Consider the following 60418-nt stretch of genomic DNA (forward strand, 5'->3'; position numbering starts at 1 on the left):
TTAAAACACTAAAAATTTTGAGTAAAAATTTTTACTTATATTTAAGTAATCAAGTATTGTTCGTCGTAAATTATGTAAAAAATTACCATTATCCAAAAAATAATAATATAATTATTATGCAGAGGTTGATGAAATTGTAAGGAAAGTGTAGGGGTGAGTGTTGCTCCCTATGCTGATATCATTTTTTGTTCAGACTTCAATGGCTGACATATCAAATACTATTCTGGTGGGAAGAACCGAGGAAGGAGTGCATTTTTCAAGACACCTCAAGGAAAAGGACCCCTTGGCCGTATGTACATCAGTCATTGACTTGTGGCTGCTGAACTGAAATCTAGTTCAGATCATGCCCAAACTTCATTTACACCTTCAAGCAAAAATATTAGTGACTAATGATATCAACTAATTACAGCTTTTGATTGCAATTGTGCATCAATTACTCACTTCTAAACGGATCGGGGGGGAGCTTCCTAACCCTCACAACTTCATAACTAGTCAAAGTCAAGATAACAACTGTCATGCAACGGCAATAGCACTGTGATAGTATTTAAAGTCGATTGCTTAAAATTGTGGGAAAAATTAACGTACATAACAATGCGTGATTGACAGAAAATACTATCACATCAAATTGTATAGTAAGTTATGGTAAAACCTTGACATGGTTGACAACTAGTCAAAGAAACCATCTTTTAAGATGTAGGAACAAATAATATTTTTAACAATACAGCTATCTAGACACATAAAACTAATAAAGTTGTCGACACATTGTTGGATGTTGGACTCTAATCCAACGGCTAATAGGTCAATATAGTTAATAAGGATTGATGTGGAATGTAAGTGTGATTAGGGTTTAGTTATAAGCTATAACTTGGACTCCAAGTAAGGTATATATAACCCGGTTATAATTGGAGAATAAGTGTGACATCTCACATCGCCCAGGGAAGTGATCCTTATATGTATATTCTCATCCCTACCTAGCGCGAGACCTTTTGGGAGCTCACTAGCTTCGGGTTCCGTAGGAACTCCGAAGTCAAGCGAGAACAGGGCTAGAGCAATCCCATGATGGGTGACCCACTGGGAAGTTGCTCGTGAGTTCCCAAAAACAAAACCGTGAGAGAATGGTAAGCCCAAAGCGGATAATATCGTACTATGGTGGTGAAACGGGCCGGGGAAGTGATCCGCCCCGAGCCGAGATGTGACAATAAGGGCTCTTGATATTATCCTATTTGGATTGAGATTTGGTAGATTATATCCTTGTACAATAAGGGATCCTAGTGTATGATTATGGGAAGGTCCCTGCATACACGTACTTAGATTGAGATTTGGTAGTATTTATACCAAGGGAAGGTCCCTGCATACACCATCAATACACGTACTTAGAGAACTCCCCATAAGTTCGAGTAATCTAGTGGTGGTGAGTGTGCAGAAGACCAACCTTCGAAGTTCAAAGTGTTCGAGGAAAGCTTGCTGCAACTGCAGTCCTTGCTGTGCTAGGAAGATGTCTTCGCAAGGTTAGTTCATTGGTGTTTTACTTGCATGAACGTTTAAAACACACATTTTCTATACACGTGAATTGCACTACAATATATTTAGAGTGTATCAACAATTGTGTCTATTTTTGTTCGTCTAAATATGTAATTATCATCTTTTAATTGTGTAAGAAGCCAATTAATGTGAGGTAAAAATTAAAATATGTTTGAGAGTTTTTCTTCTGAAATGAGTATAACATGTTTAGAGCTACTTGTATACGTAGTACTACTTTTTACGACAATTTAAAGGAAAATGAGTCTTTCTTAACAATAAAAAAATAGAATCGAACCTGAAATCTCTTGAAAGAAAATTACCAATCAATACAGTCCGAGGTAAGATACAAAATAGTTGGTAAGGAAAGCTCATTTGAGTTTAGTAAAGAGTGAACCTACATCAAGAGTGTTACTTGCCGTAGGAAGAACAAGAAATAAAACAAAGCAATTAGGCAAAAACTCAATTGAAAAACATTACGTAATGTATAGTATAATATAATTAGGGACCCATTACTGCTACTCAATTTACCCTGACGTTAAACTAATAGTTAAGCAGTTTAGTTTGGCAATTTTTGGCAAAACTTAACAATCATATAATTTAAGAAGTGAGTGTAACAGTGTAGCTTAAGATGTACTCTCCACTATATATTCAAAGTTCGAATCTCACACCCGGTAATTTAGATTTAAGTTTCTTGATTAAAGTGTTATTGACACTCCAAAAATCTCATTCTACACTCCTTACAAGTGTATTTTTCTTTCTAAATATAGAAAGTTTGGAGTGCCAATAACAATTCCCTTATCTTACAGTTTTTGTTAGAAAAATAAATATATTGCTCCCTTACGATTAACTGAGTAGCAGGAGCAACATAGGCAATCTTAATCTGAGGGGAGTAAAGAAATTTTTTAGAATTAAGATAGAATTTGAGTTTGGTCCTCATTCATTTGTTCGTCTTTTATTTAATCGACGGGGGAGTGATTCGATTCTGAGATTTTTTTCAATCACATGGATACAAAATTCAAAGTCCTTTTCTAATCGAATCATATCACCTATGTAAAAATATATTTGTGTTAGCATCTGTTGGACAATAGAATGCTGCATCGATCATATAATAAAATATTATACAATTAATATATGAGAGCTTCCATTCTTAATATTATCAAAGCATTTATTAATTTACACGAAGTTTATTAAAGCATCATATAATGTGTCGGTCACCAAATTAAAGATAAAATTGATTCATAATTGTGAATGACATAAGCTTTAATCAAGACATTGGGTGTATTCGTGCTTATCACAACAAAAAGAAAAAGAAAAGGAAAACCCAAAAGAAAATAAAAGAAGTGAGAGATTTTGATTGGCCATTTGTATATACGGGGCATGATATGATTTGGTGAGGACTCAATTTTCATTCTCCAAAACATTAAACTTTGTTGTGCCTCGGATGCTCACCGACGACTATGTGCTTGAGACATCCAGCCATGGTAAAAGTCAAATAAGCCACCGACACCAAACGAATTGTGCCAAATGTGTCTTCATCATCCGTCACATAATATGTGTAAACACAATTACCAGCCTTTTCTAATTCTTGTGGTGGAGAGATATTGTCCTTAGATGCTGCTGGTGAGTTGATGGACCCTGCTACCCAGAGGAAAATATATGCTTAATTTGATTCCACATATGATAAGGGCATAATTCCATTTGAGCCAAACTTTGTTTGGTTTTGGAATGCAACTAGACCGGAGATGGTTTAATTCGGTTTTGGAATGGTAATATTTTATAATATAGTAGTATTTTTTTGTTCACTTGTAAATAATAGGAGAAAGCACAGTTAGGGGAAGGGGAGCCGGCACCACCGAGGGTGAAAAGGCCACCACTGAGGGGGAAGAAGGCGCCACAAGGAACGGGAGAAGGACCGCCTTGAAGGACGGCTAGAAAGACTACTGTTGGAGCAAAATCAAGTGATGCATACGAGAGAGTCTAGAGAGAAGGTGGAGTATCTCTCTGAGAAAGATTGATTTCATGAATGTGTATAAAGTTAAAAAAAAAAGTGTATTTTTCAAATTTTTTTACGAAAATTAATTTTGAAATATAATAGGGCCCACTTTTGAAAAAAAAAATATATATATGTGAGAGAGGGTCGGGATGGAAAATTGCCTTATTGAAGAAGACAGGGATCTCACCCATATCGAGTGGACAGTGTAGAACCCTATTTGGGAAAAAGGAATTGAGGAATCTTTCGAACCTTTTGTGGTAACACTAGCAAAAGGCTCCACTGCCATTTTTTGACATTGACTTGGAACACTGACAAGCTTCTATTGTTTTTGTTTTTTCAATACTCCCATGTAACACATTTTCCTTCATACAGAATGTTGTAACCACATTCTTCTTCTTCAATGCCATTGAGATATAGAAGAAGAGGTTTACGTTGTTCATGTGAAGATATAATTGTTCTCTATTTATCTATTATGTGATGAGGTGACTGTGATGCCATTGAGATATAGAAGAAGAGGTTTACATTGTTCACGTGAAGATATAATTGTTCTCTATTTATCTATTATGTGATGAGGCGACTGTGATGATATAGTACTTACTCCACTAAAGACTTTCTCTTTATACATAAATCGTTGTGAAACAATAGCAAAAAACCAAATTAAAAAAAAAAAAAAAAAAAAGAAGAATGAATTTGATATGACATTAGTAAGAATTAGCTATGATACACGCGTGTATCTATAAGTTCATAAGTAGGGTCTATGGTTGTTTTAATACAAGCGATATTTCATACTCTTTATTTTTTAAATATATATTATTTGGGTTAAGTTACGAAATAAAGTCATAATATATTATATCGAACTTATCATTTATGAAATTTGAATTTAAATGATCATCAATACTTTTCGCTAAACTCAAAAGTATGAAAAATGGAATCAGAATTTAGCCGACTGGCGCACAAATACATGATGTGTGCTTGTGTGAGAGAGAGAAGGAGAAGGAATGAAAGATAGCGACACTCGCATGGACCAAAAAAAGGAGAAGGACCGGCATTAGAGTACGCCGAAAGCTTTAAAGCCGCCTCTGTTCAGTATTCCCTGCCGTCTGCATTAACCATTTTTTTTTTATCTTATGACTTTGGCTTACGGTGACGTCTATCAGTGCCATTTTTAGTGACTAAAATAATCTCAAATTAGCTTTTTACTCAATCTACCAAGCCACGCCATTGAATTCAATGATGCAAATTGTTATTGCAATTCTTTCCAAAATCCCAAATGAAATCTGGGTTTGAATTTTTTTGAATTTTGAGAGCGCGCATATCTCATCGTTGAGTCGTAAGAAATTTTGAATAATGACACAATCAATTGTAGCAATAGTTGCTAAATTAATATGCAAACTACATTTTAATCACTCAAATCCGTTTTTAGATTATACAGTCCTCAAACTGTCCAACACTTGCAACTAAATCCCATGCCACCACACTGCCAAACTATGAACGCACCCCAAGCTCACCATTAACCATACCGATCTCCGCGAACATTTCTTCTCGGCGCAAGTCGTCGTCCCTACTTCTCGACACATCATCCCCACCCCTCTCGTCGGCGACGGCCACGCTATTTCGATTGCCCTTTCTTCAATGGGGGAGTAAAAATGACATAGAGTCAGAATCATGTGTTATGGTGATTGTGGATAGAATTGAAGATTGTTGTGGACAAGTTTGACATTCAATTGAAATATTGTAATATCCATTTGATTGTATAGTTTTTAATTCAAGTGATTGGTTTTGTCATTTGTTGCACGTATGGCTAGTGAGTTGGTGCGGAGAAGTTCCAACTTCAAATCAAACCATCACATTTTGGATATTTTTGCTACGCATGCTGTTTGAATGACTTTTAATTAATTATAACGCCCTACGAATCAATGGTTGTTCTTAGTAGTTACACTTCTTAGTTTTAAATAAATTGATCCTCAATGCAAAACAAATATTTATATATAACTACTTGACAACAAGTTTTATGAAAATGGCATATTTCAAACTAAAGCATTATTTTGTTTTTATCATTATCACATTTTCATTTTCAATGTGTTGATCCTAAATACTATCAAGTCTACATGGCGCGTATGTTGAGTAATTAATAAGCTGAATACGTCCTCCTGGTGAATGCAGGCATAGCAACTCGAGACCGAGCTCGATCGGCAAGTAGAATAGATGTGGTGTTGTCAAACGCCTCGCTAACTTCTATACTCGAGCGATTACAACCGAAGAAGGAACACGTCTTGGCCTTGGGTTTTAGAACCTCAAACAAGGTTACTAGATCACTACGAAGTTCAATAACTAATTCGACTTTCACTGTGACAAACATAGGGTAATCTAGTAACACCTCACCTTGCCGAGAAGCTAATGAAATGACCTATTTAGGTGAAAGAGCTAGGAACTATTTGCCAGCCAGAAGCAGTGATGTTACTTCAAACTGAAGATGCTTCTAAATCACTTGATTCTTCGGCTCCAGTACTGTCAATCCAAACTGAAGATGTTACAACTGTTAATCCAAACTGAAGATGTGCTGCTGGAAGGGTTATGGTAATTAGTAATTCGCAAAGTATGAGAAACATTGGTGTAGAGCGAGGTTTTGCAGAGCGTTTGTTTGTTGAGCTGAGTTGAAGGTCATTCTCACGTTGCAAAATTACTTATAGGGAGGAATTCTGTGATGACCAAGTCTACTGAATAGTATAATTTTGATATATTCCAATTCTTCGGCATATTCTCTGAATAGACTCAGAATTATTCTCGGTCCAAACTTTATTGCTACCAAGTCTCGCTGTCTTCGACTAAGACTTTGAACCTAGATTGGTTCAACCTTTTTCTGGAAAACAATCTTAACCCTTAATTTTCTCTCATCCAACAGCTTAGAGCATATAGGCTTAGTGCGTGCAAAAACAGGTCCAAACTCAATGATAGAAACTAAAAAAAAACAAAAAAAAAAACAATCTTCAATATTGTGCCCTAAATAGATAAGAGTAACTTGCATAAAAATAGTTTATACTGTTGTAAACTAAACCAAAAACCAATCAAGCAATAAACAAAACACAATGATTTCAAAGTTCCTCTAATATAGGAATACCTCTCTAATAACGGAAGCTTTATTGATTACCAACAAATACAAGAAAACTCACAAACACAAAGCATTCTCAAGTATACAAACTTATGCCTCTAAAAACTCTCACACACAAAACTCTATTCCACATCCATCTATTTATACTAATAGATGTTCTAGGTTTACACAAAGTCCCTAGAATATAGGAAACCAAATCCTATACTAAAACCAAATCCCAAACCAACTAGGAAACACAAATCCAAATATCTTGCGTCCAAGATATCCTAATCCTTTTTAGTTTAGGCATGTTGATTTAATGCCAAATCTAACAATCTCCACCTTGGCATGAAATCCATAATGAGGCATCAAACAACTTTCGTTGCTCTACCATATCGCAAGATCAAACTTGCTTCAACTGCACCAAATGCAAGCAGTGCTTGAACTTAGTTGTATTAACCACCTTTGTCAATATATCAGCTGGATTATCTTCTGTAGCAACCTTTTTAGATGAATCTCACCTTTAGCTACCACTTCTCTCACAAAATGATATCGTACATCAATGTGCTTAGTCCTAGCATGATGCACCTGATATCTGGCCAAATAAACAGTACTTTGGCTATCATAATATACATCCAACTTGTGTTGTTCTACACCTAAATCTCCTAACAACCCCAAAGTCCACATTACTTCTTTGATGTTTCAGTGATCACCATGTATTCTGCTTTTATGGTTAATAGTGCCACAATTGGTTGTAATATTGATCTCCAGCATATATGACCTTGTGTCATAGTAAACACATACCTAGTCATCGATCTTCTCTTGTCTAAGTCTCCAGCAAAGTCTAAGTCCACATAACCAACTGAGAACTTATCAATTCCTTCATCACACCTGTCAAAACAAATACCTTTGTCCCTCGTTCCATGTAAATACCTTACTACCCATTTAGCAGCACCCAATGCTCTCTTCTAGGATTATGCATGAATCTACTAACAATTCCAGCTGCATGTGCCATATTAGGACGAGTACACACCATAGCATACATTAATCCTCCAACCAAATTAGCATGTGGAATACCATCCATCTTCATCTTTTCTTCATTAGTTTTGGGACATTTTTGACTGCTCAACTTGAAGTGAGCACCTAATGGAGTTCCTACAAACTTAGTGTCTTTTGTTACTCCAAACTTTTGTAACAACTTCTCAAGATATTGGTTCTGAGACAAACACACCAAACTTTTTTTGTCTATCATTTGTGATCTCCATTCTCAATATTGAGATCCTTCATTTCAAACTCCCTTCTCATTTGTTCCCTTCAACTTTTCTATCTCTGAAATATTACTTGAGGCTATGAGCATGTCATCCATATAGATTAACAAATACACGAAGGAACCATCTTCCAACTTCTTGTGATAAACATAGTAACTTTTTGTGTAGTCTTGACCCTTCATAAACTTGTCAGATCTTAAATACCACTGCCTTGGCGATTGCTTCAAACCATAAAGAGATTTTCTGAGCTTACAAACCAATCTTTCTTTGCTCTTCACTTGATACCCCTCGGGTTGTCTCATATAAATCTTTTCATCCAAATTACCATGAAGGAATGTAATCTTCACGTCTAGTTGTACCAATTCAAGGTTGAATTGTGCAACTAGGGCAAGCAATATTTGAATGGAAGAGTGCTTAACCACATGAGAAAAAAATCTCATTGTAATCTATTCCCTCATTCTAAGCATATCCTTTAGCCAGTAGCCTAGCTTTAAATCTTACCAAGCTCTTGTCATCCCTTTCATCATTCTTTGCATAAACCCATTTGCAGCCAATTGCTTTCCTTCCTCTAGGCAGCTCCACCAATTCTCAAGTCTTATTCTTATGAAGGGAGAGCATCTCATTGTCCATTGCATCATTCCATTTACCCTCTTCTTCACTATTTACAGCTTTTTCAAAATTAGTGGGAATTTCAGCCTCAATTACTGGTAATGCATATACTATGCAGGCCATGCAATCTTTATATCTCGCAGGTAAGGATATGTCTCTTTTTCCCTTCCTTTTGGCTATGCAATCATCTTGTATCTTTAATTCTTCTGATGATGTTTCTTCTTCATGCTAACTCTTTTCATGTTCAAGTTGATCACCTTGTCTTTCTTTTTCCACAACTTCCTTACTTGGCTGTGAATTCACAACTACTTGTTCCCCAAGCTTCACCATCTGAACATCTTCCTTTAATTTCATGTGACTTTCATCGAATGTCACATCTTTACTTACTATAATCTTGTTCAACTCGGGACACCAAAGTCTGAAGCCTTTCACACCACAATGGAATCCCATAAAGACAACTTTCTTAGCTCGTGGGTCCAGTTTGTTTTCCTTCACATGAAAGTAAGCATTGCATCCAAACACTCGTAGCTTATCGTAATCTTGAGCTGGTTCTCCAAACCACACTTCAATTGGTGTTCTACCCTTCAATATTGTTGATGGTAGTTGATTAAGCAAATGACATGCATAGCTCAAAGCTTCTGTCCAAAATCTCTTTGGCAGCTTAGCTTGAGATAGCATGCAACAAACTTTCTCGAGCAAGGTCCTATTTAGTCTTTCTGCTGTGGACTGAATTGCCGAGTAATCCCTTCCTTTTTACACACTTTGAAGAAATGATCAGAGGTATATTCCCCTTAATTGTCACTTATCAGTATCTTAATCTTCTTTCCAGTCTTGTTCTCCACCATGTTCTTCTATTCTAGGAAGATGTCAAGAACCTCGTCCTTTCGTTATATCATATATATCCATGATCTGCGAGAGTAATCATCAATAAAAGATACAAACCATCTTTTTCCATTTAAAGAAGCATTATTTATAGGCCCTCATTTACAGGCCCTCAAGCATCAGAGTGAACATAGTCCAAAATCCCTTTTGTTTGATTAATAGTTGAGCTAAATTTCACCTTTGTTTGTTTGCCAAGAACGTAGTGCTCATGAAACTCTATCTTTCCAGACTTTGCTCCTTTAAACACCCTTGCTTGATCAATCCTTGCAATGCTTTTTCTCCTACATGTCCCAACCTCATGTGTCATAATGCAGACAGGTCACTTTTATCACTTTGCACTTCATCAGCTATCATAGCCACTCCATTTTCCAAAGTCTTTCCTTGTAGCATATAGAGTAAGCCATTCTGAGGCCCCTTCATTATGACAAGTGCTCCTTTAGAAACTTTGAGCACATTGTTATTAGAGTAAAACTTGTAGCCTTGTGACTTGCGAGTGCATAGTGAGATCGAATTTTTCTTCAGATTTGGGACGTACCTTACACCATGCAATTCTCGAATCACACCATCATAATGCTTGATCCTAATGCTTCCAATTCCTTGAGTTGTACATATGTTATCATCTCCCATATACGTAATTCAAATCATAACTTTGAAGCTTGAAAACCAATGCCTTTGAAAAGTCATGTGATGGGTACAACCTGTGTCGATCGCCCACTTTTTCATATAATCCACAGTGCTCGATGCTGTTAGGGTATAAACAAATTCCTCATCCTCGACTTCAATCATATTTTGTTCTGAGTCATCCTTCTTCTTTCATGTGATGGGTATAGTCTTTTATTTGATTTTAAGGCAGTCCTTCTTCCAATGTCTTTTTTCATGACAAAAAGTACACTCTTCTTTGTCAAAGAACTTCCTATTCTTTGAGACTCCTATAGTATGAAACCTACTATTTTTCATGTACGAACCTTTCTTTTCTTTCGATCTCCCTTTTACCATCAAAGCTTTAGAGTTATTCATTTCTTGCCTATTAAGGCGTCTCACATCATGATTCATAAGAGCACTTGAGATTTCATCATACTTGATTGTCTCCCTGCCATAAATCCAAGTAGTCATGAAAGGCTCATAGGTTTCAGGCAATAAGTTTGTCAGGATCAATGCCTTGTCTTCATCTTTGATTATCTCTTCAAGATTTTCCAGTTCAGCTAGAAGCTTGTTAAACTCTTCTAGATGGCCAATCATCTTCGTGCCCTCTTTGTACTAGAACCTGTAAAACTTGCTCTTGAGATGCAATCAATTCTTTGCACTTTTCTTCATATATTTTGTCTCTAATGCATTCCACAATTCTTTCGTATAAGTGATGTTCATCACACCATACTTCTATTGCTTTCCCAAGCATAGCTAAATTGTAGAACATGCATGAGCATTCAATCTTTCCCATTTCTTTTTTCATCGAAAACGGCATGTCTCCTAACACAACAACCAAACCTTGTTGTTTCAGGACATCTCGAACCTCACATTGCCATATAGCAAAGTTGTTCGTTCCATCAAATTTCTCAATTTCAAACCTAGCACTCTGAACCGTCATCTTGGTTCCACTAGTGCTAGACTTTTCTTCAACATCATCACCACTAGTAGAATCACTAGTCTTTGTCATTGCTTGATATTATTGTGATTGACAATAATTTTATATTAATTTTATCATTCATGAGAGTCGAACTTAATATCTCTTAAATAAAAATAAAAAATAATACCATTGAAGTTAATTGACAACATGAAATAATTGGTCTGAGTGAATAAGTTTATTTATATTTTTTTAAGTTAATGAAGTATCTCTGATAGAAGCTTAATACAATACGGAAGAAGTACAAAGGAAAATCCACAAGACAATTCGTTAGGATATAATTTCATTTATTTTCTCCTAATAAGGAAAATAATAAGTGGACAAAGAAGACCCAACGAACCAAACAACAACACAAATAAAGGCCTTTGTCTTCCATAAAATGCATGCCTTTTTTTCTGGTGCAAAACAGTCTCTTGTGACTTTAGCTCACATCACAAAAGAATAAAAAACAGAAGAAAGAGAAATAATTAAATAAATAAAAGATTCTTTGTGTGAATTATATATACGTAGCACTATCAAGTTAATGGAGATTTGACGTACGTGGCAGGTAGCGCATGAATGTGGCGTCATACGAGAGAGAGAGAGAGAGAGCAAAGTGTTCAAGCCTACGTCTACGGATCATTTTCTTCTAATCCATTAAGTTCATGATTCGAATCATTGAAATTTAATTCAACAGTTAAAATTATTATAACTTTTAAAATTAACTCCTGTTTGTAGTCGATAGATCAAATTTTAATGGCTTGAATTCTCAAACTTGATGGAGTAGAAGAAAGGATCAGAAGATGATCCCTTTCCGTAGAAGAAGAAGCAGAGGTGGCCACGAATTTGGGGTATATATATTCCCACGGGTGACTTGTGACTGAGCCAAATTGGGTGAATTTTTCCCCCACTCTTGCATGTGAAGTTGCAATGTAGTTCTTGTGAAACTTGTCACTATAATCCACCTACCACTACAAGAAAAGTTTGTATATCTGAATCAGGTCAATTCATCAAAAATAGTTTGATTGTTAATTTCATCTAAGTTCGAATTTGAAGAAGTTAAAGTTTCGTCATAAAATTAATGATTGAAGTTTCGCCATAAAATTAACTAACGATATGAAGAGTAACTTAATTACTTATAAGTATACTTAAGGTCGTTTCTTTCTCCGATATGAGATTAATACTCTCAACACACATTCTCACGTGTGATGAATTTAAGCTTAATACTTGAAGAAAACAAATTGGGTGATGTAGAGCACGTGTGGGTCGTTGAGTTTCACATGCAATTCTTTCTATAATGCAAGGCTAATCCTCGCAACAAAATTTATTTTTAAAAATTAAAGTAGTTTAAATGATCACTTGTATAAAGAAAATAAAATATTAAAAAACTTGTAATTTGTTTTAGTATGATGGTACAACTTTTTTTTTTTAAATAAATGATGAAATAATTTATGCTAAATTCATCAAAACTACGTGAAAAATGATTTAAACTTTGGCACATATTAAAAAGCATAATGAGTTTAATCAACTTGATTAAATTCATACATGTGTACAGTGACACAACTTATAACTTATTCATTTTAACGATTTTTTTATGACGTCATGCATGGGGCAAACTTTTGTTCATGTAAAACGTGGGTCTCCATGCATCACAAAGTTAAAAAACATAAAGCTTAGCAGACTAACTAAGAGTTGAGTTACATCGAAAAAATATTACAAATTTTGAGATTGAAATTGCAATATTTTGTACTATACGATGCAATGCGAAATTTGGTGCATATCTTTTATCAGATACTTAGCATGTTGTGTAGTTAATCCATAATTAATTACATATGTAGATATACTTAAATATAATCAATCAATAATTTTGATTGACAAAATCCAGACGTACCACATGTTGGATTTCGATGTGGTAGTGTGATGGCAGAACATTTCCTTGTCTTGTTGAAGAATGATTGCACGGAATTAATGACATGAATTAGACACGTTGATGTGATTAAAGGATTTTTAAACTGCAAATAATGCAAATTATGTTGAACGAAAACAAGAGAGAAGGGAGATTAGTAGATTAGTATTAGCAAATAGCAAATCAAATGGACAACCAAACAATCAACCACAAAACTCCAAAAATGTTGCCATCATGCTACAGTATAAATTATGATGACTCAAACAGCTAATAATAATTATGTTAAAAGTTAAATATTATGGGTGCTTTTGGATAAGTGTTTGTTAATTTTGTGATTTTAGATGTGGGTTCCTGGATGCTGGGGTAGACAATTATGGATGGCCCAAATTAAAGCTCAATTTTTAAGCCTAGTGATGATGGTGTTGTCTCAACGAAAAAATAAAATTATTCAGTACTACAGTCTCATAGTATTTTGTATTATTTGTATATAAAAGATGTTAAGTTCGAAGTTCTGAAATGACGAGTTTCTAAAGCTCTTAGGCACGTAATAATTACAGATTAGATATGTGCCTCTACAAAAGTGTATTCAATCGAAGTTAGTTATATTAAGATATTGTGAATCAGTTTTGAGGTCAACATGTGATCAATAATTTATGAGCCTTTCTTATGAAATTCTCAAAACTTAGCCACGTTTTTTTTCTTGTAAAATCATAATAGTTGAATTTGTAAATGAAATATTTTTTTTTAGTATATCGATATTTTTACATTAGGGAAGGGGGAGTTCAGCTAAACTACATAATTGGCAGCCTAATTTGGTATCGAATTCGCCATCCATGAAATTTGAACATAAGACCTCTCACTTCTAAGTGAAGAGGAATACTACCAGACCGTAATATTGAGTGACTTTCGTAAATGAAATTAGATCTAGTAAAAATGCTCTATGTGCAAGAAATAGACAACGTGGCAATTTTTTTGATTTTTTTTTTGAACAAAAAATATAATCTACATTAAGGAGGAGGAGGATGCAGATGGGGTTAGCCTCACAATAGGCTAGCAATAAGGTGGTTCAAATTCATCTTTGGTGAGAATCGAGCCTAAAATAGTAAAGAAAAAAATACTAATAGACCGTAATACTAAATGATGATAACATATTGGAAACGTAACGAATATAGCTCGCTCAAGGCTTTTCAGGTCCGATTTTTCTGTAGCAAGTAATAATGAAAAAGGGCAGACCTTAGCCCTCTTCGGCTCTAATGTTCGTACTATTAAGCTTTTCCTCTTAGGATTGGTTTTTTTTTTTTTTTTTTTGAACAAACGATATTATTTATATTAAAGGGAGGGGTAGGCTTAGCCTTATAGTGTGCTAGTAATAATTTAGTTCAAATTCTCATTTGGCGAGAATCGAATCTATGACCTCTCACTTACAAGTAAAAAGAAATATCATTAGACTGTAGAATTAAGTGACATGTTTCTCGTTGAAATTGATGTATCAACTTTTACTACCAAGTAAAAGTAAGCAAACGTGTGTGGTGTACGTTTTAATCTTTCCGTTAGTGTGCGAATACTTTGGCTTCATCAGTCCTTCCATTGAACAAACTCACCCTCCCAAAAAATAATAAAACTAAGTGGCCTACAACTTCAACACAATGATATTGGGCTTACTCGAAAGCCCAATTGCCCACCAAAAAGGCCGAAGAGCCCCTCAAATAAATCCGGGCTTTTGTTTGCCCAACCTTCCCGATAGGGCCCACTAAAAGAATTGCTCAGAATCATCAGCAGCCCATTAGCAGAAGAATAGCCCACCCGCGTACTTATTTTGTTGGGTTCTTCTGTGGCCTTGGTCGGTTGATTTTTCTCACAGTCGCAGTGGCAGTCTCTCTCACCTTCCAAAGTTCGGCAGTTTTTTCTTTCAGCTTTGTTTTTCTTCCAGAGAGGGCCAAAGGTAATCATTCTTTAGAATCTCAGTTTCCAATTTTATTTTTCTTTAAACTAATTTCCAATTTCTTGTTTATAATCGCGGCACTGTGGCAATATTTCACATTTGGTTTATTTATTTATTTTTGGGTCTGTCATATAATATGTGTGTATATATAAGAGATTAGGTTGATATTAAATTTTAATTCAAGTTTCAAACTTTGACCAAGCAAAAGTAAGTGAAATTTAATCCTAGTTTTTTTGTTTTCGAAATTAATAATTTATAGAGAGGATGGTAATCAAATTAGGAATTCAGCAGTTTCAGCTGAAATTTAAATTTAAGAGGAAGCATATAGAATTATTACTAAAAATGTGGAGTCGATGCCTCTCAGTTCTCATGGATGATAAAGCTGTAATATTATATGGTTTACAATGGATAGTGTTATTCACACACCTATTTTTACCGCCCACACAGCCTTGTTAATTTTTAGGCCATTGATTCGATAGTTGGAAATTGAGAGGGGTGTGTGACAAGTAAACATGAGTGGGTGGATAGCACCACCTTTTTACAATCTTGGAGTTGGAGCCCAGGTTTGAATTCAAGAAATTGAGAAACTAAGGCCTGTTTGTAACTATTTCGTTTTTAGTTTTTATTTTTTTGTGCTAGAGATAGAAGGAAAGTTTGTGAGAAAAATGAGGAATGGAGAAGGATGACGGGAAGTGGTGAGAGGGAAGAGAGAGATTATACAAAAACAAAAACTTGAAAGTGAAACAACCTAAACTTATTTGTTTTCAATTTTCGGTTTTTAGTTTTCGTTTTGCTTGTCATTGCGTATACATTCCTTTCACATTTCTTCCGCCATTATTCTTTCACCTTTCTTCATTTCTCCTTTCTTCCACATATTTTTCCTCTATCTCTAAAAGCAAAATTGTTATCAAACGGGCCCTAATTCTTCGTCAAGGGGGTAGCTTGCATGCAGTTCTTAGCATGTAATGTAGTTTGAGAAGTGAGGTGGTTTTTGATGCATTAGGAAAGAATTTGGGAAGACTATTTGCAGTCGATAGGAATAGGATCGTCTTCTTGTTCAACAAAGTTATAGAATTACACTGGACAATGTGAGTGCAATGGTTTTCGTTTATATACTTTACGTTTCCATCTAATAAGCCTGTAATGCTTTTCTATGCACTTGAGATTTTCTTCCTTCTGTCAGACCTCTTCAGTGGAAGCCCGAGTCCAAGGTAGGGAGAGAGTCCAGCATCAATGAAGGCTATAGTGGTGAGCGCTCCAGGTGGACCGGAGGTCCTCCAACTACAAGAAGTTGAAGACCCAGAGTTCAAAGACGATGAGGTCCTAATAAAAGTTGAGGCCACAGCGCTGAACCGAGCTGATATCCTTCAGAGGAAGGGCCTGTACCCACCACCCCCGGGTTCCAGCCCTTACCTGGGTCTTGAATGTTCTGGAACCGTAGTGGCTGTTGGGAAACACGTCTCACGCTGGCAGGTCGGTGATAAAGTGTGTGCTCTTCTTACTGGAGGAGGGTATGCTGAGAAGGTGGCTGTTCCAGCTGGACAAGTACTTCCTGCCCCACCCGGTGTTTCTTTGAAGGATGCTGCTAGTTTTCCTGAAGTTTCGTGCACTGTTTGGTCAACTGTTTTTATGATGAGCCGGCTATCTGCTGGTGAAACATTTTTGGTTCATGGCGGATCAAGTGGAATTGGTACGTTTGCAATTCAGATAGCTAAATACCTGGGAGCAAAGGTGTTTATCACAGCTGGAAGTGAAGAAAAGTTAGTTTTTTGCAAGGATCTTGGAGCTGATGTGTGTATCAATTACAAGACAGAGGACTTTGTTGCGCGGGTGAAGGAAGAAACAGGTGGCCAAGGCGTGGATGTCATCCTGGATATCATTGGGGCAAACTATTTCCGTCGAAACCTTGACAGTTTAAGCTTTGATGGGAGACTTTTTGTGATCGCGACCATGGGTGGTGCTGTAACAGAGCTAGATCTTCGTGTTGTACTTTCAAAGCGCCTGACCATCCAAGCAGCAGGTTTGAGATACAGAAGTCCGGAAAACAAAGCAGCGATTGTTAGGGAGGTGGAGAGCAATGTGTGGCCTGCAATCGCGTCTGGCAAGGTGAAACCGGTGGTTTACAAGTATTTTCCGTTATATGAAGCGGCAGAGGCTCACCGGCTGATGGAAAGTAGCAAGCATATCGGAAAGATACTGCTTGTTCCGTGATGATATGAATGTTAGTCGCTTTAACGGAATGGTTCGGAGTGTTCGGAGCTTGTGAGCAGCCCGGGTCCAGTATAATGCTTGGATATGCATGTTCTGTGTGGCAAATGTTTAAGTTGTAGTACTTTCGTAAATACGATAAATAAATCTGAGGTTAACGGATTATTCGGTTTGTACAATCTGATGCATTAGAGATGAACCAAAAATTGCAAACCACAAACAATTTCCCATTCCTTTTATATAGGTCACAATTACAAAATACAAATGTGTTACATATTACAAACCGAAAATTGAACCGAAAAAATCCAAAAATTGAACCAAAAATTGCAAACCACAAACAATTTCCCATTCCTTTTATATAGGTCACAATTACAAAATACAAATGTATTACATATTACAAACCGAAAATTGAACCGAAAAAATCCAAAAATTGAAATACATGTGGAAGCAAATAAAAGAATTTGACCTGCGTGCTGAGCTTTAACACTACTATCCGTGATAACTACAAGAGCCGGAGCCGCCGGCAATTCAGAAAAAGAGAAAAGGAGAGAAGAAAATCACTCTTCAGGCAGTATCTCAATCAATACCGATACTAACCACGGAGCTATGTTCATCGAGAGCAAAATGCTCGACAGAAAACAAGGCACCACAGAAAAAACACAGATCAAAATGAATGAATTGCAAGTCAGGATGCAAATAAACACAGTAAAAGCACTCGTTCTATTGACTTCGGCCTCTAGAATAAATCAGCTTTCCTCTTCTGCATGTCTTGCTTCCACTTTGGCAGTTGATAGAAAGCATCTTTCGGCATCCCAAATATAGTCTGAAACTCCTCGTCAGAGAGATAGGTCTGAAAAACCAAGCCGACGATATGTCACTATGATTTCAAAGCAGATATTGATGAAAATGACAACATTCACACAAGACCAACCTCTCTTCTCTTAAAATCAATGCCGGTTACAGGATTGTCAGATTTAGCCCTCAGTTGGTCATAACTGAATGTACTGCGACTACTTTCACTCTCACTCTTGTCCTGCAGTGTCTTTTGTTTTGAATCATCCTCACTGCTTTCGGAAGCAGCTGCAGCTTCACCTGTTTCCTTGACTTCAGGAAGTTCCTGAGGACCCTCTGTTTCAAAAAAAATAAAATAAATAAACAGTTTCATTTTTTGCATCAAATCCTGAGGACCCAAATACATCAAATCCGTTCGCTAAACATGCATATAATGCATAATCATAAGTATTTCTACTTTCTTACCAGAAGCACTAGTTTCTGAGGGAGGGCTTTGCACAGGAGAAGCATCTGGTGTTAACTTACTCTTTTCAGCTGTAAGAACATTTGAAAGTGCAGCAACTGCTGCAGCTCTTTGTGTTCCTTGACCTGATGTGGACGGCTTGGGAAGAGAAGGTTTGTTTCCAGGGGATGAATTAAATGCAGAAGATAAAGCAGCTAAAGCTTCTGCTCTTTGCCTTGGTCCTCCTTCACTCGATCCATCAGACTTATCCTGGCCCTGTGATTTTGTGGCAGTTGAATTATTGAATATAATGCCTCAGAAATATTGATCATGGATCATTAAAAAAAGGAGAAGTGAAAGGTTAAAAAGTGCTAAGAAACAACACTAAGTCAAAGATGGATAAAGATCGAATAAAAAAGCTCCATGTTACAGATTAATCTTAGATCTAGCATATCCTAAAGCAAAGAGGGATAAAGGTCGAATAAAAAAGCTCCATGTAACAGCTTAATATCAGGTTCAACTTGTCATAATGCAACATTCGAAAAACCTAAGGGATGTTTGTATGCACACCCACTTCCTTAGTTGATTATTCCACAAAAGAATGATAACATGAAAAGAGCATAGAGAGTGAAGGGAGGATGAGATGGGAAATGTACACTTTCTAATGCAACTTTCTGTAAGTACTTAACTAGGATGAAGGTTCCTACTATTCATTCATGGAATGAATTAAAAGTTCTGCTTGTCTGCACACCGCATGTGAAGACATGACAACACGGCAATAGCATCTACTACAAACACAAGATGCTGGTACAACAAATTTTATTTACCGCTTGGGATGACTTTCCGGAGGATGGATTGAATGCAGATGATAAAGCAGCTAAGGCTTCAGCTCTTTGCCTTGGTCCTCCTTGGTTCCCAGTGGACTTATCCTGATCCAGCAACAGATATCCGTTCTCCGTGAATTACAGAAGGATAATAAATGATAACGCTAAATTTTTTTACAAAATTTGATAGATTTCAACCCTTAACGTTGTTCAATCATTTCGAACTGTTATAAGAAGAACATTATTCCGGTAACTAACTTATAATGAGAATCTTAAGACATGATATGATCATGGTTCCCTCGTATATACTAGACAGAATGTATCATATAGCATTTCGCACACATGTATAAGAGGAGATTACGATGCAACGTGTTTGATAATATACATTGCTTACCTCCACAGCATGGCCAATTCCAAAGAGTATTGACACCTTCTTGAGGAATGAGTTTCCTTGAACCTACATTGAGTGTAGATATACTGTAAGAAAATTATATATTAAACCGAATATTGTAATGCATCCGTATAAAGTCCTTTCAATTAAAACAGTTGATATCTACAAAGTTTTTTGACACTGTCATGCCACTTTGCTTCACACTTTACCTATCAAAATAATGTTTTCATCACAAAAGTTTTGGTCCGCCTCTAAAATTATTTAATGAAATGTCTGGAATCTCAAATGCACTAGCAAGTGTAGCAGAAACAAAGTCATATTTTAGATGATTATCTCTGACATGGTTATTACACTGAAGAGGGAGAGAATGTAAGCACATCATCAATCAGTAATAATTTACCCAGAAAAATATTGTTGATCGACTCGTATGTTATTACCAAATTAGACTTCTAGGCTTTTGTTTTATTTGAGAAGATAGACCTCTATGCATATTTAATCCCTACTGCTATATGATATTCTATACGTAATGATCCCTAAACCAATTCTCTTCCCACCTAGGCAGTTTATCACTTACCTATTTGTTATGCCACTTCCCTATTTGTTATGCCATTTGCACAGCATTATCATTTACAGTATTCTGCACATATATTTATCGTCGCTTAATTTCATTCTAGTTCAAAAGACTAGTTATTTCAATTAATGGGTTAAAGATGAAATGGAAAAGTAAAAACCCCTCCAAAAATTCCAAATTACAGAAACTTGTTGCATTCAACTTAAATGTGTTTTGATTATTCCTTGCTTGACTAGGAATTCCTTAAAATTTATCTAAATAAGAGAGAGAGAGAGAGAGAGAGAGAGAGAAAGAGTCTGTTGTTTTAGAACATACAGTGGCTTTTGAAAGATCCCATGAAAAGTATGTTGTAAAGAAGCGAGGTTCATTTCCTTCAGTAACTTTGTATAATGGTACATTAGGAGCCAACCCCTCCAGAGATGCCGCCAGCACTATGTATTTCTGCACAAATATGAATGGAAAATGTAACAAATGAAACATATGACAAAAATGCAAATATTTTAAGGTATACCTTGCCAATTTCAAAAGCATTTTGCTTTTCTTTTGAGTCTACACATTGACCAACCCAAACAAACACTTCGGCATGTGTGTCAAGTATAAGGATATCCTCTGTCAACAGATCATCCTGAGTGAAGTTGTAAATTTCCTCCACCTGCAGAATTAAAAATGAAGACAGGGATTAGAAGCACTAGCGCCCACATAAAAATGGAAGCAAATACCGATTACACTCAAAAGGCCAGATAACTCACCTGAAACTTTCCTGGGGAATAAATGAACAATAAAAAAGACACAGTTAGAATGGAACTAGCTTTACAAATAAAATTTCCAACTTAGACATCATTTCATGTCATAAAATTCTACCTCTGTTGAACGAGAATGAGAACAGGTGGGGATCTCTGACAATCTCCTGAGAAACTTTATTGCTGGTGTAACTTTGTTTCCCTCCTAGAGCAAACCAGAAGGATGAGCTCTCAGTTCCCTCTTTAGCATGTTTTAGGGTAACTCCTGGCTGTATTAGCAAGGCATATAAGGCTCAAATAGATGAACATTATATCGGTGGCAATACTGAAAATCAAAAGCCTAAGATATAATAAATACTATTAAATTACATTAAGCATGAATACTGAACACTGTCCATCGATTGTACATGCCCAATCAAGTTAACGTGTACAATCATCTTATTCTTTTATCATCAAGTCGAAACAATGCCAGAGCCCAGTATACCATTGTTACTTGAAGCCTGACTGAAATACATTTACTAAGCATACTTGGTTTTATTGACTCTTCTGGATGGTGCATCTATGATAAGTTTGAAGGCAAATAAGTTACGTAAGAGGGCAGAGAGAATAGAAATCTTCAATACGAGTATACCTTCAAAAATTCTGCAAGTTTTGCTGCTAACTGTTGCTGCTCAACGGTGCATTGATTTCCATTCCAGGCAAACATTGAGGACCCAGATTGCAGAATGAAACACTCGGTAGAGTTCAATGATGTTGCCACCTAAACAAAGAAATCTGTTTTAATATAAAAGAAAAGACTATTTAAAAAGCCCAAAGAGTACAAAGATTATGTCCAGCAGTGAACAAGTTGTCTAACATCTAAACATAGCATAGAAAACATTCTCTCGAAAGTATGCAATTCTATTTGAATCTTCCTACTACATATATGAAGAAAACACAGATAACTCTATTTCATCTTCCCCTCAATAAATCGCATCCTACATTTCATATACCAAATTATTCTCTATACCGGCCAACTACAGCATGCTAAAAAATCCGGTGTGAAAAGCATTCAGTGGTAATCTTAAAGATGCATACTACTAGGGAACAGATAAGTCTCCAATACGAGGAATTCAGGGGTAATCTTTGATTCCTTTTCTGTTTTTCCGGCTTTTAAAGTTTTACTATGTACGACGTCTGGGATTCACTACATTTTTTGGCATTGGGTCCTCCATGGTCATCGTACCCATCCAGCAAGGAAATTAGCTATAAGTAATATCAGAGACGGAGTGCTTATCGCTTTCTAAGGTCAGTCTCCCAAAATACGTGAGCATATATTGTCATGTAGGATACGTGATTACAACATATGAATTGGCTCCTACCGCATCAACTTGCACTGCTTTACTGTTATGAACATAAGTTCCAGATAACCGAAAGAGTGCCACACAATCTGTGGTATAAGTTTCATCCGTCAGACCTTTCTCCTCAACCGATTTCTTATAACCAGAGCTCAAGCCACCCTGAAGAGGAAATCAATCAAATTAAAATGATAACAATAAACCTTCAAATGAAACTAATATGGAGAGGTCTTTGCACCAGACTAAAGTCACCAAACTGAACAATACCTTCAGGACCACCATAGGCTGAAAAAGTGCTACTAACTGTGGTGGCTCTTTACCTTGAAATATGTGACCCTGCAAAAGGCCCCTATTATATATAGGTCCGTAAGACACATTCTCCAACATTGACTAAAGACAATATGATACCTGCACTGGTCTTCCCTTCAGCGAGTTGGACATTGTGCTGGCCAAATGAGAAGCAGTTTTCTGGTCCTCCTAAAATGGGTTATATAATGGAAATTCTTTAGCAGTCCTCTTACAAGGTTTTCTAATATGGTGCAGAAACAAAATGCAGAAGGATGGTTTCACGAAATATTAGACAAGCTATTACCAAAAAGGTAAAAAAATAAATGGAAAATCATTAGAATGAAGATAAGAACATGACTCTTTCTTCTGATATCCTATGTTAGTCAATCACTAGGTTTAATAATAGCTTGAACAAAGAGGAGAACAAACAAAGACCCAGACCAAACAACATGTTTAGTGCACCGAAAACCCTTCCAGATAATGCAAACCACGCTTAGACAATAAGCTGTCTCTTTCCTATGTGAATGAAACTTCGTTTTTTTATTTATTTACTCAAAAAATCAAGAAGTGGACATGAAGTACACTGAAACAAGAAGACCAGGAATAACCACCGAAAATGTCCGATACTACCAACCTATTGTTCCTACTTCAGGTCAAAGCAAACTTAACCAGTACAATAATCATCCAAGTATCCAACTATAGCTCAAAGAAAGGAATATCTCCAGATTCTGCAGCTACTGGAGCCCACAAAGAAGCCAAAAACCGCACCCTCTCCACAACAAAATCAAGCGTTCCTCCTATCTTCAAGAAATGACATTCAACTCTAACCAAAACACCGAAAGACATCAAAGACACAACATTTTTTTCCGCAACCCTCACCCACCCCCAACCCCAATTGAAAGCACAATGCATGTAAGTAAGAGGTTGAAGTGCAGGTCCCTTTCTTTATAGTTTATATACAAGAATTCTGACAGAAAGTAAAGTGATTCTTTCAATTATTTGAATCCTAACCCGGAACAAAGTGAATTACCTCAATACTATCCTTTCCAAACCAACAGCACAAAAAGTAATCTTCTTTTCTATCACCAGAGTGGTAAGTATAGAGAATGATATAGCAATCTCCACTGTAAAATTTACCAATATCCTCCTTAGGTAAAGGAGTCTTGGCACCACCATTGATACACCATACCTGAAAAAAAGAAAACAGAATACCCAATATTCCAAAAGATATCAACAAGGAAGCCTAATTAATTAAGTCATTACTAGAAGCATGATTAACATATATCATTATCAACTAGACCTCCATCTTTCCACCTCCTTCTAGCAAAGGTGGGACCTCCTCATTTACGGGAGCACCTTTTGCAACACCCTTTAAACCAACACCTTGTTGCTTCAGCAAAGCTAGCAGACCGTGAAGATACAATATTAGATAAAGCCAATCAGAAAGTATTACAGTACACTTTACAACTCAGGAGTTGATAATTACCTGCTACTTTTCCTCTTCCCTCCTCAGTTCCAGAAGTTGCTGATCCTGAAGGCCAAGAATCGAAGTTGGACTTGAATGAATGTGTTTCATAACCTTGAATAACCCGGGTTATTCGTGTTGACTTTGGTCTATTCTGAGTAGCAAGAAACTCCTGGTGACAAAATTCAGAGTTACATTTATGTAAGTCACTCATAAATCTATCTGCTTGCCAGCATGGATAAAAAAGTGCAGGTCACTACCTCAGCTGCTTGGCTAGCAGATTTTCTGTCCTCCACTTGTGTCACCCGGCCAACCCAAACAAACACCTCTGAACCGCAGTCCAGTAAGTAGCATTTGTTGTTTTCAAGCAAGGATTTGGCTAGTTCACCTTCTACAGTCTTCACTTCACCCTCGGTTATGCTTCAAAAACCAGTAAGTTTAAGTTAGAACCTTATGAGGATTATACCAGAGATTAACAATAAGTAGATATTTTGTTTCCGGCACACAGACAGACACTGACACAGAAACAAGTGTCTGGAGCATGTGCTTACTAGGCCACCTAATACATGCAGATGCACACACATGAAAAGCATATGACCATACGTGTGTGTGTGTGGAGGGAGGGAGCAAGAGAGAGAGAGAGAGAGAGAGAGAGAGAGAGAGAGAGAGAGTTCACTATTTACTAAAAATCAAGAGTTTTAGACAGACAATAGCAGAATATGAGAATACCTGTACAGTATAGCAGGAGTAGCTTCTGGAACCACATCATCTTCAGTGATTACCTTCTTTCCAATTGGAGCAAATCCACCCATTAGGACCCAAAACTCACCAGAATCGGACTCTGTATCTAGCTTCCCATCATCTGCCATAATGCACACCATTTTTGACAAATGAAATAAGTAATGAGCGAGAATGGGCAACACAGATAGCAAACATGTAAGGTAACAATTCTGGTTGGATAATGCGGGTATTTTGAGTACCAGAGAAAATGGAAACATGATAAAAGTTCTGTGGGCTTGTATATAATATACATTGTCACACCGTATATGCACTTACCAACTATTGCAACATCACAGGTTCCATGATGATACTTTTCCTTCAAAAACTGGATTACTTCCAAAGCCTTCGCCCTCTCCTGGATATTAGAATTTGCTCCGTTGAACTGAAAGATCTTGTTTTCAGTGTCCAGGATGAACACATCATCGTGATTCAGAGAGGAACGCGCAAAAGGAACCTACAAAATCAGAATACAGGGTGCAATTCCCTTTAAACTCTATCAGAATCACATTAAGGAAACTTAATTGAACTCTAACTCTCCAGACCAAAAGAAAAAGAAAAACTCTAAACCCTCGTGTCAGAAGAACAGGATACCTGCTTCATTCTGACAACTCGTTTTCCTTTGCAGATATACAACCGAGTTTCAAATTCATCTTCCTCAACCTTTTTAAATCCAGAAGCAACACCCCCCTCCAATGGTATAATACAAGGTTTGAAGTATGACAAAAATTTGTCAGATTCATGGCCTTGAATTTCACGATGTTGCACTGCACGTCCTCCAAGAACTGCATCTAGCTCAACAGTCTTAATAGCTGCTGTCCCAGCTTCATCCTACAATAAAAAGTCACTACATAAACCATTTTTCTCTTACTTCTACATATAACATCAGAGGAAATTCAAGGCAAGTTCAAACTTTGAACATACACACCTGACTTGTATCTTTCCCAATCCAGAAGTGTATGTCATAGAGATAAGCGCCCCCTTTGTTTTGTGTTGTCTACAAACAGTCAGAGAAGTGCATGAGTTATATGAAAGAAACAAGCCTCCTTGAAGGTAAGCCTTTTTATTCCAAAGTATGATATGTCCAGCAGAATCCCTGACTTCCCCTTTCTTAAGGTGGAACATGCAAAGAAAGGGAAAGGCATAAAAAAAGATTTGATAGAGAGCCATGGTAATAGTGTGCACCATTTTGAGTGCTAAATTTATTAATCAGTGCAAACCTCCACCATTTTTTTATTAAACCTTTTAAACCCGAACGTAACAGCTGATAGAGGGAGAACATCAAAAAGTTATTCAAGAAGAATGACATCAACTTATGGATCACCCAAAAAAGAAAAATTGAACTTTTGCATTTCTCGGAAGAAAATTACTGACAAATTTCGTTTTTTTTAAGCAATCTTGTGAGGAAAAAAGCATAAATAGTAAAGGCTTCGAAAAGAAAAAAAGAGAGTAAATAAATAGACAAACCTGCAAGACAATATAAGAATCCCCCATATAGAATTTTCCATGTTCAGATTTTGGCAAAGGCACTGGTTGGAAGTCCTCAATTCGCCAAATTTCAGTCCCTCTATAACATGTTAAGCTTCACGACCTCAAATGTGGAAACACAACATGATTAACATATTTAAAAGATAACCAGAAAGACTTGTATATTCCCAAAATTGACACAAAGTATAACCTACTTTACATTTTTGTCTATAACAACAAAACCTTCACTCAGCTCTTTAGGTTCGGCCACATGAACCCTAGCCTCTATTCCAACTATCCTGGGCCGTAATTTTGTTTTAAGTCACTTTTACTTCATTTTTTTTATTTTTTTTATTTCAGTGGATGCAAGATAGTAAGATTGTTCCTGTCCCTTGTTATAGTTTTTAAAAGTAATATTTTGCAGACTCCATTTTTATTGAGTCACCATCTCTGGTAAAAGGATACAATCTTTGACCTGCTCCCTGAAAAGCCGGATCCAAAGCTTTTGTAGAGCTAGACATTGCCTGAAATCCCTTAAGAATGCTTCTTTCAGTAAGGCAGAATTACTTTGAATCCTGCGTCCCTATAAATTCCACAAGATTTCACTGCAAGGAAAATAAAAAACAAAGACAAATCATCAAATGGAGATTTGTTACCAAGCCAAAATGAATACTACGTCATTTTCAAAAACAGTATAGAGATAACTTATGTCAAAAGTAATAGATTTGCTTCAACAATTCTTATGTACAAATGTCAGTGTTGATACTCAACATAGAAATTCAATAGAGATGCTACAGTGAATCTTAGCACTACGACAATATGAGTTGTTAGAATAAGATCTCTTCTCATGATGTTTAAATTGTGAGCACTTACATCTTGTGGGCACTTACATCTGGGATCACTATATATCTCCATAAAGCTACACTAACCGGTTATTGATTTTCGTATACAACGAACTTCAAATCAAACAGGTAAAAGTGCTTGCCAAATAAGACATAACACCAACATGAGTAAGTTAACTCATGCATGAGAATGAAGGTCAAGCGCTGATGCACTGTATTTACATTTTAGTTGTCTAACTTGGTTGGTATGTCTCAATCCATTTACGTCAGGTTCTAGCTTATGTGTTGGCCATTGAACCTTGGATCTGATTCTCAACTTACCCCACTTGATAAATTCAGCTAGGAAACACAAATCATGTTGGCAAAACATTTATAAACTCTCTTCGCTGGACTGATTCTCAAGTGAGATATTCCAAAAGGCATTTCCCAGACTACATTAGTATCACGGACTCCCCTTCCCTGGACTAATTTCTTGACTGAGATACATCCAGAGGTAGTTCACGATAAAATTAGTAGGTATCTAACTCTCATAAGTGCATCATTGCTTCCACCTCTTGCTTTTCATATAGCTAGAATTTGGTCCATATATGTTCCAGAGAACTTAGAAAACCTCTTCTCAGTTCATGATCCTCCTCTTCAAGCTTCGTCCTAGTAGGCTTTCTTTAGGTAAGCCTCCATTCATAGCGATACAAAGACCTAAATTCCACCCTGCTGGCTACCCAGACCACATCTTTAGAAGCTTATCACCTTTTTTCTCCTTCTTTACATGTGAGCATGCAGATGTCAGTAGAAAATATGCATCAAAAGGGAAATATACTTCAGCCAATTAACAAACTGCCCTAAGATTTTTCATCTTTAATACTACTCGCTGGTGTTACAGTGGAGCCGCTTCTGTACCTAAAACTAGTCCCTGACACTACTAGTTTATAAATTTCTACATAGATGTTGCTTAGATTATCTTTGTACAGTTATATAAACTAGTGGTGATATACGGTCCTTCCCTTGAAGTTCGCACTTAGATCATCGTGACTTAACTTAATCATAGATGAGTGATCAATCCATAAGAATATACTTATGGCAAAAAATTTCTGGAAAACAAGTTTGGCCTCAAAGCTGATCCTATTGGTCTAATATAACTTTATGTTCACATATATTATATATTGGGTAATATTAAATTTTATATCTTTACTACTGTCCATTCAACTTGGATCATAGGCTATTTAAACCACTGGCTTCAAGTACGCATTCAGGCTGAAGAATCATCATCGGTAACTTCTCAGCCAAGAACAGTCATCCAACTCATCTTATTTTTTACTTCGGTAACAAATATTTGATACTTCCAAACAGGCTGTATAGAATCCATCTATGAAACATCTGCTAGGTGTGTAGGACTGCAGACTCAAGCACTGCAATTAATTACTGAACCCACTTAATGCGAATAATCCTCCAGCACAGCTTTCCTATGGACCAAAACATTCCTGAATCCAACTGAAAAGAAGCAAACTGAGAATATCTTGGCAAATTTAAACGTCCCTTCCAGTATTCAAACAAGTGAAAAACTACCCAAGAACTGAATATGACTTGTGATCAACATGACCACAGAAAAGGCAATAGGACTGGATACTTGATTACTATCAAATCCAAAGTTATAAGACCTACCGGGAACATGCCTGATTATTCAACAGCAAAATGTAGTGAGATTAGAGTGCACTCGCACACACGCTCAGGGACACGCAACGATTTTACCAAATGAAAGAACCCAGATAATATTTCATCAAAAGGCATTCATAACAGAACCTAGATAATATTAAGATCTTCTAGTCATCTGTTCAATCACTTACTCAATCATTTCAACTCAGTCGATTCGAGCTTTAGATAAACTCAAATCAAGATAAGGTTATGAAAAGAAAAGGTCAGATCAAACAATACCAACAAGCATAGATGATCAAACAACTACCAAGCAATAAGGAGGCAAAACCAACATACCCCATCAGATCAAGTATTCAACTTTATCCAAAAACACAAACAAAAATAAAAACAACCAGAGCCTATTAAATTTGATACAAACCCATAAAAACCCAGATAACTAAAAACGAGAATTGCAAACAAAATAACGATCAGAGCAAAAATGGAATAGCTCTGAAAACAAAGAGATCCAGATAACATACAGAAAAATGGGTATTGATGGAGCTGAAAAGAGTATGAGATCGATCAGAGAGAGAATTGACGTACCAGAAATAGGATCTCTGTGTGTAATTGTAATGATGGAGGGTGGTGGGGGTGAGAGATAATACAGACAGAGAGAGAGAGATGGGAAAAAGGGTTATGGGAGGGACGAGCTGCAAGAGCTGGCAATAAAGAGAGAAAGAAGAAGATAGTTGGAAAGAAAAGTGAATTATTGCTGCGGGTGTGCGCTTCTCTCTCTAACTTTTTCGTGAAGCCTTTGAGATTTGTAATTTCAGATATATAGAGAGAGAAAAAGAGAGAAAGCAGAGTTTCACAGAGAGAGAGAGAGTGTTAATGGAAATATATATGAATTTTGGTGATGAAATGGTGAGAGGAGGAAGAAGAGAGCAACAGAAATGAAACGACGCAAAGCGGAAGCGGAATGATAGAAAGGTTAGAGAGAGAGAGAGAGAGAGTTTATGGTTTTGACAGGCAGGTCGTTAATTAAGGGCAAAGATCCGGTGACGGTGGCACCGGCCATGTTGGCTATCCTCTTCGCTTATTTCGAATTTCTGATTATTTGGCTTACTTTCCAATTTGGACTTTTTATTTCTCTTTCTTTTTTTTTTATTATAATATTTTAATCTTTTTTTTTTATTCTTTTTGCCTTGGATTTATAGCATTACACCTTTTTCCCAACCTTTTCTTTTCTACGTAGAAATTTTGTCTACTTTTTTACATGTTGAATGGAAAATTCTTTGATTTTTACTGATTTCTTTGTACCAAAGCAAAATGAAGGGAAAAATAAAATCACAAATATATATATATATTGTTGAAGGAAAATTCAGAGAGTTAAGCGAGGGGCAGGCGACAAGAGAGAGAATAGAGAGCTCATTTGTTGTGAATTGCACACGCTTCTTTGTGGCCTTATTCCTTTACTTATACTAATTAGGGGGCTATACTTGCCTCGCAAGTAATACAAGTCATAAAGGAAATAAATCTCCTAAATCTTATTAGAATATATTTCTAGATTTACACAATCACATTCCTAAACAATATTAACTATAACACTACCCTTTGAGTGTGTAAAACTTAAGAATTAGCCACATCAAGTCTTCACCAATGATTTTTTGGAGTCTTCAATCGGCATAGGTAGTTACGCATGCAAATCTAAATTAAGGTTTCATACAAGGAAACATAAGCTCACAAAAATCTGACAATGGTAAAACCAAATGCGAGACATAACTCAAAGTCTCGAAGGAAAGGTGAGAAATGCAAAGTCAATGTTTAATCAAGCAGCGATTAATGCTCACATCGAGATATGACCAACCTAAAATAGGTGCCTCGTCAAAACCTTGCTAGGTTAGCAAAATTCATGAACTAAAGGAAACAAAGTACATTAAGGTTAACTTGGTATCTATTAGATACTCCCTCTCAGATCGATAAAACTCTTTAACTATACTACAAGTAGTGTAAATCAAACAGTTTAGGCATTCTAATTCCTCGAATAAGCTACAAAAGAGTATACTTCGACAATAACTTGGTGAAGAGATCACTGAGGTTATTTTGGGAATGAATTCGGTGATTTCAATATTTTGATGCTTTTGATGCTGAAGAAAGAAGAAGAACTACGACGCAATGTGCTTGGTATGATCTCCTTTAATGTATCATTTTCGAATATGGTTTATACATGCAGAATTATCTTCAAAGATCATTGTTGGTACGTCAATGATAGACAACAATTCATGTGTGCTTCGAATATGCTCGACAATGGCTCTTAACCACGTACACTTATGAGCAACCTCATAAAGAATGAGTATCTTAACATGGTTTGAACCCAGAGCAACTAGGGTTTGCTTTGTAGACCTCTAAGATATTGTGGTCCACCAACGGTAAAGACATAACTCATTTGGGATCATGTTCAATGCAAGTCGAGTACGTACCCAGTATTAGCATAACAAAAAAGGCAAGGATCAACTTAAGGACTGAGAGGGGCGACGGTCATGCATGAAGATGAATAGGGATAAAACAAGCCCAAATCCATTTTACCTTTAAGTAACATATAATGTCTGTAACACATTTCAGTGTTTGTGTATAGGCGCATGTTTGTATCTTGCTAAAAGATTCACAACGAAATAGATATACGATTTTTTACTGGTATACCAGAATATCGTCAGAACAAGGTTTGATCTCAAGACCAAGCCAATATCAAATTTTCCCAAGATCCTACATCTCAAATTCCAATTTGAGGTATGCTATAATTTCTTAAGCTCCTTAGGAGTCCCAATGAGATTTTTGTCATCGACATAGACTACAACAATCTTGAATCCAGAACTAAACTTCTTAATGGACATGCAAGGGCATAGTTCATTATTCACATATTCCTAACTAGTCAAATACTTGCTTAGACAATTATATAATATACGTCTAAATTGCTTCAATATATAGTGAATGCCTCAATCGAATAGAGAGGGGTTCCTTGGTTTAGAACTATTTGACCAATGAATGTAAGCCCATTAGGAAACTTTCACGTAGATTTTTCGTATCAAGATCCTCATATACACACATTAGTTGCATGTCAAGTCTATCGAAAACTACTAGACTTGCAAGCCTATGCCTGACAATTCCTGATACTACCCGATAACCCCCCGATTCATTATCGGGTAACTCAATAAGCACATGTTAAGATAACGGGTTGGTTCGGGTATACACGTGGGTAACACGATACATGATAAGCAAAATATTAATTTTATAACCCTAAAAAATACTATAATTATATATATATATATATATTAATTTAACAATTTTATAACCCTAAAAACTATAATAATTATATATATTAAATTAAATTTAAAAAATTGGTGACCATTGGATCGGCTAAGATTTAATCTCAGCTATCCATTGTGGATTAGGTTGGAGGCTATCCTTATCTTCTTTCTCATTCACTCTGATCTCTCCAGTCCAGACTTACTCCTGCGCCGTCTCCTTAATCCACATCTCTCTCACATCCTCCTCCGTTCACTTCCTTCAACTCGACTCCGGCAACCACAAGAAAACCGCACACAGGCAAGCACACGCTAAAGGTATGCATTTTGTATTTTTGGGTATTCTGTGTTTTTTTTCAAAAACTAGTGATTTAGGGTTTACCTTAAAATTAAAACTAATGGCTAGGGATTCTCTGGGTTTAGGGTTTCATGGATTTTTTGATTTTGGAGATTTTGGAGTTTTTGGGTTGGGGCATGTTTGTAAACATTCAAAAAACCCAGTGATTGAGCAAGCGTGCTTCGTGTTGGCTTTGCAAGCTTGAAAATCACAAAAGGACGAGGCATAAATAGAATCAAGTATTGAAATTTGAGAGTATAGATGTAGTTATGTAAATTAACTTTATTATGTCATGCCATTTAGTTGTATTATAAGCCGTAAGGTGAGATTCATTACTTAATGTCATATATATATATATTGAGGATATGTTATCAGGGGACTGGGGATGTTAGAATTCAGTTAGCCTGTGAGGTAGGCAACGATAGAGTAGTGACGCCCTACCTATTTTTATTTTGCTATAGTAGATGCAATGTCTTAATTATTTGTCCCAAGTATTGACAATTAGCAAGCAGGTCCTTTATATATATATATATATATATATATATATATATATATATATATATTTTATTATTATTGTGAACATTGCGAGTTCATTTGTATCTATGTTTCATTTGGGGTCTATTTACTTGAAGTTAATAAGTGGGGTCTATATTTGTTTTCCAGATTTGGACATGTGGAACAAGCAAAGCAATTAAGCAAGGCTGGAACCTGCAAGTGCAAGGTATTTTTAATTGGATTGTGAATTTGAAAGTAAATTTGAATTGGATTGTGATTTGTGGATATGTGAATTTGAAATGGATATAGATAGGTGAAACTGAATTGGATATGCAAAATTGAAATTGAAATTGAAATATATATGTGAATTTGAATGGATATGGATATGTGAATTTGAAATGGATATGGTATGAAATTGGTATGAGTAAGATTTTACAGTTTTGTTTTTCTTTCTTAAAGCAATGGATGTTGTAGAGCAAGATTTTATGAACCTTAGTGATGAAGGATTAGTGGAAGTTACAATAGGAATACAACCTGATCATGAAAGTGAAAATATAGAAGATACAAATACAAGTCCAGCAAAGAAAAAGGCTAGAGTGATCAAATTTGGTAAGCGAACACTCAAGTCTCCTGTTTGGAAAACTTTCAACAAATTGACTACTATTTTTGAAGATGGTAAAAGTCGTGCTCAATGTAAAGATTGTAAGAAATTGGTAATAGATGATAGTCATCATGGGACAAGTAATATGAATAGACATTTGAAAACATCCCCTGGACCAACAGGTGGATTATTGTTAGTGTCTGAATTTTGTTCCCATAACTTTGATCATGTGGTATTCCATGGCTTATTGGTAGGGGTCATCATCAAGCATAATCTTCCTTTTAGTTTTTCTGAATATGGGGGAATTAGGGCTTTGTTTGCATATATATATATATATATATATGAGAGACTTTGGATACGGTCCCTAACTATGAAATTCTTTGACTGAAACCTTGTTGATTTTCAATTTTTGATCAAAGTCCCTGAAATTAATGTGATAATTTATTTATATGTACGTTACTATATTTTTTAAATTAAAAATTGAAATTTATAGTTGTTTATATTAATGAGATTTTAAATAAAAAACATAATTTGTGGGATTAAAAATGTTAAAATATAAATATACTATTGTGTGTGTGTGTATGTCTAAACATTGGTACATTCATCAAAATTAATAACAAAATTATTGTATCAAAACATGGGTACATTCTTCAAAATCACAAAAATAAAAATAAAAATAAAAAATAAAAAAATAAAAAAAAGATATTAGGCTTAATAAAATTAGTAAATTTCTTCGATTAAACTTAACATGGATATATTCTCAAATCAAAGAAAAAAGAATGTACCCATATAAGTTTAAAAATGGATTAAAAAAAAAATTGAATAGATTATATATATATATATATATATATATATATAAGGGTACATTTTACATATAACAAATTGGTATATTTAAGAATGAGTACATTTTAGGATTAAAATTTTGAAAAAAATTACATGAATGGTAAATATAATTAGCATGGGTACATTTTGCAAAATGGGTACAAATAAATAAAAAAAATATGGGTACAAATACCAATAAAACTTTATAAAATATGGGCACAAAAAGAAATTAATATATGGGTACAAATTAAAACTAAAAAGAAAATTGATACAAATTAAAAAAGGGTTGCAAATTAAAAATGGGTACAAACTAAAACTAAAAATATATGATAAAAAATTTAACCATAAATATAAATATACTAATTGTAACATTTTTAACATTAAATGAATATATTTTGAAATAAAAAATATTTAATTGTTGAAATAATTAATAATGCTATTAATATCAAGGATCTTGATCGAAAAATGAAAATGAATAAGGTTTTAATCAAATGAGTAGCAAAAGGAAGGATATGAACCTAATTTCTCCTATATATATATATATATATATCTCCTAATATTAAGTTATCGTGTAGAAATACAATTAAAGCACGTGTGTTGAGGATGTTCAAAAATGAAAAACAAAGGCTTCATAACTTGTTAGGCTCAGTTGAAGGTAGAATTTGTTTGACATCAGACTTATGGACCTCGTAATGCACTAATGGGTATCTTGCTCTTACTGCTCACTTTGTAGACAAAGATTGAAAATTGCATAAGACAATTATTGACACACCCCGACCGAGATCAAGGTATGCTGGCCGTCACGTGGGAGTGACGTAGCCATGTGCACAGTGCGGAAGCTAAAAGAAGTAATATAAAAGTACGAATAATTTAAAAACTAGCATATAGTTGGTGTTCCCTCAACCTCTTCAACACCAAACTAAGATGTCGAACATGCTCCGCCTTCGACTTAGAATACACCAGAATATCATCGATAAAAACAATGACAAATCTATCCAAATAAGGCTGGAACACCCGATTCATAAAGTCCATAAAAGCTACTGGTGCATTCGTCAACCCAAATGGCATAACCAGAAACTCGTGCTAGGTAGGGATGGAAATATACATTTAAGGATCACTCCCCTGGACGATGTGGGATGTCACAATTATAAGTTTTTGTCACGTGCCTCCTCCGCATATTGGTATTGTATTATCTGAGAAAATTAATGTATTGGTGACTGAGTGGGGGATTGAGAAGAAGTTATTTTCTATTACTTTGGATAATGTTTTTTCAAATATTTCTTTTGTTAGCATTTTGAACAATCAATTGAATCTTAGAAGTCTTCTCGTAATGAATGGTGACTTCTTTCATGTGTGTTGTTGTGCTCATGTTTTGAATTTGATAGTCCAAGATGGACTTAAATAAATTGATTCTTCGGTGATAAAGATTTGTGAATGCATCAAATATATAAAGGGCTTTGAGCTAGGAAACTAAAGTTTTATGAATGTGTTAGGCATTAGGGATATTGGATAGTACGAGAGGTTTGAGACAAGATGTCCCTACTAGATGAAACTCAATCTATATTATGCTAGATGGTGCATTTTTCTATCAATATACTTTGATTCATTTAGGGTTGAGTGATTCCAATTTTATTAGTTGTCATTCTTCTGAAGAGTGGGATAAAATAATGAAGATTTCCAAGTTTTTGGGGTACTTTTATGAGGTTACGTACTTATTTTCTAGGACAAAGTACCCCACATTAAATTTGTTCTTCCCTAAGGTGTTCGTAATCAAACTTCAAATTAAGGCAGGCATGGATGACTTTGAAAGTTTCATGAATAAAATGAGGACTTACATGTACATGAAGTTTGAGAAGTATTGGTCAGAGTACAGTTTGATTTTGGCGATTGCAATCATCTTAGACCCTCATTATAAATTGCATTTTGTGGATTGGGCTTACACAAAGCTTCATGGTGTGAATTCGGTCAAATTTACAAAGGTTAATGACAAATTGAATGTTCTTTTTGGTGTGTACTTGGAAAAACTTTTGCATCTTGAAAATTCAAATACTTCTGTGAATTCAGTGCCTATTCATCAAACAGAATCTGGAGATGTTCTCTTTGAGGTAACCTGAGTTTGTTATTATTTACTTTATATATTTGTAGTAGTAGTACTATAAAAAGTGTTGATATTATATTTGAAATTGACATGATGCATGATTCTTATTACGTTTTCATTTTTATCTTTTATGATGTAGGATTTTGATAATAATTACGATGGTTCAAGTTTGATTGAAAAAAAAGAATTGCAAAAATATTTGGAGGATAAAAGAATAGATAGAAAAGTAGACATAGATATTCTTTATTGGTGGCAAATGAAGCGTTTTCATTATTCGATACTTTCTCAGTTAGCACGAGATGTGTTCACAATTCCAATTTCAACTGTTGCATCAGAATCTGCATTTAGTATTGTGGGTAGAGTACTAGATTAGTATCATAGTTCATTGTTACCAGAAACAGTTCAAACTTTGTTGTGCACACGAGATTGGCTATTTGGAAAATGAGGTAATATATTTTTATATGGTATAGTACTATTGTTTTATTTCTTTTCATAATTATTTTGGTAAACTTCTCATAATTTGAATGGTTTTTAATGTTTGGTTTTTCTATACTTAGTTTATATAGAAGAGAGTCCTGACGTGGAAAAACTTACTGAACACATCATCAATATAAATCTTGAAGGCAATAGATTAAGCCAAAGTTCCAATACAATTTCCTCACGATGATCGATGAAAATTGAGGATTTTGTAAAAGGAATAACATGCAAGCTTTGAGTTCCATTGGCAACGTTTAAACTTTTGAGAAAAGCTTCACAACCTTGAAAATAAAAACTCTTTCATTTTGCATATCCTTGCACATTATGGGAGAATTACGGGAGAATACGTCTCCTCGTAGTCAATTTCAGGGCGTTGAGAGAAGTCTTGCGCCCCAAGGCATTCCTTGTATCGCACTACTTCATTCTTCGCATTACCCTTATTTATGAAAATCACTTATAACCAACCGGTTTCATGTTTGGAGGTGTGGGTTGTAAAACACCAAACACCTTTCTTTTTGCTAAATAATCAAATTCAACATAGGTTATTTCTTTCCATTTTAGCCAATCTGTTCTACACTGACATTCGTGTATGGAACGTGGTTTGATATCGTTGCTTTGCATAATTTCAATAGCTATAATATACGCAAATGCATCTTCAATGATCATCTTATTATTAGTACACAGTGCATCTAAATAAACATAATTGACCAAAATATCTTAATTCTTGAGAGGGGTTATGTCTCTTCCCGAACCGTAGTCTATAATAACCTTATGCATTGGAGTAGAAGAGACAACGATTCAACTAGGATTGGGCTATGCCATATTACTTCAAACCGACTGGTCTACCTCGCTTCTAAGTTGGGGCAGTTGATTGACTAGCTGTAAATGTGTTAGCACGATCATTACATGCGATCAAAAAATCTATTGATGCTGCACCCACGAAGTGTGGAAAATGCCAAACATTGGGAACTATCCAGGGAAGAGTTAGAAACAGGAATAAGGAGAAGTGAAAACCACTTAAATAGAGGAATCAATTATATTTCGCCATTTGTTCTCCATAACAATTAGGGATAAAAAAGCATTCCACTACATAGTATATTGATTAATTTATCACTAAGAAAGGTTGCAATAATATATATAAAAGATAATTCGGGCCAACCCTGTGGTGTAAAGGTGGTTGGGGCACGTTGTTCTAGGACATTGCCTTGACGCCTTGTTAGCACTTCAATCCTTATTGGCACGTTTATAAGTGGTATACATGACCTTGTCACTCTTGCTAGAACAAAAAAAAAACATCTGGCATGCTTTAAGTTAAGCTCTAAAGATCTAGAATACGTTGCACTTTAATGTCACACTGCGGAGTACAGGAATCAAGTTGAAGCATAATGGCTACCAACCATGCTAATCTGCTCTGTTTATCATGAAAGTTGACGTTCTTTTCTCCCTTTAATTGCAAAAAAATTGTCTCATTGAAGTAACTATCCACAAATCTAGAAGTAAGCCTATCAAAGGCTCTAAGTACCAAATAATCAAAGGTGAATCATAACTGACATATTGACAACCTCCTTTGCGGACTTATTTTGGTATGTTATGACGGTGGTATTGGCAATAAATGGCACACCCAAACACGTGTAAGTGTGAACTTAAGGCTCATTTCCAATAACCAACTGGAGCAGTAAAGAGGGTTAGGTGGTGATGAGGCAGGCGGACAAGCATTGCCGCATGTAAATATGCATGCCCCATGCAGAAATCAGAGGCTTGGTTGGCATGACTAATGTCCTAACGATTAATTGAAGGAAGTTTAGGAACGCTTCTACAAGACCATTTTGGATGTGAACATGATATTCAAATCCAACACCCTAAGACATGCAATAGTTGTCAAAAGTCTTTTACGTAGACTCTCCGGCATTATCCATTTGAATCGACTTAATGGGAGGTGAACCCTCATCTTAATAATTTGCTCCAGAAGTTTTGCAAAAGCAACATTGTGTGTGGACATAGAAAAACATGTGATCAACATATCGATGCATCAATCAACAACATAAATTGGTGTCGATGCATTAATCAACACAAAACTTAGACACCGGAAACAAAAATTTTCACAAGCTTAGACAAAAAAAAAACATCGGTAAATTTCAGCCAATATTGGCCTTATGTCAAAATCTAATCCTCCATAGGTGCACTAGCCTCATGGAAATAAGAAATCACCAGCGTTGTAACTTTAGGATTCTCAACTTGGGCGAAATTTATCTCTCGAGCGAAATTGGCCTTCTAGCTTTCCTTTTAGTGTGGTATTCCTTCACAACGTGCATTAGGGCCCTGAAAACTTTGAACCGTTTTTTACTAAAGCCACAACAGTAGCACATATCAATGCTTGGGAAGAAAAAAAAAGGAACTCTCTTAACTCACTTGGTAGTCAACTCCTTTACTTTACCATTATTCTTAAAGTCTTGAGCCTTAGGAGACAAAGAGTCACGTTTAGAATTGCATTTCACACTCTTTGCTTGGCCTTCGAGTTTGTCTCCCTTATTTGCAGATTTGGGTGAAGCACCTTTATCGCATCCTTTATGCCTATTTCAGCATTTTGGTCCTTGATGCACACTTGCATTTGCTTCATGCAAAGGAGCAGCGTTTGAGCTAGTTGGGTGGGACTGATGGTTTTCCATCAGAAGTTGGTTATTTTCAACTACTAGCAAGACAGATGTCAAATTTGAAAACTTTTGAAAGTTTTGTGCCTAATATTGTTATTCTAAAACAATATTTTCGGCAAGAAATGTAGAGAAGGTGTTTTGCACAAGATTGCTATGAAAGAGATTCAATGGAATCTCGAGCTCCCGACCACCCAATACCTCTGGTACAATGTCTCAACAGAAATTGGAGATGGCATCTGGCCTCGACATGAGGAAGAAGACGAACAAATGTCATCGTTTAGTCTGGGCTAAGCTCAAGCATGCAACGCAACTCGAAGTCGTGGCTCACATGGGTTAGGGTTTTTTAATTCCTTTTTTTTTTCCACACATATATACAATTTAAGCAATCAAATTTCAAATCACAATAATCCATCACAAACATATCAAGATATATAATTCAAAACTGGAGTTCATGCTTTATGTGATGATTTACATGCATAAAGGCTTAAAAAACTTTAGAAAAGATTAAGTATAAAAGATGCTTGGATTGCGATTGCTACAATAACGTTCTTAACTCGATACTTCCTTCAAAGATACACTTCGTGCTCATAATGTGTTGAACGAAAATCAGAGAGTAAAGGTAAAAGATGGATGACAACAGAGAGAAACAATAGAGAGCTTGATGGTTATGCATTGCACACGCTTCCTTGTGGCTTTATGCCTTTATTTATACTAATTAGGTAGGTTTACTTGCCTCACAAGTAATAGAAGTCCTAAAGGAAATAGATCTCCTAAATCGTATTGGAATCTACTTCTAGATTTACGCAATCGTATTCCTAAACAATATTAGCTACACCATGTCTACATTTTTATTGAGTAATTATAGTTTTATAAAAATTTCGTAATGTTACTTAGACACACAAGATTGACATTTACTAATACATATAGGTCTAGCATATAATGGTATATGAGAGAATATGTTAGCAAGTGTATCATGGTTTGTGTCTGAATATAATTATTGTCTTTTATTGTGTTCTAATAAATTCCTTTTTAAACTCAATTTAGTTTTTATCTAAAAACACTTGCTTGATTCAGGATATCGTTGTATCGCTAAGTGGTTTGGTTTGAAGAGTCACCTGACTAGATTGTTATTTCTTGATAAAGATTAGCAAAACTTTGTAATGATAAATTGGTGGGAGGCTATTTTTCCTTCTACATTAAAAAAAGTAAAACTAAAAAAACTTATTTTAGTCATGGATTGGATGTGGAAATTTTTTTATGAGCCATTATGATCATTTGTGTTGTGTGGGTATAATTTAATTCAATCACGTATATTGCATATTCAAAAGAGTTCCACAAAAGTCAATACAAGATTTTGCTTAGAAGCTAGAGTTTTTTGAACTACCATTCTTTTTGTACCGATTCTCTATCTACACATACGCAAAGTTTTTACCTAACATGACAATGATAAGATTTCTACACTAGAAAATACATGTTAACTTTAAGCATAGTTCACGTTTTATTTTCTTTAGTTATTTTTCCAAATAATATACCATAAAAAAATAGATTGTATTAATACAATACATTCAATCACGTCAACTACGTATTATAATATTATCATACATGAATTTGTACGAACACGTGGTGGTGTGACCATCATACTAAAAAGTTCTCCTAAACGTAAGATCATTTATCTTTTAGTCAACATCATCACACATTGGTGCAATTTCTTGTTCTTGAATTAACAATATAAGATATTTGTCGATTTGCTTTCCGAACTTGTAAGGTAGTGTCATTTTCATCTTTGAATTTTTATTTTAGCCAATTACCCCCATCCACTTGTATTACTAGCCAAATTCTCCCTTACCGTTGTGTTTTTTAATTTTTCATCAAATATTCCGTCCATCTTTATCGCATTGTTGTCTACGTGTGAAACTTTTGAGAGTAAGTCATTTTCTTTATGTCTTGTTCCTCCTCCACTTGTTGGTCTGTAGAACTGCAATCCAACTCTAAAAGCCCAATTGACCTCTCTTAAAATATGAATGAATTTTCAATTCCCTAAATACAAATTCACAAATTCACAAATTCATCGAGTAATATAACACTTCGGCTTGATATTTGATAGCATAAACCAAGTGGTGGCGCCTTTTTCCAAAGAAAATTATATAGTCCATTGTGGCTTTCCTGCTTTTCATATTTTTAATTTTCATTTGGCTGATCATTGAATGCAAAGACAAATACGGAACAAAAACTGAAGGCAAGAGGATTCTGGCAACAACATAAATAGAAACCATAATCATGCCTTTTGTTGATCAAAATTTAAGTTGAACTATTGTTGATAGTGAGTTCGATATCAATTATTATAACTAGCCTATTTGATGGTCTAGATCAATACTATGCTCCTTTGTATAAATATATCGTTTTACGAGAGAGAGAGAGAGAGAGAGAGATCTAGAACCATGAAATTTTTCTTAGCCGAAGTAAGATAAATCGGAATATGAGAACCTCCACATGGGCTAGTCAGCTTTGATTGGGTTGGGTTACATAAACGAACCAACATTGCCATCACACCATGGACTCTAGAATGGAGGTTCCTATAATTTAAGGATTGGCTTAAGTAATCACACTCATACAAGGAAATAATATCTTATGCTGGATATCTTTTAGGATTCTACCGACTTTATACATATTCATTATCATAAAATGATTCTCTCTCAACTAGTATAAATACACATAATTAGGGTTCATCAAAAGTATTATAATATTTTCTACACTCGCTCTCTAGCCCAATGCCTAAGTTGTAAGATCTTTTACTGACTTAATCGTTGAAAATACTTTGGCCGGTGCAACACCGGTACCTAGAAATTCGTAGTTGTTCGTCTCTTTTATAGATAGTCCTTCTTGCATCATCCATCCACGGTGATGGTGGTGAAATGCAATTCCAACAAAAGAGAGTAGGTGAAGACTCCAATGATATTTTGGTATTTAGTGAATTTAATCCTATTTAAAAGAAATTGGTAGGGTTTAATGTAAGACTAATAAAGAGACTAAACAAAGTTTGTTCATAACTTCTAAATCCAAATTCCACACAATGTGTGTGATGTGTCATCCGAAGTGTTAATTGACATGACTTTGCTTAGGTGCTACATTTTCATACCAAAAGCGAATTTATCTGTCCATGCAACAGGTTTTGGTTTATTAAAAGGGTGGGTCCACTCAACAATTTCAAAGGAGGCTCATGCTATAGTTGCAGTACTAGGACTTTGAGAATGTTCAAAGAGTTCTTTTTAATTATTGAAGAATTCCAAGTTACATTTCTTTGGATAGGTTAGTACACAATTTAGAATGAGGATCATTTTCGGATTCTTTTTATGAGGATTCTAGAGATCCTTCAATCATATATGTTCATCGTACAATGTGCAGCTAGTTTTCGTCAAGTACTGTTTATATTTAATTTTAAATAAAAAGATTTACAATAATTTATGATCGCACGATATACGATGAACAGATGTGATTAGAGGATTCCGAAAGCCTCACAAAGAGGATCCGAAGAGGATCGTCATTCCATAATTTAGAGCCTATTTGAAAGCTTTATGCTGTAAATGTTTTTCAGTTCAGATATACATATATATATTTTTTTTTTTGCCGGAAGCTCTTTTAATAAAAGCATGCTAATAAAATAACCAAGTTCTTTTTCAGAGAACATTGAGAATCCACTTAGTATGGGCTTGAGATTGCTCGAATTTAAAAAAAAAAAAAAGCAGCTATGTAAAAACATAGAGTGAAAAATATGTTTGGTAAACACAAAAATAAGTTTTTTTCTTTTTCAAAATTTAGGTCAGAATAAGTGTTTTTGTTATAGCACAGCAAAAGAAAACAACCCCACGTATATAAAACATCGAAAAAATAATTAAGATTAAACAAAAAAAAAAAGTAAATTGTCACACGCATTAGCGTGTGGCAATAGACTAATATATCATAAAACGGGACCTAAGACCTTAGTATTATTTGATTTTCAATGCTAAAAAGATATATCTTTCATCTATATGGTGATTCTTTTGTGGTTTTTAACTAAAATAGTCTTTAAGATTGATATAACTTTTTACTTTGATCTCTGGTGTGGATGCAAATTTCTTCCTCCTTGATCTTGGACAAAATTGCACCTACAAAACAAATATCACCTTTGGTAAAGTTCTTTGAAAAAGAACTTATGGTGGTGGTGCCACTCCACTTATTGTTACATTTAGCCTCATGGATCGTCGTGGTCCCATCTCTTGAATATTGGAATTTTCACTTTTTGAATTTTCTAAATTTCTAGCCATTGTACTTCTATTTTACGTTTTATCAAAGAATTTTTGCAAATAAAAAATTCTAATAATAAAAACATACGAAAAATCTACAAATGGACAAGAAAAATAGAAAAACCTTGGATGCAAGAGTCTTCTACGAGTGTGAGACTCAACTCTCAATGAAAGCACCAATTTGTGGATGCAAATTTCTTTCTCCTTGATCTTAGACAAAATTGCACCTACAAAACAAATAACACATTTGATCAAGACCAAAAGCCCTACGCGCCCACGATGAATTGGGGGGGGGGGACCTTTGGCCAAATAACCTCTGATGCCAACGTTAGAATTTTGAGAGAAAAATGTTTAGGGAATTTTTAAGTGTTTAGCAATAGTCAAGACCTAGGTTTTTAGAGAAAATTAGGTAGTATATATAGGGCATGGGAGGAGAAGGTGGCCAGCCCTTTGTGGTGTTTTTGAGTGTATTTTGTAGTTAATTGGTAGTTTAATTAGCCATTAATGGATTAATTAAGTAATAAATCTATTAATTAGCTAATTAACATAATTTAAAAGGAATGTTTTGGGGGTTACCTTATGGAGAAGATAGATGAAATAGGTTTTGAATTATTACCTATTTTGGGCACTTTTGACTTGGTTAAGGGTTGATTGTCCGCTGCTCTCGCGTAGGCATCCTGGTACGTCTCGAGGATAATTTTGTCCCTTTAACCCAAAGATCCACGTGTCACCTTGTGATTATTTTTGACTTCACACCTGATATTTACAATTGATAGAAGTGGTCATTGAGATTGTTCATGTCAATCATTTTGGTCATTCCGTGAAAAATCTCCATTAAATTGAGAATATTTTTCAATCAACCCCTCTGGTGGTTTCTTCAATTTTAAGGAAGATTTTTCGCATAAGGACCAAAATGGTTGATCGTGGATAATATAATGGACTATTTTTATTGATTTTAAATCTTAGACCTAAGTGAGAAATTGTGTCAATCTCAAAGGACTATTTTGGCCCAAAATCCATCTTTTATCACTGTGACGATTCTACACCAAAGACAGTAAACAGAAAAGGAGAGAGAAGAGAACAAGAATGGTTTCGAGAAGATTGTCGTTGATTTCAAAGTCAAAGTAGGCTCCGGCGGCAGAGAATTTTTCTTTGAGTTTTGCTCTATACGGCTAGGTTTTTTTCAACCCTAGCTTTGGTTTCGTTTTCAAATAATTTTTAAACAAACCATTTCAGAAATTTTAATATTCATTTTTAGGGGTTAAAGTTCTACAATGTGCATTAATAGTGATAACTTACGAAAATTGGTCACGTGACTTAATATTTGGGGCTGCTGTAATACAATCAAAACTCTATTTTAAAGAGTCAAATATAAAAAAAATAAAAAATAAAAAATAAAAATCGCCAACAAACTCTATAAAAGAGTCTGTATTATAGAAAAATGAACAATCACTCCTGAAATTTACAGAGCAACTGTTCATCAGCTAAATATTGGAAAAAAAATAAAATTCTTGGTGGAACATTGAGCAAAAAGAAAAGGAAGAGATAAAATATTGTTTTAGAAAATGAGTGGGTTGAGTTTGAATCATTAATAACAAAATATTCAAAGTTTGTTAAAATAGAGAGTTGTTGGAGATAAAAAATTAAACTGAGTAACTAAAATAGTTTTTCACACTGTTCACTTGCTAGTTTAACAAAAATTTAGAGTTTCTCTTGAAAATGTTCTTAACAAGCTAGACTAGAGTATGCTAGTCTAGAGTATGAGAAAAGTGAAGTCGCTCTAACTAAAATCCTTTTTAACCCTTCTATATTTGATACGAACTCTCCAACATTTTGGGTTGTTGTGCCATAACTTAGAAGAAGAAAAAAAATCATTTTCAACCCGAACTACAATTTTTTTTTTTCGTCAAATCAACCCGAATTAAAAGCAAAGTAACCAAATAAGCGAAATTTGAAAATACACAGAATAAATTAGCCGAAATGCTTACCCCATTTTGTCTTTTAAGTGTCTTTCTAATGTTGATTCAACAGAATACACGATATTAGCTTAACCGAAACACAATAACTAAAAGGCCAAATGAATTATATAGCATTTAAGCCAATAGGGGTCGGAGGGAAGAAAAAGAAAGTGAAACTTGTATATAAATTTTTATAAAAAGCCACAATGAAACACAAGTTGAAAACAAATTTGAAACGAAAAGCCGCTAAACCAACTAATCGGAAGAACATCAGAAAAAGCAGTTCTTTTACACAGTAGTGCGAGAGCTTTTAAGTGGGAGTGCACAATGGTGAACATATCACGTGCCATGTGGTGCCTGTATGCACATTTGGATCAGTCTTCCTTGAATCATTGGTCCACATCCATTTCTTCCTCCACGTGGGAGGTCTCAATGTAGAAATTTACAAACCGCATAGAATTAGAAGGTTGTGTTCACAACACATTGCCACTGTAACAAAGTTTATGGACCATCCCCCACAAAAAGGACGCAAAAAACAATTTGTTATTTAGTACTACGGTCTAGCTAATGACAAATTTGAACCGCATTACTATTCGCCTATTGTAAGACTAAGTCTACCTTCTCCCTTTAGTGTAGATATTATCGTTTGTTCAAAAAAAATTATATATATATATATCAATCAATAGTAACTTAGAACCGCAGTCTAGTAATATTAAAGTGGTATTTTTCTTTATTTAAAATTGAGAGATTTTAGCCAAAGGTGAATTTGAATCACATTATTGTTAGCCCATTGTCAGGCTAAGCTTGCCCCTCCTCCTTAAGGTAGATAATATCATTTGTTAAAAAAAAAAATGTGAGATACAAATCTCGTCATTATGACTATGACACACCCCGACTGAGATTAGGGCATGCTAGCCGTTACGTGGAAGTGAAGTAACCATGTGCACAGTGCGGAAGCTAATAAATAATAATAAAAGTACGAATAAATAAAAACCCAGTTATACACAAAGTAAATAACATACATGTGCAAGCGTAAGTGTGAGAAACCAAGTTCAGAGCACGGAAGACCTAATGTAGTCCGGGAGAAACAACACTAAATAAACACACCTAAAGGTGGTCCTACACTGGTGATAATCTGTCAGATATGCCGGGAAAATCCTCGGGAGAGCCACCAAAAGTGCTAGCCAACCTAGAACCTGGAGGAGCGCAAAACAGAAAGCGTGAGTGGGCAAAAACAAAGCTTTTCAAAAACCATTTCATAAACAAAGTTCTAACCCCTCGCCGTAAAACCTGTATACTTCCCAGAAAATAGAATATACATATATATAAAAATCATGCTCAGAAAAATGTCATGCCAAATGCCTTGAAATAAAATGCAAGTACTCAGGTAATGCCAAATAATGCCATGTAATCTGTCAGCCGGAGTCACCTAACGTGACTTGTACAGCTGAATCTAGAGCTCAAATCTCCATTTCACTAACTATACCTGCACACGAGTTGGAACCACCTAAAGTGGTCTGTACGACAGGACTAGATGTATAATAAGTACGCTCAAGTGCTACGATCATGTGCAGACTGGGCGAATAATCGCGGGTCATCTACGAGTCGGAACCACCTAAAGTGGTCTGTACGACAGAACTGTGCACCTAACTTGGATCCAAGATGAGCGTGTGGTGCGGGAGGTGAACATCACGTGAAAGACTGTGCCCAACTCTGGGCGGGAGCACTAACACCGGGGGTGCAGGTTATGAGCTCTCTATGCATGTCAAATCACTCCTGAACATAAACATAAACCATAACTTACCTGGCACTTACTTGTGCGTCTTCAACACCAACACACACACATATATATATATATATATGCAACTAATAATGTATAATTAAATGGGTAAACATAATGCATGGCATATAAACGTATAAATGTTTCATTTTACTTTCTGGGAAAAACATAAGTATATACGTATATACGGAAAAGCAAAAGCCCACTCATTGGTATGTAGAAGGGTTATAACCCCCTTGCCTCGAGTGACCGCGCTCGTTCTCAGGATAGGTCTCACCTATATGCGAAACAACTATAAATACGTTAATTTTAAAGCACATAACCAACAATACGAAATAACTTCTCATACAATGCTCAAATGGGGTGTATGAATACACCAACGTGATCTACTTAACCTCATGAACATCCCCATATTTTTTAAAATAATTTTTCGATGCCGCACGCGCCCCCACGCGTCGGCCAAGGCAAGGCCACACGCGCCGCCCACGCGCAGGCACGTGCCTATCACACTGACGGCGTCAATTAACGCCATTAGGAATATTCCGTCATCTTCTCCGGCCAAACTCCGGCGTCGTCGTCGGCGCCAGAAAAAATTCAAAGCTTGATATCTCACTCGTTTTTCAACCAAATTTCACAAAATTGGTACCAAAATGAAGCTTACAACAAGAGGAACAAATCCATATCACTTTCAAGCACTAAAACCCATAGAATCTCGCCGGGAAAACACCACCAACTCCGGCCAAACCTACAACTCACGATCTTGACAACCAAAACCTTCAAACGAACCACCACGAGCCTCCTAAGAACCTCACCAAGCTTCCTACAAGCTTGAAATTCCCAAAAACACAAGAATTAAGGTGTGCATGAACAGTGACCAACTCGGGGGATCCCGAGTTCGACGTGAAAACGAAGGTATCCTTACCTGAAATGGGTATGGTTAAACTCCTAAGGACCTCACGAGCACAAATATGTAGTTTGTTTCCTCGATCCGTGAAGTTTCCAAGGGTTATGGTGTTGTCCGTACAAGAAGATATGAATGGGAAAGAGAGAGGGGGTCTCGGGACAGGTAGGGTGAACAGAGGAGGAGGATGAGGATGATGATGGATGTGTGGCTGGGATGCAACCAACCAAGAACCCAAAACAACCACACAAACAACAATTATCCATTAGGGGCAAAACCGTCATTTCACCCCTACGGTACGAAAAGTTCGGGACGGGCTATCACAACTAGGTCATTGTTTAACTAATATTATAGTTAAAAAAATAATAATGCAATCAATTTTTATTATTTAAAAATGCAATTTACTTTACAAGTAGTAGTTTTTGAGTTTTTCACGTGCATAAGATTTTTCTCTTTACTCATTGTGTCTCGGATTAATTTTTTTTTTGTTTTTTCTAAATACGAAACGCTGTAAAAAAAACTCTAAACCCCAAGACTATCCACGTATCGTTTATATTATAATAATAGAAAAATACAATATACTTTGACTAATTTACTAAAATATTAAGTATTTCTTCATATTTTCCATTTTTTAAGTTACAATGCCATGACAGTTGTACACATGATGATAGAGCAAATGAAGAGGATATTGTTGTGAGGTATTACATCATGACGGTCTGGTCGGTGCACTATTGGACACTAAATTAAAAAGTTGAATACGACCTCTGATGTATTTATATTGTAAATCTTCATTTGTGTGAGAAGCCATGTTCTACACTAATATAATTTATAATTTCTAGCAAAATAAAATTCAAACTTGAGTACAAAAGAACGAACATACAGCCTTAACCATTTTATGGAATGGTTTGAAGAAGTAGAGTATATTTCCTTTGAGGGTACGTTTGATACGCTAGAAACAGAGCTTGGGAATGAAAATGGTTGACTTTTCATGTTGAATAAGTCCAAGGTTGGGAAATAATTTCCAGTGTCGCGGGAAAATAGGGGAAAGTGAATCCCTCTTCCTCACAGGAAACCAAAAGATGCATTGATGGCTGTCTTTTTTATGACAAATTTGTCTTCCTTAACAATTTAAATTTCCATTACATCCGGAAAAATGATATTTCAAACCTGCTTTCTTATTCGTACCAAACACGGAATAGAAATTTTGCGTTTCCCTCCTCCTAAAGAAAGCGGTGGAAAATGATTTCCAATAAGTTTATTTTCGCGTACCAAACGCAGCCTTAGGGTTTTGGTTGTGAGTGGACAAAACAAACAAATGAAATAAGCAAATACAAAAGCCAGAAATAAAGAACAAAAGGCAATTCACTAAAAACAATATCCAATGTCATATCCAATGTCACCAATCGAGTGCGGTCCTAAGTTCGACCATGACCCGACAGTGTAGAATTCTCACTCTCACTCTCACTCTCCCTCTCACTCTCAATCCTGAGCCTTTGTTTTTCCTTGCCTTTCTTCAACAACTTGGGCCTGGGCTTTATGGGCTTATTAAGATAGCCAGCCTGCAAACCCACCATGTCCCTCAAAACCCCAATAAGCTGGGCCTCAATCTCCACCCCATTGGGCTCAAGCGCACCCAGAGCTCTGGCCACGGCCTCCAACGTACTCACGCACCCGCCGAACGGCTCCTTCCTCAGAACCAACTCCGAGTCGTAAATGCTCCCACCGCACGCGCTTTCGTCCACATCCAAACAAACCCTCGTCGCGAACGCCGACAAAAACTCCTCGCTCGCTTCCACCATCTCCCGCGCGTGCTTCCACGTGGCGTCGAACGCGACGAGAACGCGAGGGAAAGTGGAGGCGGCGAGGTCCGATAGGGTGACGGCGGGCGAGGATTTGGTGGGCGGGAAGAGGTATATGGCGGGAGGGGATTGGTCCAGGAGCGGCGAGAGGCCTGGCCGGAGCTTGCGGCCGATGATGGCGGTGGCGTTGGAGAGGCATTTGGTGAGGATTGGGGTTGTGGAAAGCTTGTGATTGGCTTCGTGGGGATGGTGGAGGATTATGACATGGGTTTGGGTTTGGATGGGCTGGGCCGGGAGAGATTGGCAGAGGCATACTGGGCCGGGTCGGGTGCAGTTGCTGCATATGGGCCTGGGCCCACGCGGCGTCGGATCGGCTTGGGCGGCGGCGCTGTCGGAGGATATGTCAAGGTTGTTGAGGTCTTCTGATTCCATCTATGAAGCTCGCTGGGCTGTGCGGAGACCAACGGCACGGATTCGTTTTTATGCTCTAGGTAGAGGCTTAGAGCAAGGAAGGCGTCGTTGGTGGGTTTAGAAACGACGCGTCGTTGGGGGCGCTGGGTACTAAATTTGGAAGTGAGATTCAATTCCACAGGGACAGGGAGAGAGGCCCCGGAGGGAGAGGGAAAGAGAGTGAGATGACGACGTCAAAGTTGGAAGAAAGCGAGAGCTCCTGCGACATCTCTCAGTTCCATCACACCCCATTTTACTGGTACGTCAATAAAACCAATCAACCAATCAACCAATCAACTAGGCCTTTTTTTATTCGAACTTGGGTGCAAGTGGTGGGAACATTGCCCCCGCGAACTGGCCTAACCCGCGTTTTGTGTTTTTGGTTTTCGGCTTTTGTTCTGTGCTGTTGTTCAATTGCTAATCAAATTAATCACCCTTTTTGTACACTTTGTCCGTGTAGTGAGGAGAATGTGTACTTGCTTTGCAAGGAGCTGTGCAAAAAGGGCATCGCAGATGCACAGGGTTCTGATCTTTTCGTCGTTTTCATTTCCAATGACAAGAAACAGGCATGTATTTTGTGTTCCCATCTTACCCCACTCGCTATTTGTCTTAAAATTTGTGTTTTATTTGTCTTGTTTTTAATCAACTTAGCGTTTGTTCTGGTGTAAATAAAATGGTGTAGATCCCGTTGTGGCGCCAGAAGGCCAGCAATCGAGCGGATGGGGTTGTTCTGTGGGATTATCATGTCATTTGCGTGCAGAAAAAAGGCAGTGGTGACACACCCGCAACACATTTAGTGTGGGATTTGGATTCGAGTCTTGCATTTCCTTGTCCTTTAGCAACCTATGTCTTGGAAACGTTCTGCCCCTCATTTCAGACCTTTGCTGAATTGCGAAGGTACTTCATCACTTGTCTGTTTTGCATTTATAGGCAAATGTTCTAATGATACTTGGGTTGTTATGTTGTGAGGTTATTGCAACATAACATGCCATATATCTTATAAGTTTGTTACCCTCTCTTTATGTTGATATCTTTGCGGGTAACGTGATGCAGGTGTTTCCGGATTGTGCATGCCCCAATATTCCTTCGTTTCTTTGCTTCTGATAGAAGACACATGAAAGATTCTAATGGAAATTGGCTTCGTCAACCTCCTCTCTATCAGCCTATTGTTGCGCAGGGTAAGTGCTAAATTCCTCTGATGCTTTTATATGGTTTGATGACGGTGCAATCGTTTTGAATTGTCACTTCTTGGAAAAATTAAAATGTGTGGAACTCCCTTTTTTTCTTTTTCTTGCGATCAAGCAACTCCAATCTAATTTGTTTTTGTAGTAATGTCAGATAAGATTGAAACTTATGTGATTCAATAGCCACTAGTGATTCCTACTGGTAATAAGTAGATGGAAGGTGCATAACTTGCCGAGTTCAGGTTCATGCCAAAATCATGCTTCTTGCGGCGATTGTTATAAGTTCTGTTTATAATGAAAGAGAATAATTATATATATATATATATATATATATTTATATTCCCTAATGAGCTACATCAGTCACTTGAGAACCATTATCTGATTCTTGATTTTAGGATTGTCATTTCTTGGAACTCCCTTTGTCTCGTTATGCGGTCAAGAGGGGGAATCCAATCTAATTTTGCTCTTGTAGTAATGTCAGATAAGATTGAAAATTGAGCCACATATGTGAGTTAAGAAATTTGTTTGATATCTAGAAAGTAGCTGAAATCAAGCTTCTTATGGTCGATTGTTATATCTTCTGTTTATAGAGACGGAGAATAGTTTTATATAAATCCTAATGAGCTAGAGCAATCAACTAAGAACTATAATGTCCTCTTTTACTTTCCCTTTCTTAGTAGCGTCTTTCTACTTTCCTTTGTAATAAATGCAGTGTAGTCTGCAAGTTAATTGTAATGTATTAGGTGTCATAAATTAGTCTTTAGAATTCCTAAGGATATTACTGCGGATCTTTACATTCATGTACCAATTAGCCTATAAAAGGGGCTACTTTGTAAGCTTTTAAAAATAAGATTGTTAGTAAAAAAAAGTTCTGGGTTTCCTGCTTATGTGTGAAGCACAGCAACCTTGTAGTGATTCCAAGGCACCTTCGGTGTGAAGCTGAAGGCTGTTGTGATGCCAGAATTTTTCTAGTTTCTTTGTTGGAGTGATTCCAATACACCTTTGGTGTGATGCCAAAGGCCGGAGTGAGTCCGGATCTCTTCTATTTCTACATCCCTTCATATTGTCCTGCATCAGGTGATGAGTAATGCACAACAAAATTGGATTTATTTTTTCCTGGGTTTTGTAAACTTGTGCAGATGGGACTGTACACAACCTGGATGGTTACTTTCAGATCCGTGCTACAGATGCGGTGACAGGAACAGGAGTTGACGTGACCAATGCAGTTTTTACTGAAAAGCTTGGTGTGGTCGTAACAGAAAATCAGCTGGAGGAGTTCTTTTCCCAGATTCCTTAATGTAGGGTAATTCTCATCAGCTGGTATATGTAAAGCCTTTATTTTCTGGCTTCCGACTGAGTGAGTTACTGCATCACATTTGGGATTAGTTCATTCCCGCTGCATTTTCCTTCCTCTTCGATGCTTCTGAGAATTGGATTTCGCCTTAAAGACTGTATAGAGCATTGCATCTTAAACTTGAATGACAAGTACCAAAGTTCTGTGCAAGTCTTCAGGCAGGAAGTTGATTATTGTTTAGTAAGATTTTTATTTTATTTCGTTATGAGATGGGTCTAATATTTACGCATTAAATTTGATTAGCGGACAGCCTTCGTTCTATCTTGTTCTGAGTTTGTTCATGTGTTAGCTTGCTGGTCCGATGTAAACTGTCAGTAAATCACTTGTTGATTTTCCTACGTCTTATTTGGTTGAACCACGGAACCATAAAGTGGTAGTGCCTCATGAATGATGCATCTGGTGCGTATACAAATACTGCAGCTTCTGTTACTAGAGCTTTTGATGTGCATGCTAGCTTTGCAAGTTCAATACCAGCACTGCGGCACAAACTGTATAGCCACTTAGAAATATGCTGGCGGTCGATTGTTAAGCGTCTGGTAGTTTTTCTTGCAATTGATCCAGGGATAACCCTTCACTAATCTCTCTACCTAGTGCTCAACTGAGAATATCTTTTGCCAATTCAGTAACATCATCTTTAAGCTCACATAATCTCTCCCTTGTCTCCTTGATTCCATGACCCGCTCTCAATTGGAATGCAAATGGATAAGAACAGGAAAAGAAACGGCGTACCTTTCTAGTTGGGCCACTCTCACCAACCATTTGTAAAGCTTCACACTCAAACTCCTCCAACAAATCCTTAGCACATCTTCAAGTTGCCGTAGCCAACTGCATAGCTTCTTATACGTACTTGCTCCTCTTCGTCATCAAAGAGCAGTCTTTGATGCTGGACATGGTACGCCCAAGCTTTTGCAAATCTGCTTTAAAGTTTAAACCCCCACCCCCACCACCAAGCACATCTCCTCTGAGGCAATGGAGCCGAGCTTTTCAATGAGTTTGGCTGCCAACGGAAATGCAAACTCAGCTATCTTCTTCTGCTTAATGAGGTGAGCTGAACGTGATACAGATTTTTCTAGTCTTCTAATGAATCTGGTCCTTAGTTAAAGATATGATCAAACTCTTAATATGCTTTTAAAAAGTCAACAACTATAAAGAAAGCCTAGTGGCCAAGTAATTTTGTAAAACAAACCCTACACTTACGTTATTGACAAGTTTTTCATGGAAGGACAAAACTAGTTTACGGCAGACAAACTCAGGGATCACTTCTATTGATTTTCAATGTCAAAGACCAAATTGAAGAATTATGCCAATTTCAAATATCATTTTAGCTAAAAACCCTACTGAGTTTTGTATTGTTTTATCAAATCACATAGCCGTCGCTTAAGACACAAAACACCCTCCCCTACTCTCACCTCCTAGCGTTTTGGCCCCACCCACCCCATCTGACACCACCCGATGTGTCTTATGTTGGTCAGTCGTGGTCTGGTCATCCTAGCCTAAGAATTTCTCCTACCATGGGTGTGGGATGACCAACCTACGAATTTCTCCCACCAACGCAAAGAGTGACTCGTTTCCGCTTGGAAAATGAATATGTACCGTCCTTCTCTTTCAGCACTCTTCATTTTGTTTGCCATTTGATTTATTAATCCAGCGACTAGTGAAAGAAATAATTGGGGAATGCTTTCCCTTTCCACTTCTCTCTTCTATGGCACCATCCTGGTAGTTGGGGCTAGGTCAGGCGCTGTTACCATATTAAAATCCCTAACCAATTGTCATACCAAACTGGTAGATTTATTTATTTTGTTTTTGGGTCCCAAGTCTCAAATTGTATAAATAATTTTAGAAAATCTGCTGAATGCACACAAGTTACTCAATCTTCTTGTAATGCATGCGCTGCCAAAAAATCAGAGTATTGAGTGTTTCTTGTACAGTATTGATGAAACAGGCCTATGCCAGTCTCATTTTTGTTATCAATAAAAAAACAACTGAATAATTCGCAATCCCGATACAATCTCACTGAACCAAGCTCGAATTTCAAGCCTTTGATACACGCCATCAAGATAAACATCGAGTATAGGCCTTGTTGGACGGTTAGAACAGCCTTGTTGGACGGTTAGAACAGCCTTGGATGTCAACCACACACCTTCAATTGATACCTGCAGTTCTGTGATTGTTGTTGGCATCAGAAGTCCACTATCCTTTAGAAACAATCTGACCAACCAAATCTTTCACCACCTTTATAGAAGAAAAGATCCCAGGCATGGGCGAGTCGGCTCAAGTTTCATCTTCACCTTCTAAGAGCAAGCAATCTTGTCAACCAAATCTTTCACCACCTTTATAGAAGAAAAGATCCCAGGCATGGGCAAGTCGGCTCAAGTTTCATCTTTACCTTCTGAGAGCAAGCAATCTTGTACTTGTTCCCTGAAAGAAAACATAATGGCTGAATTAAACATGACTGTAGACTTCTAGTTTTGATTTTATTTATCTTCAGCTACACAACGATATAGGCAGCTCATGCCACCATTAAAGACCAACAGAAGCCGACCAAATGTTTTGTACATGATCGCAGCACAGAAATACGGAACCATTCAGCAGTAGACTCTGTCTAGATTACCCCCTAAGTCTTCTGATAATCTTCAAATTTCTGTTTGAAGTTTTGCAGTCTAAAATGACAACGAAATAATTAATTTTAAGTTCATTTAGTAGTACAGTTTTCTTCTTTTCAAACTTAACCCGTTACATGGATGTGCAGTACACCCAGTGCCATCACAAGTTATCTTCAAGCTTCTAAGGAATAATGAAAATTGATTCAAGCAATGAGCAAAGCATAATACATGATTAAATATGTATACTATTCTCACCTGAGGACACTGTAATGGTCAAGATTGTCATGCTTTGCTCGAGCAACCAGTTGCTGAGGTAAAAGCGTAAAAAATTGGTTTACTGATGGGGGGGGCGCGGTTCTTCAGGAAGTATCTGAAACCGGCTGCTCAAACAGCAGACAGAACTTGTTTTATGGTCCTCAAAATTCTTCAAACTTAACAAGTCAGATCAGCTGAGTGGGCTATTGCAGATAGAGCAGAATGATTCTGAGGAAAAAGATTCATTAGGTTTAAGGTTATATCTCTTAAGACGCCTTCGAGTTTCCAGAGGAAAATTAGAGTCACTGATTTCTTGAATTCGGTTAAAATGAAATGGGATAAGCTTTCCGGCTCTTCTCACAATTTTGCACTCTTGAGAAGGATTTTCTTCCTGGATAACAAAAAGTCAATCAGATATGTTTGAACTAAACATCACGGTATAACAGCTAGTTCAGAACCAAAGATGATTACTTGTGGAATAAGATATGTCTTGCAGTAAGATATTTCTACAAAAAACATGTTTTGAAAAATGTCATTATTTTGAAATCGAAAAAAGAAAAGTTTCACAATTTAGCCTTTAAAACCAACCTTATCCACTTTTCCAAGGGAATTGGAGATACCTTTTACAAATCCTTCTTACTTAACAATGATCAACCATTGCTTAATTGTTCTGAGTTTGTTCATGTGTGAGTTTGCTGGTCCGATGTAAACTGTCAGCAAAATCACTTGTTGATTTTCCTGCGTCTTGGTTGGTTGAACCACGAAACTATTAAGTGGCAGTGCCTCATGCAAGATGCATCTGGTACATATACAAATACTGCAGCTTCTGTCAGTGAATTTTTTTAAGTGCATACAGATAGCTTTACAAGTTCAATACCAGCCCTGCAGCACAAAACTGTTTAGCTACTTAAAAAGGCAGAGTAAGAGAGAGGAGATAATAATTCTTAGTGACTAGATCATAACGGAATTTATAACAGAACAATTATTATCTTTCCTTATAAACAGGAACTTATAACAATTGACCACCAGCACATCAGACAATAATTCTCTCAAAAATATGCTCGAACAAACTTTCTGACTCACATATGATCTCATTTTCATATCAATCTTATCCGAGTTCACTGCAGAGCAAATTAGATTGGAGTTACTCACTTGATCAGATAAAAACAGAACAATGGGAGTTCCGCGGATTTATATTCTTTATTCCAAGTCATGCCAATCCTAAAATAAAGAAGCAGAGGTTTTGGAAGAGGAATATATGGCTTCATCTAAGAGACAAAGAATAGTAAGACGAGTGAGGAGGCTTATGATTTATCAGTCACACTTCCTATGTTGATGATTTTCCTGTCATCAATCTCATTAAACATACTTTCAATATTTTAGTGAACAACTTACCTCGGTTTTCTCCAAGTCATCTCTCATTCGAGTTAAATCCATTTTCCAATATTTTGTTCTGAAGGGAGATTGGCGCTAAAGCAACAAGATCATGAAATCTTTATGGACTCCACAGCAACTGAAGAAGCTTTGCGAAGCTTGCGCGCACCATGTCCACCATCAAAGACGTTCTCTTGGATGCCGAAGAGAAGCAAGCACGTAACAAGGAGCTTCGCAGTTGGCTACGACAACTTCAAGACATGGTTCTTAATGCTGAGGATTTGTTGGTAGTGCGAAGCTTTACAAAGGCAAATGGTTCGTGGTAGTAGCACAACTAGAAAGGTACGCCGTTTCTTTTCCTGTTCTAATCTAGTTGCATTTTGCTTGAGAGTAGGTCATGAAATCAAGGAGAGATTATGTGAGCTTTGCTGATCTTTGCACTGTTCATCATCACCGTCATCTCGGTGATGAGAAACAGAAAAATACAGTTGACCTTCAAATGGTACCAAGCGATGATCATCAAGGTGGGGATAATGAGAATGTATATGTTATTCGTATAGTGGGATTCGAGGTTTAGGGAACACCACACTTGCCAATTTGGTGTACAACGATGAGAGAGTCGTAAGGAATTTTGAGTTAAGGATGCGGCAGCGTATGTCAGTGGACTTTTGATACTACTAGATTGGCAAAAGAGATCATTTGCTCTGCATTGGGTACAAAGATCACTGAAGGGTTGTATCTGGATCAAATGCAAGGACAACTACAGAAATCAGCAAAGTTCTCATCTTCTTCTTCTTCTTTTTTATTTTTTTGATTTTATAAGCTCACATAATCTCTCCCTTATCTGCTTGATTCCATGACCCACACAATCGGATTGCAACCGAATTAGAACGGGAAAAGAAACGGCTTACCTTTCTAGTTGCGCCACTATCACGAACCACATTGCCTCTGTAAATCTTCGCACTCTTAACTCCTCCAACAAATCCTAAGCACATCTAAGCACATCTTGAAGTTGTCGTAGCCAACTGAGTAGCTCCTTATCACAGGCTTGCTTCTCTTCGTCATAAAAGAGCAGTCTCTAATGGCGGACATGGTGCACCCAAGCTTTTGCAAATCCGCTTTAAACCCCCACATCAAGCAAATCTCCTCTGAAGCAAACGAGCCGAGGCTTTTCAATTGAGTATGGCTGCTAACGGAAATCCAAGCTCAGCCATCTTCTTCTGCTTGATGAGGTGAGCTGAAGGTAATTCAGATTTTTCTAGTCTTCACTCTCTGTAATGATTCCGGTTCTTAGATAAAAGGTAGATCTAACTCTAACATGCTTTTATAAAGTCAACAACTATAAAGAAAGCCTAGTGGGTAGAGTATTTTGAAATTGGATTTGATCCAAACCTTAGTGTCTCAGTTTACACATCAATTAATTTGAACGCAAAAATTGAATTCAACGGTTTTTATTAATTTATTTTTTTGGTTTACCATATACAAATCAATAATTCTGATTTCTTTTACACATCAATTAGCAACCCAAATGGATTGATTCTTAGATTCCGGACTCTAAGTTCCGAAGCGGATTCAATTCCAAGTATTTTTGTCAAAAAAAAAAAAAAAAACCCTTCCACTAAATAGAGGCAGATTCTTTGCCCTCTCACTTCCCGTGCCCTCCTATTTCGTATGGTCACGGTTAAGGCACGTCAATATTTTATATTTTTTTATAGAGATAATAAGACAAAAAAGAATAGTAATATAAAATGTTGATGTGACTTAACCGTGACCACACAAATAAGAGGGCACAGGAACAGGGAGGGCAGAGAATCTGCCTTCCCACTTAACGAGGATATTGACAGATTTTAATGGAAATATGGAATTGATTTACGATAAACAAGTCAGAGACCAATCTATTGATTTTTAATATCAAAGATTAAAATGATGAATTATGTCAATCTCACGAACTATTTTAACTAAAAATCCTACTGGGTTTTGTACCTATATTGTTTTATCAAATCACATAGCGGTTCGGCTTCAGAAACATAACACCCTTCCCACTCTTACCTCTCAGTATTTTGGCCCCACCCAACCCCTCTGACACCACCTAATGTGTCTTATGTCAATCGATCGATCAATCACGTTGCCTAATTATCCCAACCTAATAGTTTTTCCAACCATAGGTGTGGGATGACCAACCTCAGAATTTTTTCTACCATGGGCGTTGGGTTCGGGAATGAAGTCATAAGGACAATAAAAACAAGGCTTTGTTCATACCAACACAAAGAGGAACTTGTTTTCCGCTTGGAAAATGATTCCGTCATTTTCTCTTTATGCGCTCTCTTTTTGCCATTTGATTTATTTAATCTAACGGCTAGTAAAAATAGTTGAATGATTTCTCTTTTCACTTGTCTCCCATCTAGCACCGTCGCTGTAGTTAGGGCTAGGTTTAGCATGGTCATCATACCAAAAATTCCTACCAATTATCGTACCAAACAAGTAGATTTATCTACTTTTTCTTTTTGGGTCTCAAATCTCAAATTGTGTAAATAAATTTGGAAAATCTGTTGAATGGCACAAAATTTAGTCAATCTTCTAATGCCAAAATATCAGAGAATTGAGTGTTTCTCGTACAGTGTTGATGAAACAGGCCTATGCCATTCCCAGTTTTTAGTTATCAATAAAAAAACAACTGAAGAATTCGCAAACCCGATACAATCTCACTGAACCAAGCTCGAATTTCAAACCTATGATGCACGCCATCAAGACAAACATAAATTATTGGCCTGTTGGACATTTAGAACAGCCTCGGATGTCAACCAAACATCGTCAATTGATACCTGCAGTTCTGTGATTGTTGTTCGCATCACAAGTCCACTATCCTTTAGAAACAATCTGACGAACCAAATCTTTCACTACCTTCATAAAAAATGGATCCCAGGCATGGGCGAGTCGGCTCAAGTCTCATCTTCACCTTCTGAGAGCAAGCAATCTTGTATTTGTTCCCTGAAAGAAAACGCAATGGCTGAATTAAAAATGACAGTAACCTTTCCATTTCGATGCATTTCTCTTCAACTACACAACGGTATAAGGTAACTCATGCCACCATAAAAGACCAACTGAAGCTGATCAA

At 36.4% G+C, this 60418-nt stretch overlaps 5 protein-coding genes and 1 long non-coding RNA gene across 13 annotated transcripts in view; 2 read left to right on the forward strand and 4 right to left on the reverse strand.

Moving 5' to 3' along the window:
- Nucleotides 1-14688: 14688 nt before the first annotated feature.
- LOC125473368 (quinone oxidoreductase PIG3-like) lies at nucleotides 14689-17182 on the forward strand. Of its 2 annotated transcripts, XM_048576098.1 has the most exons (3): nucleotides 14770-14809; nucleotides 15813-15897; nucleotides 15993-17182. In XM_048576098.1, the coding sequence occupies exon 3, from the start codon at nucleotides 16043-16045 to the stop codon at nucleotides 17018-17020; it is 978 nt and encodes a 325-aa protein (XP_048432055.1). In that variant the 5' UTR covers nucleotides 14770-14809; nucleotides 15813-15897; nucleotides 15993-16042; the 3' UTR covers nucleotides 17021-17182. The 2 variants fall into 2 exon arrangements, with proteins under 2 accessions (XP_048432054.1, XP_048432055.1); XM_048576097.1 differs by lacking the exon at nucleotides 15813-15897 and having other exon boundaries at nucleotides 14689-14809.
- Nucleotides 17183-17341: 159 nt separating this feature from the next.
- Nucleotides 17342-29591, reverse strand: LOC125467804 (villin-3-like). Its single transcript, XM_048576096.1, has 24 exons — nucleotides 29186-29591; nucleotides 26577-26716; nucleotides 26112-26211; nucleotides 25573-25641; nucleotides 25239-25475; nucleotides 24924-25101; nucleotides 24597-24729; nucleotides 24128-24287; nucleotides 23889-24039; nucleotides 23703-23803; nucleotides 23433-23591; nucleotides 22523-22591; nucleotides 22382-22450; nucleotides 22139-22276; nucleotides 21409-21537; nucleotides 20899-21046; nucleotides 20787-20797; nucleotides 20549-20689; nucleotides 20353-20478; nucleotides 19470-19532; nucleotides 19079-19180; nucleotides 18275-18527; nucleotides 17949-18145; nucleotides 17342-17867 (listed from the first exon to the last, which is right to left on the reverse strand). Exons 2-24 carry the CDS (start codon nucleotides 26630-26632, stop codon nucleotides 17754-17756), a joined length of 2904 nt encoding a protein of 967 aa, XP_048432053.1. The 5' UTR covers nucleotides 26633-26716; nucleotides 29186-29591; the 3' UTR covers nucleotides 17342-17753.
- A 19931-nt stretch (nucleotides 29592-49522) lies between these two features.
- Nucleotides 49523-50515, reverse strand: LOC103933273 (tRNA-uridine aminocarboxypropyltransferase 2). The gene has a single exon (XM_009342943.3). It carries the CDS (start codon nucleotides 50513-50515, stop codon nucleotides 49700-49702), a length of 816 nt encoding a protein of 271 aa, XP_009341218.2. The 3' UTR covers nucleotides 49523-49699.
- Nucleotides 50516-50569: 54 nt separating this feature from the next.
- On the forward strand, nucleotides 50570-53332 carry LOC103933272 (protein N-terminal glutamine amidohydrolase). The gene is made up of 5 exons (XM_009342942.3): nucleotides 50570-50792; nucleotides 50994-51099; nucleotides 51216-51430; nucleotides 51587-51711; nucleotides 52857-53332. The coding sequence occupies exons 1-5, from the start codon at nucleotides 50719-50721 to the stop codon at nucleotides 53012-53014; spliced, it is 678 nt and encodes a 225-aa protein (XP_009341217.2). The 5' UTR covers nucleotides 50570-50718; the 3' UTR covers nucleotides 53015-53332.
- A 1602-nt stretch (nucleotides 53333-54934) lies between these two features.
- LOC125473361 lies at nucleotides 54935-58643 on the reverse strand. 7 transcript variants are annotated; one of them, XR_007255262.1, is made up of 4 exons: nucleotides 56401-58643; nucleotides 55930-56320; nucleotides 55458-55489; nucleotides 54935-55359 (listed from the first exon to the last, which is right to left on the reverse strand). It is a non-coding gene; the product is annotated as an uncharacterized LOC125473361 (long non-coding RNA). The 7 variants fall into 7 exon arrangements; XR_007255259.1 differs by having other exon boundaries at nucleotides 54935-55489; nucleotides 56401-56435; nucleotides 56518-58642; XR_007255258.1 differs by having other exon boundaries at nucleotides 54935-55489; nucleotides 56401-56435; nucleotides 56550-58641.
- Nucleotides 58644-59852: 1209 nt separating this feature from the next.
- Nucleotides 59853-60418, reverse strand: part of LOC103933271 (cytoplasmic tRNA 2-thiolation protein 2) — a 3985-nt gene continuing 3419 nt past the window's right edge. Inside the window, exon 7 of the mRNA XM_009342940.3 lies at nucleotides 59853-60291. Coding sequence (XP_009341215.2) covers nucleotides 60243-60291 — 49 coding nt within the window. The 3' untranslated portion in view covers nucleotides 59853-60242. The remainder of the gene's footprint in view (nucleotides 60292-60418) is intronic.

Source organism: the organism of the source record quoted next, unplaced genomic scaffold (assembly GCF_019419815.1).
Source record: "Pyrus x bretschneideri cultivar Hongxiangsu unplaced genomic scaffold, Pyrus_bretschneideri_v1 Contig83, whole genome shotgun sequence".
Taxonomy (NCBI): Eukaryota; Viridiplantae; Streptophyta; class Magnoliopsida; order Rosales; family Rosaceae; genus Pyrus; species Pyrus x bretschneideri.

What these genes read in the sequence shown, in the direction of transcription:
- LOC125473368 (XM_048576097.1), top strand. Translation starts at nt 16,043, where the DNA reads ATGAAGGCTATAGTGGTGAGCGCTCCAGGTGGACCGGAGGTCCTCCAA.
- LOC125467804 (XM_048576096.1), bottom strand. Translation starts at nt 26,632, where the DNA reads ATGTCTAGCTCTACAAAAGCTTTGGATCCGGCTTTTCAGGGAGCAGGT. An exon ending in AGCCTATGGTGGTCCTGAAG is followed by an intron (nt 22,277 to 22,381) that starts GTATTGTTCAGT and finishes TTTCCTCTTCAG; the next exon opens with GGTGGCTTGAGCTCTGGTTA. An exon ending in GAATTGGCCATGCTGTGGAG is followed by an intron (nt 19,181 to 19,469) that starts GTAAGCAATGTA and finishes TTGCTGGATCAG; the next exon opens with GATAAGTCCACTGGGAACCA.
- LOC103933273 (XM_009342943.3), bottom strand. Translation starts at nt 50,515, where the DNA reads ATGGAATCAGAAGACCTCAACAACCTTGACATATCCTCCGACAGCGCC.
- LOC103933272 (XM_009342942.3), top strand. Translation starts at nt 50,719, where the DNA reads ATGACGACGTCAAAGTTGGAAGAAAGCGAGAGCTCCTGCGACATCTCT. An exon ending in CATCACACCCCATTTTACTG is followed by an intron (nt 50,793 to 50,993) that starts GTACGTCAATAA and finishes TTGTCCGTGTAG; the next exon opens with TGAGGAGAATGTGTACTTGC. An exon ending in TTTCCAATGACAAGAAACAG is followed by an intron (nt 51,100 to 51,215) that starts GCATGTATTTTG and finishes AAAATGGTGTAG; the next exon opens with ATCCCGTTGTGGCGCCAGAA.